General features: G+C 47.0%; 2 protein-coding genes across 8 annotated transcripts; both read left to right on the top strand.

Annotated features, from left to right (window-relative positions):
• Window positions 1-21,361: 21,361 nt before the first annotated feature.
• On the top strand, window positions 21,362-35,840 carry HMGXB4 (HMG-box containing 4). Of its 2 annotated transcripts, none has more exons than XM_080638829.1 (11): window positions 21,362-21,580; window positions 23,883-23,988; window positions 24,582-24,697; window positions 25,980-26,055; window positions 26,593-27,779; window positions 28,959-29,040; window positions 29,546-29,610; window positions 29,885-29,990; window positions 30,139-30,308; window positions 31,398-31,520; window positions 33,483-35,840. In XM_080638829.1, exons 2-11 carry the CDS (start codon window positions 23,958-23,960, stop codon window positions 33,525-33,527), a joined length of 2,001 nt encoding a protein of 666 aa, XP_080494955.1. In that variant the 5' UTR covers window positions 21,362-21,580; window positions 23,883-23,957; the 3' UTR covers window positions 33,528-35,840. The 2 variants fall into 2 exon arrangements, with proteins under 2 accessions (XP_080494955.1, XP_080494956.1); XM_080638830.1 differs by lacking the exon at window positions 21,362-21,580 and adding an exon at window positions 21,684-23,765.
• Window positions 35,841-35,995: 155 nt separating this feature from the next.
• TOM1 (target of myb1 membrane trafficking protein) lies at window positions 35,996-60,295 on the top strand. 6 transcript variants are annotated; one of them, XM_080638832.1, is made up of 15 exons: window positions 35,996-36,578; window positions 44,290-44,465; window positions 45,589-45,667; window positions 45,791-45,940; window positions 46,053-46,187; window positions 46,438-46,584; window positions 47,589-47,705; window positions 48,152-48,285; window positions 48,950-48,983; window positions 49,574-49,682; window positions 50,645-50,765; window positions 56,265-56,340; window positions 58,400-58,459; window positions 58,784-58,820; window positions 58,924-60,295. In XM_080638832.1, the coding sequence occupies exons 1-15, from the start codon at window positions 36,153-36,155 to the stop codon at window positions 59,070-59,072; spliced, it is 1,950 nt and encodes a 649-aa protein (XP_080494958.1). In that variant the 5' UTR covers window positions 35,996-36,152; the 3' UTR covers window positions 59,073-60,295. The 6 variants fall into 6 exon arrangements, 5 of the variants coding, with proteins under 5 accessions (XP_080494958.1, XP_080494959.1, XP_080494960.1 ...); XM_080638835.1 differs by having other exon boundaries at window positions 36,382-36,578; window positions 44,290-44,374; XM_080638833.1 differs by lacking the exon at window positions 46,053-46,187.
• Window positions 60,296-70,435: the final 10,140 nt, after the last annotated feature.

Here is a 70,435-nt window from a genome sequence, read left to right as displayed (position 1 = left end):
CTGCTCTACTCTAACAGCCAAGAAAGATGCAAGGGGAAGACTTATGGAATGAACACAACATTTGCAGAAGATAACTTACTTCCAATCCATTGTAAGGCTTGCTCTGTCCAAGCGGTGGAAGACACTACTCCAGGTATCCATTCACTGAACCACAACTTCCTGTGCTGTGCTGGAGTTCCAGGCTCAGGACACTTGCTTAGAAAGTGTCACTTGCAACAGAAGCACAGATTGCAGCAAACACAGCTGGTAACAAAGCTAAAATGTCTCCACAAAGTGATGGCAAAGCAAAACCACACTGACAAAGGGCCTGCCTGTTGCTGCAGCATTTCAACACTGCCAGAAAACTGCTCTCCTCTGTTTTCTGCTGCTTATTAGCAAATATCCTTCCTGCACCAAGTCCAAGACTGGAATTTCAGAGTTACGCACCCTGTTCCTGATTGCCTGTTCAGGGATCTGGGGATACCACTGTCAGCAGCGACTTCCAGGACCCTCTCAGTACAGATACTGCCTTTGGCTTACCCAGCTGTCCCACCACTGCAAAGTTCGAGGACTGAGCCATCTCTCTTTACTACAGAAATGAGCTACCTGGAATGAGCTTTGGCTGCAAGGACCATTTCTCATTAGACACCTCTTCCACACGTGGCATCTGTAGGCCTAAGTACTGGTATCAACAACCCATCACTTTACTGCTAAGAATTTAAGGACAATTTTGCCATCTTCCAGAAACTGAGCACTTCATTGCCTGTCTTCTTTGAAAAATAAACAGAGCCTGTCACCGGCATTGATACTGAAATGATTCCAAAAGCACTTAGCAAACACCCTGCAAGTCTGGAAACCTTCACAAGAAATTCATGGTCCTTCCTCTAGACACTTATTGCTCCCGTATTCTGCTCAAGCTAAAAAGCAAATGGCTAAAATTTCTGTCGTAAGGTAAAGACAACGTTATAAAAATTAAACTAATGTAAACCAACAAAAACAAACAGATGCTAATTGGCAGAATTGCATTGAGAGGGAAAGTAACCTTGTCACTGGCTAGAGAAAAAACGGGTCATTAAAATGAAGTGATCCAAAGCCAGCAGAGTATCAAGGGAGCAAAGAGAATTCTGCAATATGTCAAAATCCTCTGCAGTGATGACTGTGTTCTGTTTGCTCTTCCATTGCTTGCTTTTCTTTACCAAATTAAAATAAAGAAGTTTTCCTCTAACATACTATTAGACAACATCAATCCCTTTACATGCTTTTAACTTCAAAAGAAAAACATATTCCACTGAAGCCTGGCTTTGCAAGTTGCTCTTATTGAGAGCTTGCAATTATTTCAATTCCTTGCTCAGTCAAAAAAACCCCAGCAAAAAGCCTTCAAAGCCAACACTGTGTGCAACTGTCAAGCAATTCCTCCAGAAAAGACATGAGAAATATCAGACACCAGACATGCCTGCTGAAGGTACCCAGGTAATGCTCGGGGTAGAGCAGCAATGAGCAATCTGTGAGGAGGAGATAATGGAGGTGCTGATTGCAGTGAATTGCTTGAATTTCATCTGATGGAGGGGAAATTTGTGCTTTAGGATAAATTTAAGTTTCTCCTTTACAGTCTACACACGTTACCTATAAATTTAACAATTCTAATACATTCTCTTTTTTGGAGTGGAGGTTTAGTCAGAAAGGGGATGTAATTTTCACTGAAAAAATATAACTTTTTGAAAAAATTTAGCCCCTTTTCTAGCCAAATGAAGATTAGTGTTATGACAGCTCTAATCCCTCTGTCAAGATCCAGCTCTACCTGCACCAACACCTTCTCTGAAGGAGAGATTACAATCTGCCATCCTCCCTGCAGAAGCATTCAGGAGAGAGGATATCTCTGTATTTCCCTAGTTCCTTTAATGCTAGAGGAATCTCTAACAGTTAAATTCACACTGGCAGAAAGAGAACAAACAGCAGCTTTGTCCTGGCTTGGAAACCCTCGTGTCAAGTCCCTGGAGAAGGGTTGATAATAAGCTCCGTGGTGTTAGAGTATTTCTAGCTCTCCTGCAGTCATCTGCCACAGAGCAGTCACTCATTGCAGTCAGTTACCAACATCATAACACATTAGCACATCCATGTCCGTATGTCCTGCTAGAAAAGGCTCTTGTGTGTGCATGTGGATGCAAATAACAGTGCATGGATGCAAAATTACTCCTCCTGTCCGGGAATAAAACTCACTGACACTCCTCATCTCTGCAGACATTGCATTTTAGAGGCCAGAGAGGCCTCAACAAAGTCTCCACTGAGTGTGGAAAAAGGGTTATCAGCTTTCAGCTCACCCGGGTGAAGGCTCCCAGCATCTGTGCAAGCTGGGAATGCCAACAGCAGCGGGAGGGAATAGACTGAAAGTACTCAGCAAGGACCATTTCCATAGCAGAAGAGATTTTTTGGTAGAGTATTTGCTCTGTAAAAGCTGACTTCATTTTGCAGAAATTGCTCACAACACCCCATGTGCAGCCACCAGCGATCGCTTCCAGAGTCCCCTGTTGCAGCTCTCCTGACATGCCATGGGGACATTTTCCAATGGAAAATTACCGTTTGGGAAGTTTTTGTTAAGAATTTGAAGCCCTTTGAATCTTGCTCAGCTCTTTACTGCCGCAAACACACTGAATAACATTGTTACCCTGACCACCCCACACCAGTTCGGGGGTGAGAAAGAGCTTTACCTGTTTGCACATCTCTGCTCTTTCATAGCTAAACAGGCTGGAAATCCGTGGATCAACAATCTGACTCGGCATGTGCCAGACGGGGGCACTAGGTGATACCCGACACATGCCGTACCAGGAGCAGAATTACAGCCTCAGTAAACATCTAACATATGCGAGGAAAAAATCCACTATTTGTACAGAAAATGTTTTTCACCCTGGGTGACCTTTGTGCAGATGACAAAACGCTCATGAGCATCAAGGATGCTGAAGAGGAACTCTTCATCAGGGACTGCAGCGATAGGACAAGGGGAAACGGATTTAAACTTAAACAGGGGAACTTCAAATTAGATATAGGGAAGAACTTGTTACCTGTGAGGGTGGTGAGGAACTGGAGCAGGCTGCCCAAAGACGCAGTAAATTCTCCAACCCTGTCAGTGTTCAAAGCCAGGTTGAACAGAGCCTTGGGCAACATGGTCTGGTGTGAGGTGTCCCTGACCATGGCAGGGGGTTGGAACTAGATGATCTTAAGGTCCTTTCCAAACCTAACTATTCTATGATTCTATGATCATGTACTGAAGTCCAGACACATACTGGAGAGGTTACTGGTTTTATAATACCTGTTTCAAAAAGCAAACAGGAAAGAAATAGATAATTAAGACTTGCTTACAAACAGCAGATTAGGTATCCAACAGCACAAGTCCATTTTCCAGAAAGAAAGTCAGTCTGGAAATAGAAAAACAAGAGAAATAGAAATAGGAGGAATGCCCATCTCAATACCAACCATAAGCTCGTAGCCGTAGGGAATTCATGCAGCAGGTGGAATGACATAGAGAATACCTGTAAATTCAAAGGCAGAAACACAAGATATGCCAGCAGAAAGGCAAGAAAAGGGAAAGTTTTCAAAAAGCATTTCTTCAATCTAATGAAGAATTATTTTCAGTCTCCCCAGTAGGAAAAATACTAACTGGAAGCTATTAAGGCTTTACTTTAAGATGCAACTGATCTATACTAGTGAGTTTTAGAGGAGATGAAGCGCTCTGAAAAGCAAGGAATGCTGCTCAATAACACATTACAAAGTAGCATGTCTTTGAGGTGATTTATGCTTTTTTCCAGCAGTGAGGAGGTGGTTGAGCTGGCTCTGCACCCAAAACCAGCCCAGCTTCTGTGTTACCTGCCCATTGCACTCTCTCTGACACAAGTGATCAGAAATAACTGTGCATGCAAGGAAGATGCTGTAACTAACAGCCCCGAGTTACAGCAGCCTCCAACTGCCAAGTTAAACTAGTTTTACAGTTGGGGGTTAAACTACCACGTGCATCAGTAATCACAGCTATTTGGTCTGAAGGAATAAACACGTGCATACGGCTGTATAAGGTTACCTTCACTTGAAAATGAAAGGTGTACATTTTGACATTTCATTGAATGAAGTACTGAAAATAACATTTCCCTTCTGATGAAATTCAAAAGAGGTTAAAAAAAAAAAAAGAGAAGCTGCTAACAGGTAGAAAATATAGACTGAAAATAGCCTGATCCATGGGTATGTTACTGATCTGCTGATCTGAAAAGCATTTGATGACAATAATGATAATGGTTTTTTGCCCCCATCTTCCCACTTGTCACTCTATAAACATGTACACCACCAGTTAGAAGGAGCTATTCATACTTTCAAAATAATCCAAACAATCATCAGAAAGCTGTGAAAAAATTTGAAGCAGACCCCCGATATTTGGTGACTGATTTGCAAATCAGAAAAACTCTTCAATTAATTAATTTCATTTAACACTATTTGCCAAGCCTTCTCATAGGCTATGTGGGCACTGCAATACTTAGGTTGCACAGGCAGACTGATCTGTCAGCAACATCTTCTCTAAACAGAATTAGTCTCTATTTCAAACTGCCCTTGGACTTCAGTTTTTTCAAAGATAAATTAAGAAACTGCTTGTGGCAGTTTGGAGATGAAGCTCTCACAAAGGGAAGAATAAATATTCATTGAATAGCTTTGTGATCTGCTGGGCTGGATTTAGAAGGTGAATTATCAGCACTACAAACACGAGAACCTCAAGCGGAAAACAAAGACTGTCCAGTGGTGTATGAAAGCAGCAGTGAGACAAACTTCTTTTTCTGGTGACTTTTCAAATAAAGCTTTTAAACTGACAAGCCTGAACTTCCAATGATGCTCCATCCCGCTGGCCTGGAGCAATAAGAATGCTCACACTGATGATGCGCTTAAAGCAATTTCCAGAAAGCACTTACAGCCCATAGAGAAGGTACAAACAGAGGCTTGTGGTTGTGGTTTGAGGCTGTAAATCACTGCAAGTAGTACACAACTCCCCAGGTGACATGGCCTTTACGGTGGCAGCAGCTCATCTTAGGCCTGAGGAAGAGAAAGCATTAAGCAGCATGAGCAAAGCACACAGAGCATTTCTGTTTTGCGTGGCCTTAAATGTCATGCTTATGAAGAGAGAATGTCAATTCCAGGCTGGAAGAGCAACATCAGGGACTGTTTTGCTACTCTTCAAAATAACCTCTGCCAAAGTTGTGAACAGAAAATCACTCCTTTTCAGCAGACTAAATGGGCACTGGATGCAATAATCAAGTTAGACAGATGCACTTCTCTTCTTTGTGAAATAAAAGGTTGTATTTATTTGTCTAATAGGGTTTTATCTACTATTCTGCGGGCAAAACATTTAAGAATAAGTGAGAGTATAATGTAAAACTGAAGCTTCACTCTGGTATGAGCAATGAGAAAGGCTTTAATTTAGATATAATACACAGTGTGTCCTTCACTTTTTATATCTCTGTGTGAGCAATGAGCTGAGCGACTGTGTACACAGTACACTCAATCCTTGAGAGTAGAGTATGATGATTAACCTATCGACTTCTTGAGCTCAGACTCTGGTAGATGGAAAAGGAAATATAACATCAAGGCATTGGAACTCTGTATATATTTTAACGTGCATTACCACATTATCCAATTTATCATTGGGCTGCTGACCTCCTATCTAGTTTGAAACACTGGGAGGCCAACTAATTCCTGCTTTAAATCTACAGAAATCGGGGAAATCCTGCCAGAGTTGAAATATGTTCCACGTGGGCTTCTGAACAGCAGAATAGCTTGTTGTTAAGGTTATCCTGAAGCTTAATATCAAGTCCATCTCATCTCTGACAAAGCCACAATTTATCTGTTAAAGACAGTAATTGCACAGCAGGTCAGTTCTCTTTTGGATGCAGTAATCTTATTATTTATATACACTCCAGCCGTTTAGGAATACACAACTGAAATCAATAGAATATTTGACTGCATGTAGAGTCATGAAGCAGGTACATATCGATATGGCTCATTCTATTTTACCTTTTGTCCCATAAGGACATAGAACAGAGATGGCAAAAGGAGCTTTGCCTTGGAGAAGGCTTCTGGAAGCCTCACAAGATTTGTGGAGGCTGATTTAAAAACCTCAAATAACCAGTCTTTCGCTGGGAGCTTTTGCACCCAAAAAGTTTAATTCTTCCTTCTCAAGTGAAAAACCTTGCTATTTCCTACAATAAAAATAATATAGGCTAAATAATCAGTCATGAAGATGTCTGAAGACAAAGTACTTGATAAGATTCCAACCAGGCCAGATTTTTAAGTGGTATGGGCAGAGGGGTTGGAGTCTTTGATCTTTAAGGTCCCTTCCAACCCAAACTAATCTGTGATTCTGTTTTCCAGCCTTATTTTGCAAGGAGTTATCAACTCAATTAAATGAAGACTCATGCAACTCCTGGACACGAGCTGGCCATGGGCCACAGAACAACCAGGGTATTTTGGCACTTTCCAAATACACAGATAATCATGCATTCAAGTCCAAGCGCCTTGATACATTAATGACAAAAAAGCCACAAAATGCAATACATTTTGCTGCTCTGCAGGCTTAACAGCATACGCTAAGCCTCTGAAGTAACAGCTGAGCCTTCCCGCTGCCTCACCTGAGGCTTTGGAATAGGTCTTTATTTATCTGCCGCACAGACACCTCTTCCTCATATTACTTAACTAATCCAAAGAGATTTCTCTGATAAAAGCTGCAGTGCTCATTTCCTCTGCATTTACAGATCCTACTGCTACAGGCCAAGGGCAGATAGGATTATAGGACACAACACACAATTTTTAGGTTTACAATACAGAAAAAAGAACTTAATACGTGGAGAAAATTGTGTTTCTTCCCTTTTCCCTGCTCTCACACCAATATGTTGGATAAATTGTGTATTGCTCCCAATGGCAGCTCACGCGTCATCTTGTGCTGCCAGCCAAACAACCCGGAAAAAAAAGGAGAAAGACAGGAATATAGAGAAGACAGAGCACAAAATTCTTCTTCTCAAGAAAAGAAGAAGCTCTAAAACTGGTTCTCATCTCAGCTTTTACCAATGCGTTCTTCAGCAGTCTGAGCCTTAGGAAGGGAGCCGTGGAGGCAGGAATTGGTGCTGTACCCATTGCAGTACTAGGAAGCAGCACAGCATTAGCAACACACAGCCAGGACAGTAGAGAGCAGGAACAGAGTCATTTCTGGAGGCGTTTGTTATGATAGGATGGCAAGAGCCATCACAATTTGTAGTCAAAACTGTTGTAGCGTGCACGTAAGCACCATTTATCACCCTGCACATCAGGCAAAAGCTTCCATTTGCTCCTACCTAACCAGCACTCACTGCACAGATGGTTCTTCCCCTTTTTGTTGGAAGCATACTGAGAAAAACCAGGGTGGTGACAAGAGCAGAATCAACCTCTAATAACTCTGCATGGTCTCCCTTGAGCTATACATAGAATCATAGATTGGTTTGGGTTGGAAGGCACTCTAAAGCCCATCCAGTTCCAACCCCCTGCCATGGGCAGGGACACCTTCCACTAGATCAGGTTGCTCTAAGCCCCATTCAACCTGGCCTTGAACACTGCCAGGGATGGGGCAGCCACAGCTTCTCTGGGCAATTTGTGGTTTCCCCCCCTCACAGGGAAGAACTTCTGCCTAAGAGCTCATCTAAATAGATATTAGGAAAAAAACATTTGGGATTTTTCTCCTACAAGTTGGCTTTCTCACTCCGACTTAGCATCTTTTTTTCTGTTAAGACATTCTCTGTTGACATTTGATTTTAGCAGAGGCAGCATTAGGTTCTTGTCCTTACAGACATCCACATGCACAATAAGAAACTTATAAATGGTTCACTGAAAGTAACTGGACCAAGTCCTTAATGTAATATCTTGAAAGATACCCTGAGAAAAACTGTTAGTTCTCAAAAACCAGATCATCAGCTTGGTTTTGGTAGCCTCAGCTGACACAGTAATTGCCACTCTATCTACTGCACTCACTCCCACAGAACAGACATTTGATTTCCAAGACGACAGCTAAGAAGAACCTGGCAGCTTTCAGACTACAAATACTTTCCTCTTTACTTGCAATTACAGTTGAAAAGATGTAAGGGAAAAATTCAGTGATTCAAAGCATCTCTACTATCATTACTAGCACCTTCCACTACAAAAGAGTATTTTCCTTGTGGGATAAAAACACATGTTGCTGCTTAACACTGACCAAAGCAACCCGCTACACACAGGTCTATCACATTTACCAATACTAGCTTGTCCCTTTTGCCCTGCCACGGCAGCAACTACCTCTCAACATTCATCACTTCCTTACTAACTAGTCTCGTGTGCAGAGGTTTCTCTCCTGGAACATGAACAGAAGTCAGTGCCTGGATTTCCCTGTGTGTTTAACTTAATGCTACTGTGTCAGCCGATGCACAGAATCCAGAACACAGAACGGTTTGGGTTAGAAAGGACCTTAAAAATTACCTAGTTCCAACCCCCAAATTCAATTCTTATTGTTTAAGCCCATCCAGCACATCTCAAAATACTTGGGAATGTGCTACCTTCCACTTTTCTTTTGCATAATAAAGCTCTGCTGTTCCCACAGCTTTTCTTAGGGTTTCAAAGGCTTGTTTAAAAGCAAACTGCCTCACCTGGCTGCTGAGAGTGACAACTGGAAATCCCAAAGCACCCAATTTGTTGACAGAGGAAACTTAAAATTCCTCCTCTTTTCGCGTGATAGGAAGACATAAAGAAGAGATTTGTTCTCTTTGTCTCCTGTAGAATTTTACTAGGAGCTTCTCCTATGGAGGAATGACAGATAGGAAAAGATAGAGACTCTCTCTAGGGCATTTTTTTTTGCTTAAGAGCCCATCGTCAATGACCCCAGCTCACAATTAGCAAGTACAACTTCCCTGCTAAGCTGCTGTTTGCTAGAAGCTAAACTTCAATTGCATTGCTGACCCTTGCATTTTCCATAAAATCCCCAAAGACCCAAGTTTGTGTGCTGGGGCTGGAAACCGCAATTTGGAACGGCATGTGGAGGAAGATTTAATGCTGAGAAAGTTGCCGAAATCCCTTGTTTTGTAAAGGAGATTTTGTAATCTGGCAGCCAACGCTTCTTCCCAATCCTCTTTAACACAGACCCACCTGAAACTGGCCTCTCATGTTGAAGCATCACGTTAAAGATTTCTGTACAGAGGAATGAGTTTTCTTTATTTGAGACTGGTTTGGTTTTCCTCTACAGTATAGTATTACTTCTTTTAATAGCTGTTTTTAGCTTCTTTATTTTTCAGCAGTACATTTGCCATCTTTTTCGTAAGCAGCTTGCCCACAGATAGCAAAATGAGATAAACACACCACCAATGTCTGTGCAATGCCCAGATCTGCCTTCCCTTCACTTTGATGCAAACATGATCCTCCACAGCAGTGATATACCAGGAGGAAATTTCATGTTGGGCACAGTCACTTCCACCATCACGAACCTTTAGTCATATAGAAGCACAAAACTCTCAAGAGCCTATATTTATCTAGTACCAGCATTAGGAAGTCTTCACATGCCTAAACATGGTACCTCAATTCCTGCTGGAGTAAAACCAAAACACACCCCTTAAACTAAGCCTGAACTGAAAAGCTGCCAGTCTGCACACAGCCCACCGGAAACCACTCGGTTCTCTGACAATCCAGAAAGAGGGAAAACGCAAGAAACCAATCCTTCACCATAGTTACAGTCTTAATTCTGATCCTAAAGACAGTCCAATGTAATCAGAAGGCAGTAAAGTCCACTTTTGTAAGTGCTATATCGTTTTCTTTGTAAACTTTGTGGACTACAACAACCAAGGTGCTTCAGCACGTAAAGCCTGAAACCAGACCAAATCTCTCAATTTAAACCCTGATTTGGCAATAAGCTGTTTATAACCAGCAAAAAATATCAGAAACCATGAGCCTCTGTGGCTACTACTTCATTTTAATCACATGCATTGTGCAGAATTTAGGAATGCAGCTTCTCAGTCCCTCTTACCATGAAACCTAGTTCTGACCAAAAGTGTGTTACTAGAATTGAATCTGAATGAGAACAGTGCCAGAACACTCACAGCAAAGCTGGAAACAAACTTGCTGCACATCCACCATGACGACTAACACATGCTCAACAAAATGCACAAGGATAATCATTTTGTGCTGCTTTCACAAGCCTTCAGCTCAGCTTTGCAAGAGGTAGTAACTGCATGGTCCCTGCTTTCCAGAACACAGATCTCTTCCCACCCAAATTGTTCTGTGATTCTAACACCAGCCACTAGTTTCCTCTGCTTCCCGGGAAAACCCTTCCCAGCCATGACAGGTGACAGGTATAGCCGCAGCTAGGCTGACCAGAAGGCATTAGGCTTCACTAGGAAGAACCCTCACCTGATTGCTGCAATTTGAGTGAGATCAAGCCACAGACGGAGCTTTTGAACTATCCTCCAAAATTTTCTATAATCAAACCTTTAAAACAACAAAATGGCTCAAAATTGCAACAACTCCACTTACAGCTGTGGAGTAGCTTATCCCAGTCACGAAATCCTTATGTGCATGCTCCTAAATAAATAAATGGTCATACATACCTCGCTTTCATGGTTCCTAGCCCAAAGCCTTGCCTTTCCTGGCCACAGATGCAGGAAAATCTGGCCTAATATTCATGAATAACCTTTGCTGAGAGCAGTCATCACTCCAAGCCTTTAGGCTTTGCAAGATTTTGTAATGAACAGCCCCAAATTCTAATCCTAAATCTAAATCTCTACCAACTTTAGCAATATACACATCCCCTGTGTTGCCTTCGGGTAGGCTTAGCGACCTGGTTCAGGAACGTCACGGCGACCAGCCCTGGGCCGCTCGGGCCATAAGCTCACTAACACCAATGTGGTGGACGGCAAATGGCGTTTATTGCTTGATGGCACGGTGTTATATAGCTTTGGTTTACAACGTCACATCCGTCTGCTAACATCATAAATCAAGTGCAATTGGCTACTAGGAGAGGGACCCTATCTTCCCGTACAGCGCGATATCTTCCGACCGTCAGACCCTGGCTACCCACATTTCCCCCCTCCCTATGCATAATTATATAACCTAAATAATAAGCTTAAAAAACACTAAGAACACTATACCCAAAAGGGATCTTATTTAGATTGCACACCTTAAAATAAGTCTACGCTATAAAGCACACTCCTGAGTAAAGACAGAAGGCACATTAGGTAGTAGATAATGAAGAGGTATACTGAAAGAACGAGGTAGAGTTAAAGGTAACTAAAAAGACAAGATCTCTGTGAGGTGATAAAGTTGAACTTGAACCTATATGCTCTGGGAAGACCGTCAGTAAAGTAGCTCCGAAAGGCATCACTGCTGTGTGAGGTAACAGACTCAACCCTAGCGGGCGTCCCCGCGCAGGTAACGTTGACCTGACTGTGATGAGCTTATGTTCCCTTCACTCAGCGCGAGGTTCGGGTGTTTCAATTGTTTTAAAAAGTGCACACCTGTTACCACGTAGGGGGCCAGTCTACGCGGTAAGAGGAAATGACAGTGACTAAAAGGTCTCCCAGAGGTTCGGATTTGTCCGAACAGCTAAAGTGAAACATAATAACTTGAGGTATCATTAACTGAAAATAGTACTAAAGTAATTGTCGACGTTCTACGAGCATAATATTAACCGTTTCTAACCGGCTCTTAACAAACGATACAAGCTTATTCAATATACAGGGTCCAAAGATCAGAGCTAGGAGAATTATTATGATTGGTCCCATCAGGGTAGATATTAAGGAAGTCAACCATGGTGATTGGGTAAACCAGGATGTATACCAACTTTGCAGTGCTTCTCGTTCCCGTCTTCGTTTTTCCAAACCCTCTCGTAACTTTGCCATGGTGTCTCTTACCACTCCAGTATGGTCCGCATATACGCAACATTCTTCTTTCAATGCAGCACACACTCCTCCTTGTTGAAGAAACATCAGATCTAGACCTCTACGGTTCTGTAGCACTACTTCAGATAGTGATCTAACTGATTGCTCTAATGCAGTTATAGATTGTTCGATTCTGGCTAGGTCCTCATCGACGGCCATTCTCAAAGCATGAAATTCTGAACTCTGTTGCACTAAAGATGTTACGCCTGTACCTAATCCTGCACCTCCCACTAATAGTAGGGTGGCTATTGTTATAGCTGTAAGGGGTTCTCGTTTTAACAAATGGTGCTCCGGGGTAAGATGTGAGCGATAAACAAATTCTTCAGGATGGTAAATTATCTTGGGAATTATAGACACTTGGACACAGTATTCCGCCAATTTGTTAAAGTTGTCTAAGGATAAACAGGGTGTGACTCCAATAATAGAACAGATCCATTTAGCATTGGTGACTGGTATTAACCATTTTGCTGAGATATTATCCTGTATCTTACTAACACACAACTGTTGTTTGTTGTCTGGGACAGCACCCAGACATACACCGCTTCCTACCACCTGTGCTAGTGTTATGCTTTGTTTTTCCATCTCCCATGTACATTGGGGCGGATTTGTACCATTTGCTAGAATAGGTATGTCACTTACTCCTACAGCCTCATAAAAAGGTGGTTTTATTCCATAGCATAGCCAGCAATGCTCTGTAAAGTTCGGATGGGTCTTGTTTAATACTCGATAGCTGGCCTGCATCATTCCCCAGAGAGGATCTTCATAGCGAATTGTATTGGTGTGTGGTCTCACTGTGTTACGTATTACTGTGGGTGTGGTGCTATATTTTGCTGTAGGTACATCAGGTTCAGTTAGTTTTCTGACTATAGGATTTTGGCCAGGGGTTGGTAGGAGTGTTTTACCAGCAAATGTTAGTTTAGGGTGTACTGGCAATGGATCAGCCGGAATCAATGTTTTTTGGATACGAATGCGGCCACCTCTATCTTTTCCTGTTTGATAATATCGAACTCCCCATATCTTTCCCAAGAGCCAACTCGGATGTTGAGGATTACTTACATTCAAATAGAGGTGCTTACAATAATTTGTACCATAAAATGTCGATATGGCGTAAGGAGAGTGAAATTCTTCACCTCTATTTATAGGTGGGGGTCTACACCCATAAGGAGCCCAGGATACCCGCAGAAAGGGGTCTTTCCCTGGCTCTGGAATCCAGGCATTTGCAATCGTCTCACAGCCCCAGTAAGCACAATAATAGTGCCCGGGGTAATTGCAGTAACTCTTTCCCGGATTGGAACTAGGGCAGAAATAGTATGCTCCTCGTTCAAAGCAGAGTATTGTAGGTATTAGTTGGCAAAGGGTGGCCATAAAACTAGGAGCCCCTGACGTTGTTATGGTTTGTATAACTGTACCAGAATCAAATTGATATAGTGTCCATTTGAAAGGTTGATGAGGATAATGAGAATTCGATTCTGCCCTCGCTACAGTGAAAAGCCCCAAAAACATGATCACACAAAGGTACCGTAGCCCCTTTTTGGGAGGGGCCTTTTGACGATGCTGTTGCTCTGACGACGTGGGGTGTTCAGTTGCCGGAGGGCTCTTTGGGGCAGGCAAGGAATTGGCTGGTTCATCGTCCCCTTGTGGTAGTGGGAAGTACCGGTCACGAGGGTGTCCAATGAATCGGTCCTGTAAACAAAAACTCACAATTTTCATCAGTTTTGTCCTTCAAATCTGGTTTGATTGATTTAATTGGGCACCATTTAATTTTGTTATCTTTTTTGACTGCAGCGTATCCCCGTCCTGTTAGGACTAATCTCCACCCGTGTTCCCATTCTCCCAGTTCATTTCTGACTATGACCAATGGGCCATCATCTAATGCTCGAGTGGACCAATGTTTTTGGGCAGGGCTGTTTGCTTCCTCTCCCCTGGGAAACTGATTCAATGCTAAGAGAGTGGTTGCTAGTAGGCGGGCTTGGTCTCCTGTGGGGATGGTGTTGTTAAACCCTTCTGTCTTTGCTAATACCTCTAATTTGGATTTCAAGGTTTGGTTTGCTCGCTCGACTTTCATGGTTCCTAGCCCAAAGCCTTGCCTTTCCTGGCCACAGATGCAGGAAAATCTGGCCTAATATTCATGAATAACCTTTGCTGAGAGCAGTCATCACTCCAAGCCTTTAGGCTTTGCAAGATTTTGTAATGAACAGCCCCAAATTCTAATCCTAAATCTAAATCTCTACCAACTTTAGCAATATACACATCCCCTGTAATGTGTCAGCACAAAGACAGGCACTCATTGTAGTGACACAGACTCTGCAAGAGGTACCAGAAGGGAGGGCTTCCAGGCTGCAGGACTTGCAGGAACTAATTCTGGTTCTAAACCAAGAACCAGTGGTGGCAGAGTAGACGGGCCTCTGGCATGGCCCAGAAGCCCTCCTAGCACTACAGGCATTATGAGATGCACTGGTAAAGAGAGATCTTCCCTTGTTGGTTTGACTAAATCTACCCCTAGGTTTTCTGTAGAGTCTGGAGATACAGGGAGAGGTCAGATTCTGCTGTGAACCAGAGACCTGTGGGGATCAGCCTTTGCTGAAGGGTGACAGTCCTTCCAACCAAACCTTCCAGTCCCACTATTCCTTGGCCTCCTCAGCAGCCTATGGGGAGCACAAATACACCAAACCCCAAGACGACTATTCTTTCTCATCATTAATGAGAACTGTTGCTGAGAACAAATTCTTCAGAGTCCTGAAGCTTACCAAGATGCAGCAAAGAAGAGAGACTGGCCATCCACAGCAATAATCAGCCACTTGTTCTGATACTTACTCCATCAGCTCACCTTCTCTTTCCTTACTCTATTCCAACGCTAACCCTTGCCTTCTGCAAAGCTTGCAATACATCTGGCATTCCTAGGGTGTCTCTCCCTTCTACTGCCATAATTGACATATTAAGAAATGACGGTGCTCTTTAGGCCTCCCTATCTGCATTCTGACCATAGCCATTAGCCATGCACAGCACCAGATCTCGTCCCATCCCCTCCCTTATTTTGATGCTACTTCAACAAACAAGTGCAACAAACCACGAAGTAGCAGATATTGGGAGAGGTTTTGGCCAGAAACAGGTTTCTTAGCATGCCACCTGAGAGATATGCCAAAGACAGCCTGAAAAGAAAACAAGAATGTATTAACAAAAGACTCTTGAAAGTAAATCACACGACACAAAAGACTGCACAATGAATAACAAGGCAATTATTGGCTTGCCTGAAAAGAGAAAAAAATACGTATTGTGAACATAAGAATAACAGTAGCTCTCTACTAGTGACACCATGTTGCATATGAGAGAGCCAGGACAGTTGGAGAAATGAGGATTTGCTTGTTGCCCCAGATGTAGATTTAATTCCTTAAATTTTTGACAATAAATTCCCAAGTTATATAGCCCCGCAAGCCTTGGAGCTGTTCCTGTGCCTGGGAGTGCACCAGTGACAGGCACTAAATGAGCCATCTTTTCCACACAGTGTCCTATTGCTATTTTTCTAAGTGCGAGTGGAGCAGAAATTGCACTGGAACCTGCAAACAAATGCTCATCTTGGAGTCAAGCAGGAGAAAAGGAAGAAAGAAGCTTTGTCCAAAGAATCCACAGGACGTTTCCCCAGGTTTCTTCTTCAGACTTCACAATTTCAGAAGCATTAACAAACGTATAGGTGCTTCAGAGCCCCGCTGACTGGACTGAATTAACTACTGGACTGCTGCCATGAAACTAGACATGGCTAAAGCTCCCCGAGTTGTTTCCAAACACTTTGGTGTGGGAGCACGAGGGTCACAAAATCAGGGGAAGTGGAGAAGCAGCCATACTAGTGAGAATTCCTTCCTTCCCTTCACAATCTCCAGAAGACAGGAACAGGCAACTGGTTTTCCTGCTGAAAGGAAGCAGGTGGCAAAACTACAAACAGAATAGCAGCACCAACAGACTGGTGGGACGTAGAGGGTGATGTTGATATGAGTGAGATCTGCTATTTTGTGTCTGGCTCCACATCTCTTGCTGTTTCAGGGTATTTCTTTTCTTCCTTCCTCAGTCAGCTTCTGTTCCTTTCTGAAGTAGGACTGAATCTCTGCAATCAAGTGACAATAGAGTTGTTATCAATGCTTGGGTCTCTCAAACACTGTTATAATTCAGAGAACCAAGCCAGCACTGAGCTACTCACACATGCCTTGAAGAGATTACTGGGAGAAGCAAGACAAGGCCCACTTTTGTTCGGAAAGATTCAAGATATTAAAATATATAAATATCACTTATCTCTCTCTGACCATAGCTGAAGCAGTCACACAGAACATGGACTATTCATTGAAGGCCACAGTAAAGACAGCAGCAAGGTTTTGAAAGTATAGGGCAGAATATCAACCTGCTAAACCAGCATAAAGCCAGACAGGAGTTATTCTGCCACAGACTCTTCTTCTTAATAGCTCCCTTTATAAGTTGACTCAAATGTTCTGCACTGAAACACTTTCTTGTGGATAATGACAGACGAAATGGACTATGCATCATAAAAAAATACTAATGATTTCCTCCTTTTTTAAAGGAATTAATGACTTGGTTTGCTGTTGAAGGGTTTGACGCATTCATTTACATTTTGGGGACTTGGTGGGACGTTTCTTGACAAATACTGACAGAACTAGACCAAACCCAACTGCCAACACCACTGCTCCACAGCAAATTCGGGCAAAACATTTATGTAGTTTTATAAATACTCCCTTTTCATGCTACTTAGCCCTTACTGCACAACTTCATTTTTCCTTCTCCTCTTGGCTTTATACATTAGGTTTATTTTCAGACCTTTACAAGATTTATTTCTGGCTTTTGCAGCTCTTGCTTACACCTACAATTGAGCACATCCCATAGTTGGCTGTTCTGGCTCTTGCCATTTCCCTGTGATTGTGACCCTCTCAGTAAAAAACCTTCACTAGGAAAATTAACAATTAAGAGAAAAATAAGCTGTAAATCTTCTCAACACACTTGGAGTGTCAGTCCCTCCAGTGCATCACCAGTCCTGCTGCATATCCAACACCTTCACACACCTACAGACCCAGTCAGCGATGAAGCCATTGATCAAAGTAGATCTGATAAAGCACAAGTCCATAGTGAACACTAGAAAATCAGTCCTAAAAATACTCCTATAGCCCTCATGCTCTCAGAGCCCCACGTCCAACAAGTGAATATTACTGGGTTACAAGCTGGTTGCTTAATATGACCAGCACTGATTCTTCTCCCAGAGGCATTACAAAGTCATGGAGTGGACTTACTCCATTCTTTGTTCCTTAACAATTTCTCTGCAACCTAAACCAAATTTCTCACATACACAAACTAACTCAACTTAAGGCAATTGTTCCAATCAGTACCTGGAATTAAGTTGCCTTTTGTCTTCTTTGCTTTTGTTCTGGTCCAGCTACTAATTTCTAATCACGACCAAGCATCCAAACACAAATGTCTAATCCATCACTCCCCTTTGCCCTCAAGTATCAAACTCAGGACACCTTGCCACCTGTGGATTCAATTGCCAAAAACCTGTAATGCAAACAGCAAACTGGACAGCCTACCAAGTCCTACACCAGGGACACATGAAGCAGGAATAACATTTCTCTCACTTTCCAAGCCCTTCTCACTTCAGCATCCAGCTCAGGTAACATGAACCTAGTCCTGGACTGTGAATCTAGAGATTGCCAAGAAACATCTACAAGTCATCCCTGGGATGGAAACAGCCTCCCCGCCATACTCTTTAACTTCCCTCCCTGCCACTCCGCTCTGCATTCATTTAGGAAAGGGTTTATCTCAAGCCACACTTCATTTCTGTCCAATGCAGATATCTGCTGGTCATGCTGGTGATGGCGATTGAACAACAGCACTTCTGTCATCAGACAAAAAGTGACCAGCAGACTCATGTTCACTGCGCACTTAAACATGAGTTTTTAGTGCAGTCTGTTGCCTCACCTCAGTAACAATGCAAAGTCTATTTTCCCCCTTTACACTGGCAACCAGCGGTAGAACGATCAGGGATGGAGCAGGGATCGCGTTTCCAGGCTGTCCACGCACAGCCAAGTCCGTTCTGCAGCGCCACCAGCCCCGGCCACACAAAGCCCCGCCGGGAACCGGGAGCCTCGGAGCGTTCGTCGGTGCCGGGGCTGCCCCCGGCTTTGCTGCTGGGGGGGCTCCGTACAGGGGTCATTGCCTAGAACCGGCCCCGTGGGGCTCCGGCCGACGCGAGGGGCAGTGATGGGTCCTGGTGGAGGGTCCCGGTGGAAGGTCCCGAGGCAGTACGGCGCGGGGTGAAGCGGCTGTGGCTCGCCCGTAGAAAGGGTACAGGGTTAGAGGCTGCGGCTGACGGAGATACAGTGACACGCCACGGGCAGGGGGTTTAAGTGAGCGGGCGGCCGGAGCCAGGGGGACCCTGATGGGCGGAGCGATGCCGGAGGAGGGAGGGGTTTTACATGGATAAGAGGACGGGTAGTGCGCGGCGATGTCTATAATAGGCGGGGCCGGGGCCCGCAGGGCGGGGCAATATTCATACAAGGAGCAGGCGAAAAGAGGGATGCGGCTCCTTCGTTGCGTTCTGGCTCCCGGGGCAGCCGGTTCTGGCATAGACCGCGGCGCCGGGGCCACCGGTTCTCCGGGTCCCGCGGAATAAAGCCCGGAGGATCGGAGCGCTGCGCCCTTGCCCGAGCCGCCCGCAGGTCCCCGGGGCGGAAGGACCGAACCGGGCTCCATCCCCATCACGATCTCTGGGCTCGCTCCCCCATCACATCACCCGCATCTCCCCAGACACAGGTCACAGAAACACCAGTGAACCTCAGGAACCGCTGTGCGGCACCAGCCCCCCGCTCTGCCCTGTCCGCAGCCCCTCGGCGCGGTGCTGGGGGTCCCTCAGCACGCTCCTGGAGCGCCGTGTGCCGAACCGGCGCCCCAGGGCCAGGCACATTTCACAGCGGCTCCTTGGAGATGGTGGGCACGGAGCGACGCTTCCCGTGGCCGACCCCAGCAGCAAGAAGCCGGCTCGGCCCAGGCTGCTCCCGCAGCTCCGGCACCAGCCCAGCCCCAAGAGTTCACGCGGACCCCGTCAGACCCCAGCAGACACACGGCTCAGGGCAGGCTCTCAGAGCTCACAAATCAGCTCCCAAAGAGCAAACATTCAGAGCCTACTCCTAAGCCTAAGGTGCCAGGACAGAAACCTGGTGCTGGGCATCATCTACACAAGCTGTTCACTGGAATGGTACCACCACCAAGGCAATCCACCCTTTCTCAGCCACCTAAAACTCCATCTGTGTACTGCCTTTTTGGGCAGCACTCTGAGGTGTCCCAGAAACATGATACCAAAGTGCGAATGTCCTCAGTACACAACTAATCTTGCATTAAGCATAAGCAAGTACACACGTTCTAAAATGCTCTGTACTGGCAAGAGCATTTCATACAATATGTATCTCACTTCCAAGAAGACACCTGAGGGAACATACCATGTAGCCTTCCACAGTTTCTCTCCCTGCATACAGGCAAAGAATACAAGATGCTCTTAACAAAAGGAATACACAATATTCTCACAACAGTCTGAAACTGACTTAAGCTGCACTTCAGGTCTTAAAACTATGGAGAATGATTGATTTTCCTATTTCCTCACTGTAAGCTCTCATTTTTAAAACTACAGAGAAACAATTCTGTCACGTGTTATGTATTTGAAGGGGGTCTGACTCTTAAATTTACTATCAGCATCCTGACATTTTCCCCACCTAACCTGTATAATCCAGGTGTACGCTTTAAGGGGATGCCCGGATTTTCTAGAAAACGGAAAGGCTAAGCTGTTTGAAAGCACCCAATAAATGCCAGTGGTTTGTGCTGGCTGGCTCCCTTTACTGGCTTTGAAGAAGAGGAATGATTGAAATTAGATTTTCTGAGCATTTCTGCACTGATTAAAAATGCAGTTGGACAGGCTACATGTTGTTACTATTACAATTACTATTATAATAGGGAGGAAAGGGACACGGATAGATCCCACCAGGGGAAGTCTGAAGGATTGTGGCTTTATGCGCAAGTATCATGCTAATTTTTGCAAATACACCTGCAAATTCATCCTCCCTCCTCTACACACGATCACTGACACAGTCTAATACCTACAAACAATCGAGCACTAAAAACATCAAACTGCAGAGCAACTAGAATCCTTTCTTATTCCAGGGTGCAGAATATTGAACATATCATCTCTACACATTAACTAGCTATCATTATTGAATGCTTTACCATCATCAAATACCAGGCTAATTTAGGCTTTCAATTTTCAAAGTAATTTGTATCCCTGTTCCTTCATGGTTCACCTAGCTTCTCCTAATCATGATAATGGCTCAGCCTAAAGGCTCTGATGTGTTAATAGCTGTTGCACTTGCAGACATTGATCTGTGCATAGAGGATGTACCCCTCACTTTGGATCAAACTATACTTTCATACAGCATAACAAGCACAGGCCTCTATCCTCTTCTAGCTTCTCTAGGGCCTACTGTACTGCAAATAATGGTTGCCATTATTATGTACTTATTAGGACACAAAAGCATCATCAGGACCAGAAGGCAAATCTGTAAGGGCTGGGAAACCAGCATGTCTGTGATGGGCCAGGTTTGCCTCAGGCATGGCTGGGAATTGTAGTCTGCAGACTGCATGTGAATGCCAGCAGCCTCTGATAGAGTTGTGTGATTGTCTGCCTGCATCTAAATAAAAAGGAAACTCCTACATCAGTGGAGATGATGGCATTTAAGGCAAGAATTAAATGAGGTTTGTTGAACAGGGCCCTCCTGAGCAGTCAGAGTTAAGAAAGACTAGCCTGGTGGGGGAAGAAAAAAAAAAAAGACTTGTCTTTTCTGACTAAGCCATTTCTTGAGCTTTTTCACCCTTTTTGAATCATTTGCAGTAATGAATGAGCATTTTAGAAGATGCTTGGGGTACTTTACCTTTCTCTTGCCTGCTACCTTTGGACAGTTGATTGGAATGGGCATGAAGGTGACATGATGCCTTCACGTGCAGTAGCTTCAAGTGTGCTGTTCAGACGTGCATATCTACCACACCTCTGGCTTGTCCTGACTCTCCACTGTGCGCTGCATCCACTGAGGGTGATGAGGCACTGGAACAGGCTGCCCAAGGAACCTGTGAATGCCCCATCCCCAGCAGTGCTCAAGGCCAGGCTGGATGGGGCTCGGGGCAACTTGGTCTAGAGTGAGGCGTCTCTGCCCATGGCAGGGGGTTGGAACTCGGAGATCTTAAGGCACCCAGCCCCACTCACACCCCACGAACAGCGCTCCCTGCCCGGCCTGACCATCGATGCGCTCGGCAATCTCTCACACCGCCTTCTCCCCCAGCTCGTGGGAGCCACGTTGAAGGTTCTCGGCGCTCGGTTAGCTCCCCCTGGCAGCGGCGCCGGGTGGGTGTCCCTTGTCTTCCTGTCCAAGATGGCGGCCGCGGGCTGTGGCGGCGCGGCGGGAAGCGGTAGTGCTAAGTGAGGCGGTTGTGCCGCCTCCCCGCCCTTCTAGCCGCGGCTAGGCACCGGCAGGCCCTGTCGCCGCTGACGGCTCCACCGCCGGGACACGCTCGGGCCTGCTGCAGGGGCGGAGCCGCAAGCTGGAGTGAGGCCAGAGCCGACTCGGGTGAGACGACGCGCGGGCAAGCGGCAGTGGGGTGGCCGAGCCCGCTTTAAACGGAGGCGGAGGGAGGGGCGCGAGCGGTGGCTGGGCCGGGTCTTGAGGGTGTTGGCGCGCATGCGCGGAGCTGTGCCGCGGGGTGCTTTGGGGATGCGGGGTGGCGTAGGTTTCGGGGTTTGGTGTTAGCGTTTGTCCTCTTGGCTGCGATCGGAATTCCCGGTAGGACCTGCCTGCCCCCGCGGCTCCTCCAGGTCCTCGGAGCACTGGCGGGAAACGGGGCGAGGGAACCCGGCTCGAAACGCCTCTCCTCCGTTTCCACCCACCGCTACCGGTCGCCAGTGGGGTGTGCAGCCTCCTTCGGGGGCGGGAGTCCCTGTGGGTTCAGAGGTTGAGGAATAGCAACGCTTGGCCTTCGTCCCGCTAGCGTGAGCGTTAAGCAGAGGGAGATGTGGAGAGGGAGCGTCTGCATTGAACCTGTGTGATTTGTGCTGAAACCGAAGAAGTTGAAGCAGGGGAACCCAGTTAGGATTTATAGATTATATTAGTTAAGAATAAGTTTTGTCTTTGCAGGATTAGAGGCTTAGGTTATAAGCCCCTTCGGGTGTTATCTACCAACCTGTATACCTACCAAGCAGATAAGATTTAAAAACAGAGTAAAAGGTAGTAGCTAAAACCCGATCTTAGTTTCTCCATATCATCCATTCATGAACGACTGACTTCATCTTTGTTTTGTTGAGCGGTATCTAGATGAAGTTCTTATTGTGTTGAACACAGTGCTTTAGTATCAGGTGTACTCCCACTGAAGTCCCTGTCACATCTCAGCATCATGAAATGTTGACAAGATCTGGTTCAAGATTGTGAGCCTGCAAGTGGCAAAATGCTCTTTTTTATTCCAAAGTGCAGTGCTCTGTTGTGTATACATATTGCAGTGCTCTCATGTGTATACATAAATTCTGCCTACAAATTGTTGTGCTAGATACCAATAATACATAGTCAGAATACTGTCTTAAAATGTTTTGTGGCAGATGGTTTCAGAAAACCTGAAGAAATTACATGTATTCCTATGAATTTAAATAGAAATACCTCCCATGTAATTGCATCATTTAGTTGGGACTTTATTGTTTCACTTGAGTAACCACCATAGGATTAATATGTTGTACATTCTCAGCCTCAGCCAGTTATTTATAAAATTGGGATACATACAGGGATGTATAAGTACAGGGATGTATAAGCACAGGGATGTACAAGAGTTTCCTGCTGTCAAGGTATTCAAATGTAACTGGCAAGATTGAACAAGCCAAGTCTTTGTGGCTGAATGCTTACACATGGAAGTGTTCAAGGCCAAGTTGGACAGGGCTTGGGGCAACCTGCTATAGAAGGTGTCTCTGCCCATGGCAGAGGATTGGAACTGGATGAGCCTTAAGGTCCCTTCCAGCCCAAACCATTCTGTGATTTTGTTTGTGCACATGCACAAAAATATACAAAATTACTTAGGTGCAATTAAGGTTTAATCACTTCTGAGCAGTTGATCTTTTCATGGTAGGCCAGTCACTGATTGAAGAGCTGTCGCTGTTTACTCTGAGAGAGCCAAAGTGCAGCTGTTCCATAAGGACACTGTCCTGCTATATGCTAGCAACTATGGAACAGAATTACATAGTTCTAGGAGGCCTGAAACCTGGGATTGCAATGCTGTGAAGGCCTAAGTGAAAGGAGTGCTTTCTTCTGTTCCCTCTCCCAAGCTGGCACTCAGAATGGCTGCAGTGGTAGTGTTGGGAAACATAGCAGAAAGATGCACACCTTCACTACAGAATGTTCAATTCTTCACTTAGATTTGAAATAATTCTTTTTGTAGTACAATGATTTCTAAACTTGTTCCTTCTTTCCCTTCACTTCATCTGAGATTCAGGGGTTTGAAATCTCTCTTTAAACATTCCACTCTTTACTACAGTGGCTCCTGACAAAAAAATGGGTTTGACACAAGTTTGGGTTCAATTTTGTGTGTCATGAAAATCAAACTCAGCTGTCTTCTCACCCTATCCTGGTTTTGTAAATAAACTACTTCAGTGATTTGAAGATTTTCCAAGGAAGAGGTGGTATTTTATATCTTTAAAGTAATAGAAGAAGAACCTCTGATTTAATTTTGGAAAAATATTCTGTCAAGCCTGAAGAGTGAGCATCAACCAACCAGAAGGTAGACTCTTTTCCTTTCCCAGTGTCTTCTGGAGAATCTTCACTTGGTTCAGAGGAAGTTTCCCACTTTACATCATGATTCCTTATGGGAGGGTTATTTTCATTCTCTGTTTCTCAGACCTTTTCCTGTACATGGGAACGGGGGAAGGAGCCCAGACGTGGCAACACATTCTCAGGCTCCTGCAGGACCACCATGGCTTATGATGACTCCAAGAAGAAAGAAGGTATGACTGTTTTATAATCTCAGAGGGAGTTGATAAAAAAGGGGGTACCTTCTGCAGTCCTTGCCAGGCCATGCAGTTAGAGTGGGAAAGGAACCTAGTATGCTGTGGAGCCCTTAAATTTAATCTGGCCAAGTTGTTGGAGGATCCCAAGCCCTTGACTTCCAGGTGTAAAGTACTGGCATAAGAATTTGAAAGAAATAAGTGGTATTTCCTAATGCAAACACCTTGATGTTTACAGGGAATTCTGCCACTGCAGCCATTCTTCTCCCTGCCATGTCAATGGAATGGGAGACCAGGGATAAGGATATGTTTAGTCATGGTAACATTTCTAGGTCCAGTTCTCTTCAGGAGGAAATATACAAGAGTTAGAAGTGAAATACTGAGTGACTGTTACAGTATTAAAGGACTGAGCCCCATCCCTGTGGTCAGAGGGTACAGATTGTAACCTTTTAGGCCTCTGTGCTTGTTGGGTTTTGTGCAATGTCCATTGTTCTCCTATTTTGTGCATAGCCCATATGTCTTTCATTTCTTAATGGGGTGTTTAATTTCTTCCTTTTTTTTTTTTGTTCTTTCCCATTTCCTGTAAATCTCAGAGTTCCTAGAGAGTGACCGAAGCGTTGATGACGGGTTGGCAACTGGCAGGATACAGCGAGAAAAGAAGCGCTCTTACAAAGATCTGCGGCAAGAGGAAGATGAGATAACAACTCAGGTCAGGAAGCCCTCACAGAACAGGTTGGAGGTGTAAGGATATATGTAAAGCTAGTGATGGAATGGTACAGATGAGTTTCTTGTTCTTTTTCACATAGAAATGCATGTCAAAGACAGCAAGAGCAGCTAATCATGTCCTGTATTGTTCAGTAACTTTCCTGGGGAAAGGAGGGGGTCAAGCCCAATTACAACTGATTCTGATTTTTCAGGCCTCCGAAAATAGGATAGTAGGATGCTCTCCTAGCCTTGATGTACAACTATGCAAGTCATAAGACAGCATGAATAAGTTTTTTCACACCAAAAAGACCCCCTTGATTTTAGACTTTATATAAATAGCAAAGGATGAATATAATGTTAACTGATGCGCTGTTGTCTTCCTGATTCTGCAGACAGGCTGAAATGGTAGCTCTTGAGAGGTATGAACTTGCCCTGTTGACCTTTTAGGGGCCTTAACTCTGAAATCACATAATGACAGCTTAAGTTTCTTCAAAACCTTCCTCTTTGAGTTAAAATTTCTGCTGTTACGCAAAGGTGACTACCCGGTAATTTTTTTCTTATTTTTCTTTTCATCTGGAAAAGAAGTTCTAGGTGGAATTCTGTAGAGGGGCTTCATTTTCAAGCCATAAATATGTCAAGAGACAAATAATAATTGGGTGACCTGGCATATTAAGGACAATATTTTGGCACATCATTTTAATTTTCACCTTCCTCCTTTCACTTATTCTGTCTTTTTCAGCACATTAAACATGAACTGCTCACCTTCATTTTCAGGGTTTGACAGGCTGTGCATGCTTAGTTATTTCTTAGCTTTATTAAGAGGTAGATATCTGTATTTTATCAACTTACCAGCTTAACCCCAAGTGCTGGCTTTTATTGTCCATTTCTTAACACTTTCAAATGTGCTTTTTCTTTTTCTGGTGTATTGCTTCTTGCATTTGGTGAGAGCTCCATACCATCTGTCTTTCCGTTTCCTTATAGCCCCGTTGTGCTGCAATGCCTACAGAAAGCTTAGTGCTGGTTAGGTGGCTGATGTGCTGAAATGAATCCTGACTAATACAATTTTTTGTATTACCATGTTTTTTGTCTCTTAACCTTAAACCTATACTGAGGGCTCTTAGTGCTTGTTTTAGCACTTAGAGTAATGATCCTGGTTCGTAACTAGGGTTCCTTGATGTTACCATAGTACAGATAACTCCTACAAATTATTATCTGTGTCAGTAGTCCATGTGAATCTCATATTATTTCCCTCTTGTTTGTCATCATCTTTATTCTTGTTATCCTAGGACAGCGAGCGTTCTCCAGGGACAGAACCTCACAAAAAGAAGAAAAAGCACTCCTCTGATGAGTTCTGCTACAGAGGTAAGGTAGTAATCAAGCAGGAGAATGGGCTAACAGATCATGACTTGGAGGAAAGGATGCTGTTAAACCAATGTCATCAAACTTTGTGGTTAGCACTTTATGGGGGGAGGGTACATCAACCTGTCTTAGGAGAAGTAATCAGAAACCTGATGCTGATCAGCGTCAGGCAGCAGAAGATTGGGCTATGATATTTTCAGAGTCCAGCTTAACACGTTTCCACTTTTGGGAGTAGAGATCTTCCACCTCCTTTTCATTGAAAAATTATAGTTTTCTAACCTATTCCTTCCCTTTTGACATTTGCTTTTTTTTTTTTTCCTATTGCAATATGAAATTTAATTTTACTTGCAGATAGTATTACTTTTGCTGAATATATAAAATAGAGCTGGTTATAAGCTTCAGAGATCTTCCGTTTAAGACAGGGTGTAAATCTGTCAACTACAATTATGTCTTGCTTATTCCTACTTCAGTTTTTCACGCTAGTGTAATGCTGTCTTTAAGGGAATCATCTTTATGTACATTTTTCTTGACCTTTTTCAGGTGTTACGCCTCTGGATCTACCATCAAAGAAGAAGAAAAAAGCAGTTTCTAGCCCATCCTCAGCTGATACAACCATGGATTTACTCAAGGCTATCACCTCACCTTTGGCCACAAGCTCAAAGTCTTCAAAGAAGACCTCTGAAAAATCATCTTATTCTTCCTCTGGCCATTCTGAAAGCAAGAAGGAGCACCCCAAGAAGAAGCTGAGTGGGAGCAGTGGGGAGCACTCAGTGGATGATGGTAGCTTCCACAAATCTAAAAAAATGAAACCTCTATATGTGAACACAGAGACACTTACTCTTCGTGAACCTGATGGCTTGAAGATGAAGCTCATCCTTTCACCAAAAGAGAAAAGTAGTGCAGCAGATGACGATTCTTTTTCTTACTCTTCAGCACCAGCAGCTTCAAAGAAATCTTCAAAGAAATCAGCTCGAGATGAACAAGGCTCATTCCTGCTGGGTCATGAACTGCAGAGCTTTCTAAAGTCATCCCGGAAGAAGCACAAACCACCTCCAGACTCACATCCACCTTCTGAGAGTTTTGGTGCTGACACCTCTGTTTATTCAGAGGGCCATGGGAGCGAGTATGAGATTTCAGGTATGGAGGCTCCACCAGAATCTGGCTCCTCTTCTGGTGGGGAGTTGGAGGCTGGGGAGCTAGTGATAGATGACTCCTACCGGGAAATCAAGAAGAAGAAGAAGTCAAAAAAAAGTAAGAAAAAAAAAGACAAGGAGAAACACAGAGAGAAGAAGCACTCTAAGTCTAAAAAGAGTTCTGGGCACAGTTCTGAAGTAACAGTGTCACCACCACCTCCTCCTAGTACCCACTATGTTCTTCCTCCACCTCCTCCTGCTGTTTTCCACTCAGATGGTCAAAGTGAGAAGAGAAGGAAAAAGGAAGACAAAGAGAAGGACAAAGCTGAGAAATGGGAAAAGGAAAAGGAGAGAGAAAAGGAAAGAGAAAAAGAAAAGGAAAGAGAAAAAGAAAAGGAAAGAGAAAAAGAAAAGGAAAGAGAAAGAGAAAAGGAAAGAGAAAGAGAAAAAGAAAGAGAAAAGGAAAGAGAAAGAGAAAAGGAAAGAGAAAGAGAAAAGGAAAGAGAAAGAGAAAAGGAAAGAGAAAAAGAAAAGGAAAGAGAAAAAGAAAGAGAAAGAGACAGAGAAAAGGAAAGAGAAAGAGACAGAGAAAAAGTAAGGAAAAATAGAAATTGGGTGATGGGTAATAGTGAGTTAGGGACTCCATTACAAACGCATGTTAAATTGAAATAGAAGCATAACTAATACAGGATCTATGGTTTCACTGAAGCATGTTGGGAAAAATGTACCAGCCACTGTGATTTCTCTTTGTAGTGAAAGGAATACACATTATTCTGGTTTTGTGGCAAGGCATTCTGTAGGCGATAGAGGTTCTTTAAAGAGGTTATACTTAATTTGTTTGGTACAGGTTATGCAGAAAGCACAACTGTATCGTTTTCTAGGGTAACTGGTTCTACCTGTTGGCAGGCAGAATTTTTGACTAGTGATCTAGTCCATCATCACAGTTCCTGTAAAAATGAATTGAGCTCTGTCCTGGCAGGTGAAGACACTTACCCATTCACTCTTGTATTCAAATGAAATTCTAATTCTTACAGACTGCCACATTCCTAGTTTTGTTCTGTTCCCATAAATTCAGTTTTCCAGGGTTAGTGTATCAAAATGTGACTAGGAGAAATGGCAGTTAGCAATGAATGAGATTACAGGTGATAAAACTGTAATTGTGTAAATATATAAATGGGGAAAAGCAGTTTATTCAGATAAACAAGAGTTGCTTTGTGTCTGGAAATGGGCCCAAGGTTGTTCAGCTGTTATTCTATTCTGTTTGGTAAGTTTTCCCTGATCATAGCTCAGCAACTGCTTATGCCTCTGCTGTCGATATACTTATATTGTCTGTTTTCCTGCCAATTTGAAGTGTTTTGTAAGGATGGAACAAAATATGATGACAACTGAATTGTTTTGACAGACCTGTAACAGGTACTATGAATGGAGGGACAGATATATTTTTTTTATTATTTTAAGGTTTAGAACTGAGATATAGTAACAGACTTGTGTATTGATCCTGAATTTAGAATATCAGGTTGTTGAAAATTATGAGTGAAATGCATTGATCAGAATTGTTGCCAGATAAGCCTTGTTCTAAGACTGGTTCCGGCTGGTTCCTGTGCTTACATAAACACCACATTCAGCCAGAACATGTAAAACACTGCTTTTTTAGATTCCTGATCTAAGCACCATGTCTTTCCTTAATTCTTCAATAAATGCCAAATTCTTAATTAATTTAAGTAGGTTTCATGATAATTAAAAATCTTTGTTACTTTCTCTTCTTCTGGCTAGCCAAAGAAGAAAAACATGTCTGCCTATCAAGTGTTCTGTAAGGAATATCGTACGAATATTGTGTCTGAGCACCCTGGAATAGGTAAGACAATAATCTAGCCTTCTCTTGATCATACACCAGTTGGATTAATTAGCAGAATATATCATCTATGTTTCATACCGACATCTTTAATTTTGCAGAATGCAAAGAATCTGACAATTTTCTTTGAATAAGAGGTGGCAAAGGAGACAGGAGTGGATTTCTTTATTTGATTTCATTTCATTTAAACCAAGCTGTGAATCTGGATGAAGAAATTGCTAGCTCGCTCTTTCTTTACTTAGAGAGTTACTTTAATTGTGTCACCTTTCTGTATATACACGTGTGACTTCATATTCCCAGTACCAGCTTGTTCTCATTTTAAAACAGTACTGGGATTCCACACTGGTAGTCATTTTCTGGTCGATGTGAAGAGTTCTAGTTGTGGAATGGGTTGCTTCCTAAATGTGTATGCATGGGTCAGGAAATTTCCTATGTTCTCTTCATGACACTATTATTTAATTTGTTTTAAACATTTGTTTTAAACAGTTTTCTTCTTTCCTTCTACCAGATTTTGGAGAGTTAAGTAAAAAACTGGCGGAAGTGTGGAAGCAGCTACCTGAGAAGGATAAATTGGTGAGTGTGTGAGATGTTTTTGTAAGCCAATTTCTGTAAAATAGGTGCTGAGGGGAGAACGTGCTGGCAGCATTGCCACCATACCTAGAAAAATACTACCTATGTCCTCAAAGTATGGAAATACTGGCCTTGTGATCATAAAGTCATCCATTTTCTTCTCATGGTATTACTTCACCAGTTAGCTACTTAACATCATTCTGCCTCCAGGTCTTGGCATCAGGTAACAGAATTGCCTAATGTTATGAATATGTCTTTTGTACCATGGTAACTGCAGATCTGGAAACAGAAAGCTCAGTATCTCCAACACAAGCAGAATAAAGCAGAGGCTACTACTGTGAAGAGAAAGGCATCATCTTCAGATGGTGCACCAAAAATAAAAGGTAATTGTTGCACTTCATTTGCTCTGGTCTTTTTTCTTGGACGGGGAAGATAGTGATGCCTGTGAGATTTGAACTTTACTAAGTAAATAGGCTTGTAAGTAACAGAATTAAAGAAGAAAATATGGAATTTGAATTTGTCTGTATCCAGCTTCTCCAACAGGAGTGATTTCCCCTCAGAAGAAATCCCCCACCAGCACTGTGGTGGTGCCTTCCTCACCAGCCAAAGCCCCTGAGACAGAACCTATTGATGTAGCTGCACACTTACAGTTGCTGGGTGAATCTCTGAGCCTTATTGGACACCGACTGCAGGAAACAGAGGTGAGTCTGTAACCAGCAATGTCACAGTGATATCATGTAATCTACACACAGGATTGGGGTGGGGCTTACTGTTTTATTTTACTTACAAGTTTAACCCATGCTTCTGTGTTAGGAAGAGAAATTATAGATGGCGTGTCCTGTTTCTCTGATGCATTGCTCTTTGATTTCCATGAAATAAAGCACTGTATTTCTTAGGCATCAAAGACAGACAGGTCCTTTGCAGCTCTAGGTCTCTGAAGGCAATTCGGGATACTCATCAGTGTTTTCTTGCTGTATGTTCACCTTGGGTCTGGTACTTTCTTGCTGTCTTTGCCAGTCTCTGGTCCAGTTTCTGTTACAGTCTCAAGCCTTCTTAGAAAACTATCAGCCTTTACCAAGATGGTTTTTGCATGTCCTATTGTTTTCTGGCAGTATCATATTGCCAGTGCTTTGATAGGGGCTACTGTTGTTTCAACTCACCTGGTAATGTAGAAGCTGTCATATTTAATGTTTACGTGCTGTTAGATGATAGCGATTTGGTGCATGCACGCACACAGACGGGCACTTCCAGAACTCCGTCCAGCAGAAGAACACACATTTGGCTCAAATAATGTAGTTTAATCTCATGGCTAGTACGATCATCTCATGCCACTGTGCTTGCTTGTTTTATCAGCAGTGAAATAAATGTTCTTGCATTTCAGTTTTGATGTGAATGATTAAGATCGTTCTTCAAAGAAACAACTGAAAGAAAATCTCCTTTACAGAAAGGCACACAAGCAAATTCCCTTTCCTGAAAGTATATCAACGACTAAAGCATTTGTTACAGACTTAGCATTTCTTTAGATTTAATAATAAACCAGCTATTGTCTTTAGGACTCGTGTAGATAACAAAATAGATGGTACGAAATGGCAAAGAAATGACATTACAAAAAATTCTGGAATTAAAGTGTTTTATGCAACTGACAACTTTCTGACCCTTTCAGTTGTTTGCTATTTTTTTCCTACACCAGTTGCTCAAGAGTGAAATACTGTATCTGCATGAGAAGTGATACAGTTGTGAAGGAACCATAATTTCCACTAGTCATCCCTATCTCTTTTCTCTCTTTACAGGGAATGGTGGCTGTTTCAGGAAGTTTGTCAGTACTTTTAGATTCAATCATCTGTGCTTTGGGCCCGTTAACATGTCTGACCACACAACTACCTGAGCTGAATGGCTGCCCTAAGCATATTTTGGTGAGTTCCTTGTGGTTATTTCCATTCTAGCACTGGTAATTTCAGTAGTCCAGCTAGCTTTTTATGCATCAGTCTTATGATGTGATTATGATTCCAGAGCAATAAGAAAATTGTCTTGGTCATACACTTTTATAGAGAAATGTTTCTTTAAATTCTCTCAGAGGTTACTGTTGTATGACACTGCAATTTTTTTTCTTCCAGTGGCAACTGGCCTAGTATTTGTAGCATTGATTGCAATGTGTGTAGGTCATGTTTTAGTGACTGAACCAGTCCATCCAAATCAAATAAAAGCATCTGTACAAATATAACTATTTATGAAAGCTCTTATTTTTCATAAAAGTAAAACTCACCTTCTAGTTGCTTTGTATGACACAATCTGTTTTTCCTTTAGTAGCACAACAAATAACTTGTGATCTCAGGATTCCTAATGTGATTGAGTGATTCCTTTTACATGTGGCTGTAACGTTCTCCAAGGAAAATAAAACAGCCTCTGTTTTAAGAAACTGCATAATTAGATGTTCTTTTCCACTTTAAACTACACATAATATTGAGCCCTGGTTTAGCAACAGCTTGTGGTATCTATGTAGCATGATGTGGACATAGATTAAGATGGCAGCAGTGTAAAAGGAATTACGAGTCATACCTCCAACAGGAGACATCGATAAAGCAGTGAAGGAGAGGAGCAGAAATGAAAAATAAATATATGGTCTGCAAAAGTTAAGAGGTTAAAACTGAATCTTGCAGAGGACAACAAAAAATGGGATATAAATTGGCATGTTATAACAGAGAAGCCAAAACATTGATTCAGTTTGAGAATGGACTATTAGCAACAGCAAAAAAATTGATAGTTTTAGGCTGTGAGCTCCCACAAACTGGCTGTCTGCACAAAAGCTGGGTCAGTGGGGTGTTCCCATCCTAAACCATGGAAAAACATCCTATGCTTTTTTCCCTTCTTGCTTGCCAAATGCATTCAGAGCAGACACCACATGACTAATGGTGCCTGTATTGGAAATTTGATCGTCTTATTGTTACAAGGAGCAATGGTGCTTTAGGTGGATTAAGGCACTCACCCTTCACTTCTGAAAACTGGCATTCAGGCTTGATAATAAATGAAGTATTCTGATTTTCACCATCAGATACATACTGAAAATGGTGTTTTAAGCCGGGTAAAATTGCCAGGGGTCCTGTTGCGTGTAGACTGTTATTTATCTTTTCTGTCAGTAGGTGGCATTGTTGAATTCCAAAGTCACAACTGGTTCAGCTCTAGCTCCTCTGTCTTCAGCAATTAAAAGTTGATATTTCTAAGGCTTTCTTCAGCCATCCAGCCACAGGCTTGAGCTAACTGAAATACTGCATTTGAAGGACATACAGATAATATACTGTTGGGTCTTGTTTTTTTGATGTGCATAAGAAGGACTATTATTCTCAGAATTCTATTATGTTTTGCAAGAAAAACTGGAGGGCACTTCTTTTTCCTGTCTGATACCCTATTAGTGGGTGTGTTTAAGGGTTTTCTTTTTTGTGCTACAGAATTTCATAAAGGATTTGTGAGTGTAAAGTAATGTTGGGGTTTTTTATGTGCTAAACTTGGATCACTTTGCTTATGTCCTTATCACTGATCTTTCCTGTGGTTGATGTGATAAAAGGTCGATGTGGTTTGTTTCAAATTCAGAGATAGAGTATAGGGTTTGTAAGGAGGTGGTCACTCAGGGAAAGCCTCAAGCATTTTCATTGTTTCCAAGTGCTTACAAATACTGAGGCTACCTTTACGTTTAGTTAGCTTTCATTTGCAAAAAGTGAACATAAGCCTAGCAGTGGTAGTGATGACCAGACAAATAGGGTTGTCTCATCATATGATAACTTGTAAGGCAAGTGAACATGCTTAGTACCCTTGTCTGTGTCATTTTGTAAGGATTTTGAGTCATTACCTGACACTAAAAAATATTGACCTTCTTTTCCCAGTCAAACACACTAGACAACATCGCCTACATCATGCCTGGACTTTGATGGGAAAAGATCCTGGGATGTACTCAACCTCTACATAACTGACTTGTGTACATATGCACTACGCCGGCACTCCTGAAGGGCTCCGTGTGTAGGGTTTTAAAGTTTTGTATCTGTATAGTATATACATAGGATTGTAACTATTTGATTTCTGTTTTATGAAAAGTTGTGAAGTTAAGCTGAGAAAATCCTTTTGTGTTGGTGGGTGAAATGTCCTCCAATCTCCAAGTATTTTGTACAAAGAATTCAGAAAGCTTTTGAGATACTCGCCTTAAATTCAGACTGTTTAATGGGGGAAGCAGCCAGAGAATGGACTTCTTGATACGAAGAAAAAGGTCACCATGAGAAGGGGCCATTGAAACAGATAGCCCAGAGTGGTTGTTGACTCTCCGTCTTTGATGATATTCAGAAACTGAATGAGCAGCCTGCTCTAGTTGGACTTTTTTGAAGCAGGGGGATGGACCAGATGACCTCCTGATAGCCCTTCCAGTTTAAAGTATTCTGCTATTCTTTGGGCAGGTAGAGATGGTAATATATTTTGGACCAAGGAATAGAACTGAACTCTTCACCAGCCCTATTTCTAAATGTTTTTCAGTCTAAAATCTGTCACTTGAGGGGAAAGCTGGATAGCTGATCAAAGATACAGAGGTCTTTGCCTCTTGATCACTTCTTCTAACCCCCTCTTCAGTCACTAGTAACTGAAAGTTGTCAGCGTCAGCTGGCATTTGAAGTACAGTGGAAATTTAATCTCTTCTTGTGGACTTGCATCCAAATTGTCATTAGCACGGTATGCCAACCAACTTCATTGGCCTGAGAGAATGAACCGCCTGCTGATTTTTCCAGGGCATGGTCAGCCTGCTTTGATGGAGAAGAGCGTGGAAGCAGATGGGAAAAACTTGGATTGCTTCTGCCCATCTTGCACCTGTTTTGTGAACAGACAACTTTGGTTTCCGAGATCGCTTGTCCCTTTCACCAGCAGTATTGACAGAGCCATGGTGCTGCTGTGAGGCAGTGAGTAGTGACCAGTTTGAAGCAGTTACGGCTGAGCAAGGCACATGTGGGTTGAATGGACCAACTCCCCTTCCTTCCAGCCACACACTTGGTGTTTGGTTTTCTGCTCCTCTGGAAGAGGACCCACAGGAGAGCACTTGATTCTCATATAGGCTTTTGTGTGTTTGTGTGTACGTGTATGTGGTGTTCACATCATATGTATTTAACTTTTACCAGTATCTGTAACAGATTTCAATTTATCCTGTATATTTCTCTCTATATATGTGTGTGTATATATATATGCACACAATTTAAAAGCAAAAATCCCTCCCTCCACCAACGGTGTGTGGAAAATACAAATCAAGTTTGCTTCACCCCACTTCCTGCAGGAATCAGCTATATGTGTAGTAGTAAGCATTGGCATTGTAAGGGGAAACACCAGGAAGGTTTTAAAGCATTTACAGAAACAGGCTATCTTGTGAAGGTAGGTAGAACAACTGAAATATAATTTAACTGTAGCCGTTCCAGCCTTATAGAAGTTTTTAAATGAGAAGAACACTTTTTTACTTCCAGCCTGAAGTCTAGCTTCTGTTTTTCAAGGCAGTTGAAAGTAAGCTGTTCCTTATTGTGGCTAAACCCCAAATCATGTCTAAATTAAATCCTCAGGTGTGCAGGAGGGTTTTTCCTCCCATTCCTCTTTGCCACGTATTCCCCAGCTGTGCCTGTACAAGGTAGTCTGTCTCTTACAGAGCTTTTCTCAGTGCAGCGTTAGGTTTTCTCAGTGAAAGAGGCAGAAGGTTCTCAAACCACCGTACACATTCTCAATTCAAGCTTCACACCATAGTGTACATGTTTTAACAATGTATGACTAATCGCAGTGAGCCTGGAATTGGGAAGGGCCCAGGAGGGAGGCAGTCCCAGTCCTACTGCGGATCCAGGCCTGTCCTAAAGCATCTGCTGTTGGGAGCAACACAAAATCACCGGCTGTTTCCAGCCCTTCACAGCAGAACATCGTGGTGAAGGTGCAGACCTGTTCTCTAAGGAACAGAAGGGGATCAGCTTTAGCTGTGTCATCTGTACAACAAACCTCTCTGACAAATGAAACACACACACACAACCCTGGTGTATTGTATTTTTATTGAAATTTGTACACTTTGTATAATCTGTATCTTGTGGTATTTGGTACTAGACGGAAAACTTTGGCAAGACTTAGTTTTTATATTTTTGTTATTTCCTTGCTGTTTGATCCAGATTACACTTGTACAAAGACACTTTGGTTTGGTTTTTTTTTGTACTGTACTTACAATATAATTTTCTTTTGTAACATTTGGAGTATTGTCATTCATTTCTGGCATTCACTGTGTTTTCGGCAGCTGTTGCTACTACTACTATTTACTGTTCCTCAGCAAAACGCATCCAAATTAAACTCTTTAAAGTTTGCAGGCAAGCTGTTCCATTTCTAGGAGCACCAGTCAGCCAGAACACTGCTCCAGGACTGCCGCTGTATGGGGACCTTGCCGAAGGGAGACCCGGCACCGAACACTGCACATGGCACCGCGGCTTTTTCCTCCCATGCTGCCGTACCTCCGCTCGGGTTCGCGGCGTTAAGGCGCGGACACTACATGGTACCCGAGGCGAATGTGCGGGCGTGTCGTGGTGTGTGCCGGGGCCGGGCGTCGCTCGGCTGCAGCTTCAACTTGGGCGGGGCGGTGGCTCTGTGGGGAGGGCGCTTGCCGGCCCGTACCCGTTGCGCCGGTACGCCCCAGCGCAGCGTTACGGAAGCCAACTCCATCAGCACAGGCTCTCCGCACCGGGGCGTGCCTCGGCGGCCGCGGCCCCTCCCGTCCCGGCGAGCGGCGCTGCGGTACCCGGCATCGCTCCGCGTCTCAGCCCCTCCCGGGCGGCGGCCGCTGGCGTCACTGCGGGGCCCACTCGGGGGCCCGCCCCGGCCTGGCGCGCGGGTCACGTGAGCGGCGGCGGCGGCGGCGTCAGCTGATCACGGCTCGGCGGCGATGGACTTTCTCCTGGGGAACCCCTTCAGCTCGCCCGTGGGGCAGCGCATCGGTGAGCCTCGCGGCCGCGCCTCCGCGCCCCTCTCCGCCCGCTCCCCGCACTCCCTCGCCCGTGCCCCCGGGGGCACTCGCCCGCCCAGCCCGCCGGACCCCTGCCTCCGGGAAGCGTCGGCACCCGCCTTCGCGGCGGGACGGAGGGGGGAGTGGACCAATCAGGGGAGAGCTCCGCTCTGACTGACGCGTGCTGCCGACCAATAGGGGATGCGCGGCCCGAGGCGGTGCCGCCGGCGGCCCCGCCAGCCAATCCGGGCGCGAGGGGGTCTTGAGGTGGCGAGGTGAAGTTTCCGCACTTAAAGGGGCCGCGGCCCCGTTGTTGGAACCACGGCCCCCCCCCCCCCCCCAATAGAGCCGAGGTCCGCAATTGGCTCGGGGCCATTCCCGCCCAGGGGGTTCGCGGGGGGTACCGGGTCCTGTCGGGGGGCACGGCGGGAGCTGCTGTCGCATTCCAGGCGGGAAGGAGGGGGGTTTTCTCTCCTTAAGGCGACAGGGTGGTCGGTGGTGGCCATCACCGAGCTGGAGGCTGCCGGGAGCACTGCAGCTCGCCCAAACGGTGTTCCTCACCTGCAGGATGAGCTCTCCAGGCACCCCGGGGTGGGCTGCCCACCCTGAACCTCCCAGCATCACCACAGGAGGTGTGGGCAAGAGTGGGTAACGCTGTCTCTGTGGAGCGCACCTCCCCTGTGCCACGGGCGTTCTCATGGGGCTCCCAGCTCCAGCAATGGGATCAGCGTTAGGAGTCCAGCCTGTGGCTTAGTCCCCTGTGCTCAGGTCAGGTAGATGAACACAGGAGAAGGACGCAGCCTGAGAAAGTGGAGCGAAGAGATGCATAGTTAGAAAGCACAAGAGCATCAACAGCCACACAGGTCTCAAAATAGAGATGCAGCGCTTAAAATACTCAGAATCTTTCTTCCCATTGTCTCAGTGCGTGCAAGTTGTGCTTGAAGGGTATTTTGATGTTGCCCATTTAAACTCTCCAGGTCATGCAACAGCACATATGAATGTATGCGCTCGCTTAATCTTGCTTCTTGTCGCTTGTGCAGACCTCTGTTCCTCGCTGCGAACTTCTTGTCCCTGATTCGATAGGTTCTGGTGTGCCTGCATGGGTGAACAGGCTCCTGCGCTGGGGTGGGAAGGGAGCAAGCAGCTGCTTTAGGTAGTGCTTTTATAAGTGTCACTTATTCTAGAGGCTTCCCAAGAGCTCTATCCAAATGATGGGTCAGGGACACTGTGGTGTGCCACTCTCTAGTGCTGGGAGAGGTGGGTGAGATGCACTATAGCAAGGTGGGGGAAGGATCCCCAGGGAAGTTTTTCTGTAACAAAAACCTCAGATGAATGTCACATGTTTCGTCACGCTTTCCAGGCCAAGCCGTCCCTCCCTTTCCAGAATGAGAAAGTCATTCTGAACATTGAGTCCCTCAGTGGCTGCATCAGATATGTTTTTGTCTGGGTAGAGGCAATCTGAAGTTGTCTTTAGTTGTCACAGGTCACTTCCTGTCCTCTGAATCTTCTGATCGATACAGACTGCAAGTGAGTTCCCTCTGGGCTTTGCTTCAGTTAAAGAAGGGATTTTCAAGCAACAACAACAACAACAACAAAAAAAAAAAAAAAAAAAAAAAAAAAAAAAAAAAAACCACAACAGAAAAGAAGAAGAAAAAAGTATTTCAAGAGTGTTGTCAGAGAGGATTTTTGAGTCGTTAGTATCAGAGGTATGACAGTAGAGAGGTGTTGATGATTTGGGTTACTTTAGGTTATGGGAGTCCAAAGGGGTGGAGGAATTGCAGCTCATGAGAAAGGAACTCAGTAGGGAGACTTGAAAGAGCTGGAGACTGAAAATATAAATATTTTTCTCCCTTTGAACATCACCTATCAACATCCTGGGAACACGGATAAATGCTATCTTCCCTGTTTAATTTGGGACGCGAAGATGTCTGTCTTGTTCGGTAGGTCCATGACATCTGCATGTTGAACCCATGAGCCTGATCACCAGACTTGCACAGTACTTCTGCTTTGGGCTGTCTGTGTCCTTGTAAATCACTTTGACAAAGTCATGTATGCCTGATAGAGCATGTAAAGTCTAAAAGAGCTTTAGGTGAAGGCTGAGGAACAAAAAATGCAATCCTCTGTGGCACACTGCAGCCATGTTCTCAAATTCCTTCATCAATGTTAATCTAGTAAGTCCCATTTATTTTGCTGACAAGGAAACCGATGCTCAGGTAATCTCAGTGATCAGTCACGGAATGAGTCAGTTGCAGAGGAGTAGGTTTTCTAACGTCTTACACCCAGTACTGAGATTTAGTCACAAACGCTGCCTCTGTCCTGGTTTTGGACTGTGATGTCTCTTCCCAAGTAAGATGAATATAGACTTGTTTGTTTGGAGATTTTTGGTATTTGTTTTTGTGTACGTGGGGTTTTTTTAAACACAATACTTCTGGTCAGTGGGAAGTTTTCCAAAGAGTGCTGGAGCATCACTGTTTGGATTCCCCCCCCCTCTCCAAAGGAAAATCTACTCCATCTCCGTGCAGGAGCCAAGAGAAACTTCAAAATGGAAAGTCTAATTTCAAGGTGGTGCTCTGAGTGAGGGAATGGAGAGGAAACCACCAGTGCTCTCTCCTGACCCTGGAAGTCTGGAATAACTAGCAATTACAGCAATACCAAAAGGGACAGAGACGGGTTATTTCAGTGAGTGAGGGCAAGCAAGAGAGAGAAGTAACGGTGTAAGCACAGAGATGAAGAAGACTTTTTTATGGTTGGGGATTGCTTTAAGCATGAGAACCAGGAGAAGTTGAGACTGTAGAGAGGGAGCAGGTAAGAGGGGGTCACGGGTGAGGAAGAGGGGCACATACAGCACAATATGCCAGAAAAATCCCAGTAGCCATTTGGATCCCAGCTTGCAGGTGTCCTTGCACCCCCTGTGAGTTGGGACCTTGGGAGCTGGTGGGCAGCAACTGGTGTCAGTAACGCTCTGCTCTCATTACAGCCAGATGGGTCCCTGCAAGGTACTGCTTCTCAAAAGGGTACTGCCTTGTCTGCTGTGCCCACTCTGTCTGGAGGATAAGGGGCAAAGGCAGCAACTGAAGGGTTGTTTTGATACTCAAGAGTATGAGCTGAGTCACAGGAAAGGAGCAGAAGTTCAGAGACCCAAATACCCACAGCACTATGTCAGCAGCATGAGTCTGTGTCCATCACCATCCTCTAATTAGGTCTGGAGCCATATCTCTGTTCTCTCTAAAAAGCACGTTGTCACCTCTGTCTTTGGAGGAGCAAGACAGCTAAATGGTGGGAGACCTGAATGAGCTGGTGCTGAAGTTTCCTCAAGGGAAGCAAAAGCACAAGGCTTAGGAGGGAGACTTCTTTGTACAGGATGCTGATTTGGGCCAGGGAGAGTATGAACTGAATGAAGGTTGGGAGAAAGGACTGTTTGTGTTGCTTTGTGCTGAACCTGTACTGTCTCATGCAATAAAACGCTTGTGCCCTCAAACACCTGAAATGGGTGAGAAGATGCTTGGTGCTTTGCTGAGGAACGTAAGGCCAGCGAGACAGAGCACTGTAGGGAATGCTGCTTAAGGGCTTGACGTGGAAGAGGGACAGGCAGTCTCTGATAAGCTATGGCAGAGCACGTCAGAGGCTTCTGAACGGCGCCTGGCTGGTTATGCGTGCTTCAGATCTGTGATGGGGAGCAAAGGGAACAGGATCTTCTGTTCCCAGCTCCTGTACTTCTCCAGGCTATTGACTGTAGTGCCGGTGTGCTGCTGCAGGCATGGCTGGGTGGGATTGCCAATCCCACAGCGATCTCTCTCTTGCCACAAGGGCAGAAACAATAAACTCGAGAAGAAGCAAAGCTGTGAAATTCACTCAGCACGAAGCAACGTACAGCCCTGCTGTGTCAGTTATGACCAGCGCAGAGTTCTTATCTTATGATTCCACCTCACTTTTATAACGCAGTTACAGGCATCAGGAGCACATCAAATGCCAGGCAGGGGAAGAGCTGATGCTCTGGTTCAACCCATACCACAGTCCCCAGCGGTCCTGGGTCGATCTGAGCAATCTGTGAGGCAGCAGACTGGAATCAGACAAACCCCACTGCTATCACACCCGGAGAGCCGCACTGGCTGCCAAAACAATGCGGCTTTGAAGTGGCCCCAGGAAGGGCCTCCTGTACATTCAACAGTCACTTGGTGTCAGGCTTGGAGGGAGATGGCATTCATAAGCTCTCCGATAACCTCCTCCCCGGGGAGTTCTCATTTGCACACATAAGTAGAGGCTGCCTGATGAGCCCCACAAGGCAAAGCAGTGGGCAGGCAGCCGTGCCCTGCCTCCTGTGCTCGCTGTTTTTAGGGCCTTGCTGCTGTCCCCAGCCATCCCAGGCTCAGATTTCATGAGGGGCAGAGAGCTCATGTGCTAATTACGGCTGATGAAATGGGGCCAGCCGCCCTGATCCTTCATGTGATTAATGAATAGACTTTGTTTCCTTCCTTCTGCAGGCGTTAGTAAAAGGGTAAAGTTCAGGATTTCATAGAAAACGCCAACATATCTTAGTAGGCTTGGACAGCAAGCAAGCAAGCAAGGAGGATTTAAGGAGCATTAGCTCCAGCTCTCCCAAGGCTAGCTAGGCCAGGTCTTAATCTGTACTGGGTAAATTCAAGCGCTTTGTCCTTGAAAATGCCTCACGGTCCTTGAAACATGCTCCTGCTTTCCATGTGCCCTAATACTGCTCTTCTAGCTTTGTATTTTTGAGTCTCTGCTATGCAGGTTTGCTGCTTTCCTGCAGTTTCTAATTGACCAGCGTGTGAACAGGGATGACGGTAACAGGATGCACACAGCGCTGTAGGGTAACAGCAGGGCAATGTGTGTCACCTCTGAGGAAGCCCCATTTTCCCCTAAGTGGCCACCAGGTGAAGAGCATGCACAGTTTGTTTGCATTCCTGCCTGAAAAGCCAACCTGTGGTCTGACCTTGGCAGGACTGGTGTGCTTGGAGGACAAGGGGGGGTAGTGGGGAGCAGGTTACAGAGTGCCACCAAACACAGGGAAGTGAGGGAAGGGTGTTTGCAGACTCAGTTCATGTTTGTGTATGGTGAAAATGAGCACAAGGAGGGTTGGGGAGACTTGAATAGCAAGGACTTGATGGTTAAAGGCAAGTTTTGTTTCATCCTTGGTTTGTCCTGTAGCTCAGGGCTTCCCAGCAGGCTCACCCCCGTTCCTGCGTTGTGGGGTTTTTCCTTTAACATGCAGTGTTTTCCTTCAGGGGTGAGAAGAGTGGATGTGGACTTCCTTTCAATAGAGCATTCCCTGTGTGATTGATTTGTGTGCTTCCCTGCCAGAGGCAGCAAACAGTACAGAGAAACCTCTGGCTAGGCTGGGGTTCAAACCAACGTGTGTCAAGATCAGGGGATGCCGGAGGAGAGCATAAGTGAAGGGTGGCTTTGTGATCATCACAAATCCATCAGATCAGCCTGATCTGCACCAGCTTCCCCTGGCCATGTGGTGTCCTAGAGCAGGAGGGGACCTGGAGCTCTGCTACTGTATGGAGTCCTGATCCCAAAGGAGCCCTGACAGAAAATATTTCCCCCCATGCGTTGCAACAACTTCACACATTCATTATTCTAGGCATAGAATAGAAACATAGAATAGTTAGGGTTGGAAAGGACCTTGAGATCATCTAGTTCTAACCCCCCTGCCACAGACAGGGACCCCTCACACTAAACCATGTCACCCAAGACTCTCTCCAGCCTGGCCTTGAACACTGCCAGGGATGGAGCATTTACCACTTCTTTGGGCAACCTGTTCCAGTGCCTCACCACCCTCACAGTAAAGAACTTCTTCCTTATACCTAACCTGAACTTCCCCTGTTTTAGTTTAACCCCTTTACCCCTTGTCCTATCGCTACAATCCCTGAGAGAAAGTCCCTCTCTGGCATCCTTGTAGGCCTCGTTCAAATATGCTCCCCTATAGCCCACTGCTCTGGAAATACTCTCCACCACATCACCCGATGTGATGCTACCTCCTATGCCTCACTGAGGAAGCTCAGATCTGCAAGAGGCCAGGATTCCTATATAAAATTAATACTGAAAGCGAGAAAAGTTCAGCTGACTCAAGGGGCCTTCAGGATATCACAGTAGTAGCCAGACCTTGAGAAAGGTGAAAGAGCCTCAAGAACGTTCTGCCACTCTCCTTCCCTTGTTTGCCCTCTTGCATCTGGCTGTGGCCACAATGTAATCAGTGTAATCCCAGTGTAGTCAATACATTCTGCAGCCAACAGAAAAGGTGGCGGTTGGATTGTGATAAGGAACAGATAGGTAACTTTACGCTGTGATGTGTAATCTGTAGGAGGGACACGTGTGTAAGAGGCTGCATTGCACAGTGCTGTGAATAGCTCTCTGCCTGACCCTTAAAACCAGGACATCCCCAGACATGATGGATGTGCTTACCCAGGCAGGAGTTAAAAAAATCTTCTTCTTCCTGTGTTTTGATCCTATCCCATTACTGTGTGAATGGGCATTTCATTTCGTCCCCACAAAGGGATCATTAGCCACCTGGTCAAAAGCAGAAAAAAGCAGCTCTGCAGAGTAAGGGCCTCTCCGAAGGGGTAGAAGACCGACCCACAGCAGCCAGGACCAGCTCCAGATTTTGCAGGGAGAGCAGTTTTGGAAATGCAAGCACTTCTCTAAGTACCTTGTTGAGTCTGAGCTCTTTGGAAGAGCACCTGGTAGGTGCTAAACCGGTCTGGCTAGTTCTAATTCTCTTGCCCCGGTGCTAGGTCAGGCGTTTTGTAGGATGGGAGAGCTGTGAAGGATGGATCTTGTCCTCTGCCATCCGCTGCATGTCTGTGTTTTCCGGTGGTCTGGAGAATGCCTGGGCCCTGCCTGCCCCACTGGCGGTTCTCTTTCCCCCAGCCTCTGGTGGTGCCCCTGAAGGCATCAGTCAGTCAGTGTGGCCGAGGCCAAGGCATGGCTGATTATAGGGTGGAGACGCTGGTACTCTCAGTAATAGCTGCTCATTTCCCACATCTCTGCCTTGAATAACATCAGGGCTGACTGAGGAATTCCTAATTAAAGGGGACACAATCAAAGCTGAAACAGTATTGCTTCAACATCAGCCTGCAGTCCACTTATGTCCATAATCCCCAGAGGCCAGAAGGTCGGGGGAGAGGTGTAAATGTGAAACAAGCGAGAGCCCTGCTTTGGCTGTTTATGTTTGCTTGTTTGGTTTTGTATGGCCCCTGTACAAATAAGGGGGTTGATTTCTTTTGTCTCCCTAATTTGGTGCAAAGCAAGAGTGGTACCATTGGCATTAGATCTGTGTCAGTGTAAGCCGACTGAACTCACAGTTTCTGGCCCTGCAGCAACAAAACAAATAAGCCCCCTTTTCTCCAGTTGTGGAGCTGAAGCCATGCCGAGCACCTTCTCTTCAAGTGCGGGACACCAGGGATCGCACAGTGTGTGTTTATGTGTTGGTAGCATGAGTGGCATGGGCTAAGTTGAGGAGGCACCCTTGCCAATGCGGGCCAGGATGTGCTTTGCGGTGGTGACACCTAGTGGGGAGCACTTAGGGACCCGGACTTTGCAGCTGCATTCATCTCCTTGCCTCTTGTGATGGAAGCCAGGGAGAGGGAGGCTGTGCTCTGGGGTATTCTGACAGGTGAAGAGCAGCCTGTGAGTGCTAGGGCAGCTCTCAGCCTTGCTCTGTCTTGGTTTCTGTTTTCCAGAGAGAGCTACCGATGGGTCCCTGCGGAGCGAGGACTGGGCTCTCAACATGGAGATCTGCGACATCATTAACGAAACTGAAGAAGGGTAAGGGAGCTGGTGCACATCCAGCAGCAGGTCCCAGCACAGCCTGTAACATTGCATCCCTAGACTGCAGTGGCAGCATGCACTGGTGGAGGTAATAAGCTAGCTTTCCCAACAGTCCCTTAGACAAGATTCTGCTGGGATACTCAGAGAGACAGCAAAGGTGTCAGAGCAGATACTTCCCCATTATCTTTGTGAGAGCTGGGAGCCATTCAAACAGTCCATCAGGGTCCCCAGGAAAACCTCAGTTCAAGCTAGGCTGCCTCGCATCTTCCAAAGGCATATGTGCAATTCTTCCACTTCAGTTTATTCCTCCTTCATACCCCTCTCTTTCTTCCCTGTGGGAATGTAAAAATCTGCGGGCTGGTAACTGAGGAGAGAGGAAAATCTCAGGCTGCTTTTCAGTCTTCTGAGTGTGCAAGTCCTGCTGGGGTTCACTTCTCAGGTACTTTCATGTACAGTCACTCAGACCTATGCAAAGTGGGTGGGGGAGGCCCTGTCCCCCTTTCCCTATGGGAAGATATTCAGAAATCTGCCAGACTCATTAGCTGTGGATTTGCCAGTGAATTCAAGGGGGCCTGCTCCTTGTCACAGTGGAGATGTAAAGAGCAGCATTGAAAAATGAAGGTGCTACGTGGAATAAAAAATGTAGGGTTCACCCTTGCCCAGGAGGAAACTAGCAAATTTCCTTGGTAGTTAGCAAGCCCAGTTTTCAGCTTCACAGTTGTATGAAAACAAAGCCAAACATCTCTGCTCCATTCTTTTCCGTGCTATCCTCACAGTGCAAACACACCTGACTCTGTCCACAGTTCTCAGTCCCAAGCTGTGGCCACTTGGTGTTTTGGTTTTGAGCACCTGATAACACAGCGGTACTCTTCTGTCATCACAGCTGTCCCATTGGCCTGCTAGTGCCTATCCATAGCAACCATGCTGCCCCGCAGGCCAATACACTCCTGGCCTCCTCAACACCCTGAGTTGTTGCAGACATCAGCACAGAGGCCTCCAGTTTCAGTAACAGCATTCATTAGCAGGACCCCCCTCTTGCAGAACCACGGGTAGAAGCTGCTTCGCCAGCCATTGCTTCAGGCTGTCCTGAAAACATGGTGGGGAAGGTCACCTCCTGAGTATGGGTCATCCAGAGGCAGTGTCTGTTTTGCTTTGCCTCTCTGTAGGTGGGTCTCAGCCTTCTGACGATCTTTCTTTGATTTCTCCTTCAGGCCCAAAGATGCCTTCCGAGCCATTAAGAAGAGAATTGTAGGGAATAAGAACTTCCATGAAGTTATGCTGGCATTGACGGTGAGTGGTCAGGGCTCTTTCTCAGCTCTGATATGCTGCTGGAAAAGACACAGGTTCCTAAATCCAAGGCAAACATGCATACATATAGAGAAGTCTATAGTTTATGCTTCATCGCTTTTGAAGGTCCTGGAGACATGCGTCAAAAACTGTGGCCATCGTTTCCATGTCCTTGTGTCCAGCCAGGACTTTGTAGAAGGTGTCCTGGTAAGAACAATCCTGCCGAAGAACAATCCACCTGCCATAGTGCATGACAAGGTGCTGACCCTCATCCAGGTGAGACAAGAAGCATGAGTATCTGTGCCAGTTCAGACAGTGTTTGTCTTTAGGTGTTTGTACAGAAGACTCCTGTAAATCATATTGGGCTGTACTGTCTCCTTCTCCTTAGTCCTGGGCAGACGCCTTCCGCAGCTCACCAGACTTGACTGGTGTCGTTGCTGTGTATGAAGACCTGAGACGGAAAGGCCTGGAGTTTCCTATGACTGATCTGGATATGCTGTCACCCATCCACACACCACAGAGGGTATGGGAACATGGCTGAAGAGAAGGGTGTAGGGCAGCTGTTATTATGGATCTATAAGGGGGACTTCAGGAACTGTAACTTGCATTCAGAGGGCTTTTGGGGAGTGAGAAGCTTCAGGACAGCCTCTTTGTTGAAAGAACTTTTGAAAGCAGATGGGGAGTTGCCATCAACATTTCTCTCCTAATTTCACTGCCCTATCAGCTGTGAGTGTCTAAAATCTCCCTGTGCCTTTTCCTACCTCTGTGTGCAGACTGTGTATAGCTCTGACTCCCAGTCCGGCCAGAACACCCCTGTGGTCAACTCCCCTCAGCAGATAGAGTCCATCCTCCATCCTGTCACCCTGCCCACCGGGAGAAGCACATCCAGCGATGCGCCCATCACGCCCACACCAGAACAGGTGAGTTGGACCCGATCCCCATGGTGTTGTTGACTCTCCCTGCATTTGGGGGCTGTTTCATAAACACTCTTCTGGGACTGCTGTCTTGGTCCTTCCTCAGCCTCTGTCCTCAAGGAGCCATTCCTCTAAAGCATAGCCCCTCGAGAGCTCCCCAGAGCTCTGTTGTGGCCACAGTGATGAGCTGGGATACCACAAACACTGAGTGGTTGTATTTTCCTAAGACAGGGTTGCTGGCAGGTAGAGGGAAGATCTGGCTGCAGGGAAGTGAGGCACTGAGACACAGAGGTTTTGAGTGAGGTCTTTGTAGTGCTGTATAGCAAAAGCTTGTTCAGTAGATGCCTCCTTATCATCTTTATCTTGCCTCACTGCTGACTTAATATGAATGAACCCTGTCTGGCTATGTGGTTTCCAAAGGCCCAGGGCTTTCTCACTTGTTTCCCATCCTCTTTTCTTCTTCCTCATCCTGACTTCATATGACTTCAGCACCAAACCTCCAGCTGTTGGTACACTGCAGAACAGAGGGTAGAAACCGTTCTCAAGACACTCATTAGTAGCTTGTGAAACCAGAGGGATAAAGCTTCAACTTCACACTTGGCCAAGGCTCGCCTTTTGAATGGGAACTCATTTCTCCCTTCCACCTTTTACGCTGCTTTGGAAATGAAATTATTTGAGTGCCTGCCACACAGGAGGTGCTAGCTGGGGAGAAATTTGAATCATAACAGCAGCCTGTGATGGTTATTAAAAATCAAGGTTAGGCTAGGGCCCAAAGATCCCAGGTGAGGGCTTGACATCTGTAACCAGCAAATGAACTTGATGGTAAGTAATGGAGCTTCCTTCTGCCGGGAGCTCCTGAGAGCTAAACTTAATAGTAACAAAAAGAGCTCCCCAGTGGCTGCTCAGCTCTGTGAACACATGCACACAAGCGGTGCACTGCCATTCAGAGCTTCTTTAGCTATCTTCCTTGTCTTCTCAGGCAGAGCTGTCATTTGCCCTCCCTTTTGCAGGTTGGGAAGCTGCGCAGTGAGCTGGAAGTGGTGAATGGGAACATGAAGGTCATGTCAGAGATGTTGACAGAGCTGGTGCCCACCCAGGCTGAGCCTTCTGACCTGGAGCTGCTGCAAGTAAGGAACACTGGCAGGGTGGAAGGCTGGCACATGCAGCTTGATTTAGCAATGACTGGATGGACTGAGGTGTGACACGTGGTAGGCGTGGGGAACAACTGGAGAGTTTAGTTCGGGGCTTATCGAGGAATGATGAGATAAGGGAGAAATGGGGAAGGTGGAGTTTTAACAGCCAAGGGAAGTCACGCTATTGAGGCTAGAATCATCTCATGGGGATTTGTAGTTCCTAAGGGCCTTTCTTTCTGGGTGAAGTGTTACACAAGAAGCATACAGTTATGGTCTGTAAAGCTTAAACTCAGTTTACATCTCACACCAGTACCTGTTGCCCATCAACACTTGCTGATAGACCCCAGTAGCTTCTGGGCTCTGTTCCAGTCAGACTTCCAAACCTGGGAGTGTTCAGCCTTAGCTTGACCTTTGTGGTAACTTCCCCTTGCTGTGAGCAGGAGCTGAATCGGACATGCAGAGCCATGCAGCTGCGTGTTCTGGAGCTGATTCCCCGTGTCCTCCATGAACAACTCACTGAGGAGCTGCTCCTCATCAATGACAACCTCAACAACATGTTTCTACGCCATGAAAGGTACCTCTCTTCCTTTCTCTGCTTTGGTCTTCCACAAGAGTTTACTCCCCTTTGATGACCTTCTATCCTACCCTTTTCATCTGCCTATGAGTGTAATACTCAAGATGTATCAGCCTGTATCATCCATCTTTGAGAACAAAGCCACTTTTTGCTGATTTATTCCTATCCCTTCAAAACTGCTGTGTAAGTTTCTGGTGGAATATAAAGATGTCCTTGTAGCATAACCCAGAAGAAGGAAGGAACTGCATGGAAAGAGCTGGGTTTCTAGCTCTGAGGCAGATAGGGAGAGACAGGACTTTTCCAGGTGAGGATCAGCACTCCTTTCTTTTTATTTCCGTTTCATCAAACCCATCTGTTAAGCTAGGATGGAGTCTGGAGAAGTTAGTCCCTGTGTCTGGATGGAGAGCGGGGTTTCAGCCATTTTGGTTGAAAGTAGCTCTGGAGGATCACAGAAGTTTCCTCACACCATCTCTCAGGAGATACCAACTCTGAGGGCCTTGTTATGGTGTCTTTGGTCTTAAGGGAGAATTGGGCCCTAAGCCATGGTCCTCCTTTCCTAGTATGTAGGAAAGGGCAGGCTGTGCCAAGCCTTTATGAGAAATCTCTTTGGCTGGGGGTGAATAAGCAGATGCCATTGAAACACATCCTGTCATCTTTCTTGCAGGTTCGAGCGCCTCCGGACAGGACAGCCAGTAAAGGTAACTTGGAGCAACTGCCCCTCTGTGCAGCTCAGTTTGCATCTTGCAGGTCCGGCAGTGTCCTGCTGAATTGGAGAAAAGTTCAATCTGCCCTTGTTCTCTCCCAGCCCAGCTGTACCAGGCCATGGTGGTGTGCAGGTGTGCAGTGTTCAGTGTGTCCTGAAGTGGGAACGTTCAGGCCTCTCCCTCCCTACCACTGGGAGCCTTCCTCTCACCCAAAGAGCAAGAATAGATCAGCAGCAGTTATGGTTTTCTGGTATTGAACATTGAGAAGACCAGTTCCCACATGAACCTCCCTTTGTCCTCTGAGCTTTGTCCTGTCCTTTGAACCAGCAAGCGTTTATCCCACTTTCTGGAATCCAGCAGAGCTGGGAGGCTGGCTACCATGGCATACTCTGCCCTGGGACACTATTCCTAGCCCATTCTCTCTGACCACTGTTCCCCTTTTCACAAGGAGAGGCTTTACAACTGGTATCTTCTGATGGGTAGAGAATGGCTTCCTTCTGCAGTGTCAATGAGCTAGGACTGAAGAGTCAGGGTGTCCAAACTTCAGAAACTCTCTGTCATCTTGCTTTTTTTTCCCTCCAAAGGCACCAAATGAGGCAGAGAACAGCTTGATTGACCTGGGACCCAGTACTCCTTCTGCAGTGAGGCAGCCTGAAGTCACCAACAATCTCTCTTCTCAGCTGGCTGGAATGAGTAAGTTACCATGCAGTTTTCCCCCCAGTCCTCCCGTGGGGATCCTTTCATGCCCTTGAATCACCTCCCCAGATTATTTAGCCACATTCACAAAATAACCTAGAGAAACAGGGTATATTGTCAACTAATAAACTCATGAAGAAACTTGTATATGCCCCAAGGCACACAAGCATATGTCTCAGTATTCACCTGATGCTGTGCAGGTCGTGACACAGTGTTAGGCTGTGGCTAAGTATTGGGCCTTCCTGGAGAGTAGGGGAGAAAGTTGCTCCCTCTGCAGTGCCAAGCAGCAGTGCAGTTGCCTCTCTTGCTGTGTGGTGTCAGGCTGACCACTGAGATCTGGGAGAAGAAAAGCAGCTAAGTTGTGTGGGAAAGGCAGCCATGAGCATCTTGGGCTCAGGACCCAGGATGTGACAGGTTGTTTACTTAGAAAGCCTGAGAAATCCTGAGGGTTCTTCAAGACATACCAACAGCCTACATAGCACTGCCTGAAGCTCTTGCTAGCTGTAAACACATTCAGTAAAGCTTTGGATGCCGCTACAGAAAATGGCAAGACTTTCTACAAAGCCATTGAGATATTTTTGAAGTCAGGGTTTTTCAGATGATGCCTGAGTCATGAAAATCCACTCACCTGTCTCAAAGATGCTTGCCCAGGAGCACAGGTTGTCCTCTTCCACAGGTTATGGAGCAAATCCCTCTGAGTTGTCTTAAATGGTCAGGAATATCTAGCCTTCAGCATCAGTGCAGAAAATTGCTGCTGCTGCCTGAGATTAAGCTAAAAATACCTGCTCAGCAGGCGAAGAAACTGCTTCTGTTACAGCACGACACATATGCATACGGAAGAGTGGGTCTAGAGCAGTGTAGCCAGTTCTGATGCTTGCTTTCCACACTGCACCCTCCAAGCCCACAGGCCCCTGTTTAGTGCTCTGTGCTGCCTGCTCACCCTGCTCTCTCTCCCACAGACCTGGGCTCAAGCAGCGTAAGCGCAGGGCTGCACTCCCTCGACACCTCTGGCAAGCTGGAAGAAGAGTTTGACATGTTTGCCCTGACCCGTGGCAGCTCGCTGGCTGAGCAGCGCAGAGAGTGAGTGTAGCAGCCTGCCTGGTCCTGTCCTGCCTTCTGGCAAAGGGCACTCAGGCAACTGCGGCTGTGACCCAGCTCCTGGGAGGCAGCAGGATGCAATAGAAATGCATTCTCATGATGCACAGTGTTTGTAGGATGACCTCTGTGTTCCCAGTCCTTCTGCATGCTGCCATCATCTCCCCTTCACCTGGGCATACGGAGAGCAAAATGGTTCTCTGTGTGTGGAGACATAGGCTAGGGAGACTCAGTGTCTGGTGATGAAGGTGTAGAGTGGGACTGGCTGAGTTTTCTTGTCTGTCTCTGAACTCATGTGCTCTGAGTGGGTTGATGTTGAATTGGGGAACTGCTGAATATCTGTGCAGCCTAACGGACAGATTATTGAACTGGAGTGCAGGAAGTATACAGCCAGTTGTGGCTTGCAAGGCAGGGCACTGCTCTGTGCCTCGGCTTCCCTGTTGGTAAGTGGGACTGACGTTTCTTCCTCCATAATGTGTTTTAGACCTGGTGTAAAGCACTCAGATCTGGGTCTCCATAGTACTGTTGAACTGAAGATTTATGACTGAAGAGGTCTCTGCTGCAAAGAGTGGATTCCTGAATCCTTGTTCTGGGAGGAACCAACAAGAGCTGTGCTGTCTGGTCTCTTTGGCTTGAGAGACTGAGGCTGATCTTGTGCTGTTTTGCCTGTCAGAGTCATCCATTGCTCTCTCAGTTTCCAAGCAGTAAAGCCCACAGGCACACAGCTGCCCCCAGCTCCCAAAGACCAAAAAGCTGGTTTTATAAGGCTCCAGTCCGGATGATGGCACGTGGGAAAGGTTTAACTCACAGAGGCAAAAGGATGCTGGGGCATGAATTAACAGGGCTCATTTGGAGAGCTTTAAACTAGATTCGAAGGGGGATGGGGTTGAAACTGGGCTTGCCCCAGTGGGGCAGCACTCTAGAATTGATGAAGACTGGGAGGCCTCCTATAATCTTAGGGTGAAATTGGTGAGCTCAGCTCCCTCCTTGAAATGCCTATACACCAATGCGTGCAGCATGGGAAATAAGCAGGAGGAGTTGGAGACCTGTGTTAAGTCAGGAGATTATGATCTGGTGGCAATTACAGAGACGTGGTGGGACAGCTCACATGACTGGAATATACTCATGGAGGGCTATGTCCTTTTCAGGAAAGACAGGCCAGCCAGGCGGGGTGGTGGGGTTGCTCTTTATGTGCGAGAGCAGCTGCAATGTACTGAGCTCTGTCCAGGAACAGAGGATGAGCGAGTTGAGAGTCTGTGGGTGAGAATTAAGGGGCAGGCTGGCAGGGGTGATACTGTTGTGGGTGTCTGTTACAGGCCACCAGATCAGGGTGAGGAAGTTGACGAGGCCTTCTACAGGCAGCTGAGAGCGGCCTCACAGTCACAGGCCGTGGTCGTCGTGGGGGATTTTAACTTCCCTGATGTTTGCTGGAAGGACTACACAGCAACCCAGCCACAGTCCAGGAGGTTCCTCCAGTGTATGGATGATAACTTCCTCATGCAAATGGTGGATGAGCCAACCAGGAGAGGAGCGCTGCTGGATCTCATCCTCACTAACAAGGAGGGGCTGGTCGAAGCAGTAAAGGTTGAGGGCTGCCTTGGTTGCAGCGACCACGAGATGGTGGAATTCAGGATCTTGTGTGGTAGGACCAGTACAATAGCAAGTAGAATTGCAACCCTGGACTTTAGCAGGGCAAACTTTGGCCTTTTCAAGCAATTGCTAGGGGAAATCCCATGGGCAAGGCTGTTCGAAGGTAAAGGGGCCCAAGATAGTTGGTTGACATTCAAGAATTGCTTATTCCAAGCTCAAGAGCGGAGCATCCCGACACGTAGGAAGTCAAGGAAGAGGGCCAGGAGACCTGCGTGGCTAAATAAGGAACTGCTGGGTATGCTCAAGTGGAAGAGCAGAGTTTACAGGTCATGGAAGGAGGGGCTGGCCACTCGGGAGGAATATAAGGCTGCTGCTAGAGGATGTAGGAAGGCAGCTAGGATGGCTAAGGCCTCCTTAGAATTAAATCTGGCGAGAGGGGTCAAGGACAACAGAAAGAGCTTTTTCAAATACATAGCTGATAAAACTAACACCAGAGGCAAGGTTGGCCCACTGGTGAACGGGATGGGTGCCCTGGTGACAGAAGATACTGAGATGGCAGAGTTATTGAATGCCTTCTTTGTCTTTGTCTACTCTGCCGGAGGCAGTCCTGAAGAGCCCTGTACTCCTGAGACCTCAGATGAAGTCAGGTCACTGGAGCGGTTTGCCTTAGTCCATGAGGAATGGGTTAGGGACCAGTTGAGCAATCTGGACATCCATAAATCCATGGGTCCAGATGGGATGCACCCGCGGGTGCTGAGGGAACTGGCGGAAGTCATTGCTAGACCACTCTCCATCATCTTTACCAAGTCTTGGGAAACGGGAGAGGTGCCTGAGGACTGGAGGAAAGCAAATGTCACTCCAGTCTTCAAAAAGGGCAAGAAGGAGGACCCGGGTAACTATAGACCGGTCAGCCTCACCTCCATCCCTGGGAAAGTGATGGAGCACCTTATCCTTGATGCCATCTTAAGGCATGTCAGGGATAAGAGGGTTATGAGAGGCAGTCAACATGGCTTTACCAAGGGGAAGTCATGCTTGACCAACCTCATAGCCTTTTATGGCTAAATATTAATAATATAAATAAAAATATAACATTGTGGATGGATGATGGCAGAGCGGTGGACGTGGTCTACCTTGACTTCAGCAAAGCATTTGACACAGTCTCCCACAGCATCCTCATAGCTAAACTGAGGAAGTGTGGCCTGGATGATCAGGTAGTGAGGTGGACTGCGAACTGGCTGAAGGACAGAAGCCAGAGAGTTGTAGTCTATGGGGCGGAGTCTAGTTGGAGGCCTGTATCTAGTGGAGTGCCTCAAGGGTCAGTATTGGGACCAGTATTATTTAATATATTCATCAATGATTTAGATGAGGGAATTGAGTGTACTGTCAGCAAGTTTGCTGATGACACTAAGCTGGGAGGAGTGGCTGACATGCCAGAAGGCTGTGCTGCCATCCAGCGGGACCTGGACAGGCTGGAGAGTTGGGCAGGGAGAAACTTGATGAAATATAACAAGGGAAAGTGTAGAGTCCTGCATCTGGGCAGGAACAACCCCAGGTTCCAATATAGGTTGGGGAACGACCTGTTAGAGAGTAGTGTAGGGGAGAGGGACCTGGGGGTCCTAGTGGACAGCAGGATGACCATGAGCCAACACTGTGCCCTTGTGGCCAGGAAGGCCAATGGCATCCTGGGGTGTATTAGAAGGGGGGTGGTCAGTAGGTCGAGAGAGGTCCTCCTTCCCCTCTACTCAGCCCTGGTGAGACCGCATCTGGAATATTGTGTCCAGTTCTGGGCCCCTCAGTTCAAGAAGGACAGGGACCTGCTGGAGAGAGTCCAGCGCAGGGCAACAAAGATGATTAAGGGAGTGGAGCATCTCCCTTATGAGGAAAGGCTGAGGGAGCTGGGTCTCTATAGTTTGGAGAATAGGAGACTGCGGGGGGACCTTATTAGTGTATATAAATATATAAAGGGGGAGTGTCATGAGGATGGAGCCAGGCTCTTCTCAGTGGCAAACAATGATAGGACAAGGGGTAATGGGTATAAACTGGAACACAAGAGGTTCCACTTAAACTTGAGAAGAAACTTCTTCTCAGTGAGGGTAACAGAACACTGGAACAGGCTGCCCAGGGAGGTTGTGGAGTCTCCTTCTCTGGAGACATTCAAAACCCACCTGGACACATTCCTGTGTAACCTCATCTAGGTGTTCCTGCTCTGGCAGGGGGATTGGACTAGATGATCTTTTGAGGTCCCTTCCAATCTCTAACATACTGTGATACTGTGATACCTGTGCTCCTGATCTGTCCACTGGAGTGCCTTGTTCTGCAGCTGGACAGTAGCAAGTTAAGGTCTCTTAAGGATGTCTGCTTTCATTCCCCTTCCTCACTGTTTCTGGTAAAAGTGGTGGGGAAGCTCCTGTCTGACACAAATCTTCATGTGTTTTGCCCATGGGTTTCCCCACCACTTTTACTGTGGGGTGTGCTGCCTGAGGACAGGAAGTCTAGGACAAAATCAGTGCCCACAACAGCACCCAGTCAGGGCCTGAAATCTGAGCCACTAGTATGTGCTCAGTGCTAGAGCCTGGGGGAGATCTGGACATGGCTGGAATCGTATCCTCTCTGATGTGGCGCAATCCTTAACGGACTGAGGCTTATGATCTCTGCACAAGTAACAAGACATCTTCTATTTATTCCTCACTGCCCTCCATCTGCCTGCACTTGCACTCCTGCCAGGTAGCCTCTCCTCTGACTGGCTCAGGCTTCACATTTCACTCCCCAGCCTCTGCTCTCAGTGCATCTGAACAGACCCATTGCCCTGCTGTTCCCAAACGGGACGTGCTGGCAGAAGACACAGGCAGGGCCGCTGGGGTTTGTTCCTGACCCGCCCTATGCTTCATGTGTGTCTCGGCAAAGCAGTGCTTGAAGCACCTCAAGCCTTTCCTGCCATTCTTCCTCATCAGTGGCATGATAGCTGCGTTGTACTTCATCCTTGATGCCATTGTCCACAGTGGCCCCTTCACTGATGAGCACTTCTTTGAGAAGTTTGAGCGCCGGTGGCCCAAGCCCCTGGCTCCCAACAAAAACAGCTCCACTTGATGGTCTGCTGGATCTGCAGAAAGGGTCCTGGGAGCAGCTCCAGAGAAGACTTGTGGAGAGTTTCTGGGAGAGGCTTCATTCTCCCAGCATGGACAGACTTGTTTTCTCCGCTCTGCTTGGATCAAATGGTGACGTGTAGTGTTAGCATGTGTGATAGAGCCTAGAGGGGACATAGAAATGGGATGAGGGAGATAATGCCTGTGTGTGGAAAAGGGTTGCTGTAATGGTGCATTTGGAGATCTTGGAGCAGCACTAGGCTCTTCTGATCATCCAGTCTCACCTCCTATGTAGGTAGCATAGACCAGTGAGTTCTTGAGTAGTATAGTATCAGTTAAAGAAATGCTTTTGAGCTGTGTTTGTGTCTGTGAAGGTAGGCAGGTATGTAGGGGCTTGTTGCTCTAATCCTTTCTAAAGTAGCTGTAATGTTCTGGTCAGTCTGTGTTAGTTATCTCTCTTCTGTAGTCAAGCCCAGAGAAGATGAGTGTCATGACTGATGCACGTAGCTCTGTAAGTCTGTGTTTTAGTCTGTTGGATGGTTGTTTTCATATGTTGCCTTGTCATCCTGTCATGTGCCAGGGCTGTCCTGTGGTATCCCACTGTGATACTACAGTGAGTAGCTTAGTCTGTTTTGTGGTGGGCTACAACTCTGGTAGGGGTTTTGCACACCTTTCTAGAAGCTCTTGGGAGCAGAATGATGAGAGATGAAAGGTTGTGCAGTTAGAAGCACAGAATATATGTTTAGGAGTTCCTGCTCTTCACTCTCAGGCATCTTATCAGCCTGTGTGTTATCTAACTTCATGCTTTCAGGGTGAAGTACGAAGATCCCCAAGCCTCCAAAGGACTTGCTGGTGCCCTGGATGCCCGGCAGCAGAACACAGGAACGGTAAGTGGCCACAGAGCTTTTAGTGCACCACTGGAAATAAAAGTATTCTCCTTGCTCACCAATGCAATAAATGTGCTGTCTGTTTGGAAAACTTCAAGTGTTTAACTTGCCTCATGTTATACTGACTGATACTAGAACTGAGCCCCAGTCTATACCAACCTGCATTTCCTACCTGGGCTATATGCCTCATTCTTTAAACCCCAGAGGTGGGGAGCTATGGAAAGTCTGGGCTTGACGTAGGCAGTAACAGGATGGCCTCCTTAGATCTGCAGGGAAATTTCCACCTTTAAATGTATGTTTTACCCCACTTCAGCAGGTTTCCAAGTCCAGTTGCCTTCTCTCTGCAAACAGAGAAGTAGGCCACCAGCACTAGTGTGTTCTTTCCCCTACCCTAAACCCACTGCCTTCCCTCTCCCTCACCTTCTGCAATAGCAGCTTTCAGTGCAGACTGTCTCTCGAGCAGGGGGAGTCTGGTGCCTTTAGTGATGGAGCCCAGCTGACTAAGTGGATGATGCGGCAAGGAATGGTGAGATCGTGGAGTGCCAGCAGGGAGGAAGGAGGAAGGAAGCTGGGGCTGCTCAACTAGAAGTGGCACTGGCACAGCACATGAGGATGCACAGCAAACATCAGCAGAGGCTGCATACTGAAATGGAGCAACCCTGGTCTGGGCCAGTAGTGGAGACCAGGGTTGGGAAGGAAGCAGGCAGAGTTTCAGTCCTTTCTCAAGGAAACATGACTGCAAGAAAAAAGCATAGGAGCTCTGAGGCCAAGAGAGTGTGTGCCACTCTTTGAGTTAGAGGATGGCCTGTTCTGAGGTGGGTGTCTGGGGCAGAGGCAGTAGCTGGTGGCATCATGAGGAAGCTGGTAGCATTGTGCTGCCATTCATTCCCATTACATCCCCTCCTGCTCAGCATGAGCTGCCCCATTTGGAGGAAAACATTCTGGCTTTTGCCTTGTTCAAGGCCTCCTCCTCTAAATTGTTACAGCCTTCAGGCTGTTGAATTCGGTCTTTCAGCAGCAGGAATTCCTGCAGTTATGTGACACACTCCCAGTTCCGAAACTTGTTAGCCTGTCTTCCTGAAATGGGCACTGCCCAAACTGATGTCTGCTTTAGGAAGTTTCCACACATGCTGTCCAGTTGGCTTGAATGTACTTCTACCCCAAAGACTTCCTTTCTGGGTAGAAAAAGCCAGTTTGCTTCGAAACTTCCCTAATCTCCCACATCCTCTTCTATCCCCATTCATCCGTCTGCCGGCTGTGGTAATTATCTGCTCCCTGGTTTGGGGAAAACTGCCTGTCCTTGGTAAGAAGGCATTGCTCTTTTTCTTGGTCTTGCTGTTCTCCTGAGATCAAGGGAGCTATACATGCTGGGACACTAATACATAACTACCCACAAACACTCTCTCATGCTTCTGCTTGTGGAGCCTCTATCAGGGGCTGCTCCTTGCTCAGCTTTGTTCAGGAGCTCATGGCTGGAAAAAGGATCTGAGGTTTGGAATCAGACTTGATTTCTTCCAAGGTTATCTCTGTCCACTAGGAAGTGTCTCTTTGCTGTGCTCCATGGGAATCACTTCTTGGCGGATGTCTTTCCCCCTTATTGTGTGCCAGACCTGGCATGTCCAGTATCTTCAGCTTCACAGACTTTGATACCAGCCTGTCACTGGTTTGTAGAAGGGAAGAGGTGTGGGGAAAAGCACACCTCTTGTTCTCTGGCTGCCTAACACAAGCAGCTGACTTCCACCTAGTGAGTCCTCACCAAAATGGGAAGCCTCGTCCAGTCGCAATACCTCAGAGCCAACCACCAAACCTCAGATGCTTTTACTGACGTGTTCTGAAAGCTGTAAGTGTTTGGGTGTGGATGAGGCAGAGGAAGCAGGTGAGCGGTGACATTGGTAGCTGGGAGAGCTTTGCAGTGGCACTGGCTGGAATGGGAAGGGCCTCAGCAGACTGAACAGTGGAACAAAGTTAGCTTTTGGGTTGGGCTTTCTTTTTGCAGAGTGGGTTTCCTGGAACATCCTCTTTTTTCTTGGCCTCATAGCTCTTTTTCCTTCTGTCCTAGGTGCCGGTTCCCCAAGCCAATTTCATGGAAGACATAGAAAAGTGGCTCTCCACTGATGTGGTAAGTGAGGGGCTGCTGCCCTGGAGCCAGCAGTCTTGCCAGAGTTGTCTTCAGGGCTGGATTTTAGGCACTGTACAACAGCGCTGGCACTGCTGAATCGGCTCAGGGGGAGCAGGGGAGGAAAGGCCAGGGACATAGGGTTTGGGATACCACAGCAGTATAGTTAGCCTTCTGGGAGGTATAGCTAGTGAATGAGGCTCAAGGCCATTCTAACATGTCTGTACTGCAGAAGCAGGGGGATCACTGTCCTGTCTCTCTCCATGCAGACATCGAGATGCCTTTGTCTACCTTGCTTCTAACCATGCCCTTCTCCTCCTTCCCTAGGGAGAGTCAGAGGATGCAAAAGGTGTCACCAGCGAAGGTAAGACTTACAAGCCAACCCCTTTCTCCAGCTATTCCTGGCAGCACCTTGATTCTTCCACAAACATCCCTTCTTTCTAATGCTCCGCTCTTCTCTTGCCCAGAGTTTGACAAATTCCTGGAAGAGCGAGCAAAAGTTGCAGACCGGCTGCCCACCTTGTCCAGCTCCTCAGCAGGGACATCTGTCTCCCCTCCTGCTGCTAGCCATCATCGGAAGCAAGCAAAGGAAGATGATGCTATGTTTGCCTTGTGAATGCTATGGACTGGTGTGCTGTGGAGCAAGAGGCTGTGTGTGCTGTTTCGCTTGCCTCTGACCAGGGGCCAGCAGGGGAAGGACTCTGTCCCCTTCCTCCACTCTCTTCCTGTTTTCCCTTTGAGTTGTTTTTATTTTTAAGCTGCTTTAAGATTTCAGATAATCTTTATTGTGTTTAGGGATGTCACACAATATACTTGTGAAGGGGGTTTTCAAAGCTGCTAGAGAGTGTGGGAGTTCAGTAGGCTTTTCTTTTGGTACAGTGTGGGCAAAGCCGAAGAAGCTGCCCATCCTCCTCTCCAGTGGGGTAGATAGAGCTCTTGCCCAAGAAGCAGGAGAGGCTGAAATTATTCCTGCCTGCCTCTTCCCTCATGCCGTCCCTCTACCCTCCTGCCTGACAGTGTTAGAACAGGAAAGCATGGGGATGCAAAGCATTACAGGTGGCAGAGGAGGAACACTGATGTTAGAGGGGCCCTGTTGCTGTAGTCTCTCTTGCACAAGTGCTTGTGGTATGCAACACCTTCCCACTCACAACCCCTTCTCTTCCTCTTCCTTTCCTCCTTCTCTCCGTTATTTTATCCATAATCCTGCCCACAGCCCGAATGTTTCTGTTGCATGACAGCCAGTTACCAAAGCCCTCGCTGCACACAGGGCTTGAGCTGCAAGTGGTACCCCAGGGTGTCTGCTCTCTGAAGGGGCTGTCTGCTATGGGGTAGGATGTGCCTTCAGCAAACTCTTTGCAGTTAATTTAATTCTCCCATTATTATACTTTTCTCCCCTCTTTCCCCAATGTGATCCCACCTCCCTCTCTCACATTCACTGATGCCTTCCACCACATCATGCCATGATGTGGGGAGTCTCACTGACTAGTGAGTGCTATAGACTCCCTTAGGGTAGCTGCGTGTGCTGCTCCCTAAAGCAGGAGGCCCTTCCATCAACACTGTTACACCATGTTGTTGCTGGGATTGCTTGTTCAGCTGGTGGGCACAGAGGTGAAGTGAGACATCAGTCACCTCATGCCAGCAAAGCAGCCCTGCAGCAGCCAGGAGCTCCTTTGCTCTTGGGGAGGAGAACCTTTCTGAGTAACCCACGCATGCTGCCCATGATAAAGGCAGCCAGGGAGGAGGATGCCAAGTCTGGGGCTCCTGCTTGTGGGGTTTCTTGTCAAGCTCAGGAGGGTTGCCTTTTTTATTGCACATTAAAGGAGCAAAGTCTTGAGCCTCCCTGGAAGATCTGTGTGTGTTCTCAGTGCTGGGGATGGGGACAGGAGGACCTGGTGTGGGAGAGGAGGGGTGCAACCATGCACCCACATTTGCTGTCCATGAGAAGGCCAGGGCACTGTGGTGCTGAGGCATGGCATGGGGCCCAAGGGTGCTGTGAGACAAGGGAGGCGCTCACTGGCGCGGTGACTACAGCCCATCTCAAAATAGCAAGAGGGCGACCTACCTCCTCTCCTTTCTGCCTTGTGACCAGATCCAAATACCCACCCTGCAGCTCGTAAGTCACTTAAAGACATGCAAGAAATACAGTTGCTATGAAAGGGCTCCCTGCTATCCACAGGGTGTCCTCAGTTGTCCCCATGCCATCCCTCCATGTCCAGCTGAGTGGGAGCTGGGGGAAGGATTCTTAAAAGGAGGTTGGACAGCTTGAAAGTGTCATCTGAACCCTGGGCTTGTAGGAAGGAGTTAAATTATCACAGAATTATAGAAAGGTTTGGGTTGGAAGGGACCTTAAAGCTCATCCAGTTCCAACCCCCTGCCATGGGCAGGGGCACCTTCCACTAGACCAGGTTGCTCCGAGCCCCGTCCAACCTGGCCTTGAACACTGCCAGGGATGGGGCAGCCACAGCTTCTCTGTTCAAACATCACCACCTCCCTCTCCCCTAGGCCTGTACTCAGCTGCACCGAGCTCAGGCTGACAGATGCCTGAGGATGAGACCTGTTAGCAAAGCTGGTCTGCAGCTGGTGGCAGCAGTGCTGGAAAGAGCATGGTGCTGGGTTTCCTCCTTCGTAAGCAGTTGTGGGGCGGGAAAGAGCTTTGTGACTTCAGCTTCCCCAGCCAGACAGCACGTGCTATCCTTGGACGGTTTGTCCTTTGGAAAAATGAATCACCATTTCCAATTCTATTGCACTCCCCGTGCCTCTGTGAGGAACCAGGGGAGATCCTTCCTCCTTTCTGACCCAGGTGGTATTGTGTGTTTCATTGTGTGGTATTGTGTGCTCAAAGCAGCTGTCCTCAAAGCACGGTGTGTGTGCTATCTTCTGGAGGTGGTGCTGAGCGGAAAGCCCAGCCTAATGAGCTTAAAACCCAACTGTCCTGCCCCAGCAGGGTCCTCTGCTGGAGGTTACCTGAAGCTCAACAGTCGTGGCTTCATCTCTGAGCTACTCCCACAGCCAGTTCTGCAGCAGGGCTCCACTGCACCACGGCACCCCATGTTCCTCACCTAAGAAGGGCTTAGATGGAATGAAGCATGCAAAGCACTTTCTCTCTAAGCACCACAGCCTAAAAGCCACCAGTTTCTGCCTTACCAGCTGTATGAGGTGTCCCTGCCTATGGCAGGGAGATTGGAACTAAATGATCTTAAGGCCCTTTCCAACCCAAACCATTCTAGGATTCTGTGAGGGTTTCACGCAGCAAGCACAGGTAAATGCTGGGGTTGGCACAGCTGCAGACCTCTATCACAAGTCCATTTTTACCACGCTCACAGCTTCCTGAAGTACCATCTTTGTTTTTAACCTCCAAAGCATCCCTGTCCCAGCAGATGCTGAAGTGAAACCTGAGCAGAGAGGCTGGATTTGCACACACAGTGCTGGCTCTGGCCTCTGCTGCCACCCCTGCAGCAAGTCCCGGGCAGAACTCAGCTCCCTGGAGAACAGGTCCCCTCCTGCCCCAGCCAGAGCACGCAGAGCTTGCACAGAAGGCTCTGTGCTGGGAATGTGGCCTGCAGGAGGACACTCGAAGTCAGGCGACCATGAGGACCCATGAGCTATAGGCAGCACAGCATCCACCCAGGGCTGGTCCCTCTGGTGAGATTGGGCTGTGGGCTGAGACATGAGGGTCTGAGGGCTTCCTCTGCAGTTTCCCTCTTTCCAGTCTCAACAGACAAACAGAACAAGAAGGAAAGGCAAAGGAGCCAAATGCTTTTCCCTCCCAGACCTCCTGCAAGAGAAGCAGCAAGAGCAGAGGCATGATGGTGCCCAGGCTGGAGGAGTTTGCAACTGTGGGGCCAGAATGGCCTCTGGAGCAAGGTCTCTGACACCCAAACCTTCTTGTCAGTGCCTGGACTCGGGCTGCCTGGCTCTGCTGGGAAAGGAGTGCTTCTGGTGCCCAGTCAGCATTTGCTAAGGACACCAGCCTATTCACACCACGTTTCAAACACCAGTTCATGCCTCAGAGAGCACTTCAAGTTCTCAGTGTCTCCAGCTCCCTCTGTCCATTGCCTGTGGCTGCCTCTGAAAGTCAAACAAATCCATCCCCAAATGGATGGCTTTGGGGATCAAACTCCTCCTTGCCCAACCCCCCAGCCGCGATGTCTTGACCCCTCTCAGGGTAAGCACCCTTTCTCCACCTCCACCTTGTTTCCTTCCTCCCCAAACAGCCAGCAAAGGAGCTGGCAAAGCCTAGAGGGGACAGTCTCCAAGGAAGACCTGAGCACAGGGAAATGGGCTCACCACTATTTCTGTCATGGGAGAACATGTGGGAAGTGTTTGTGGTGGCTGCCAAGTGGGGTCAGTTTAAGAGATGATGAGCGGGTGAAAACCCATGTCCCTCCAAGTGAGTCTATGCCCTCCCCACCATGCAGCCAGCCTATGGGACTCCCAGGCAGAGATTTGTCCTACAGGGATGATGTACCTGAAAACATGAAGAATGGGGACAAGGGCATGGAATCTTTCCATGTCCAAATTAGTACTGGCATACTTGTTATAGGTTATACCGGTGATAACTTGGATCGTATTGCAAGGTTTCTTTTGAGGAGGAACTTGGAGGAAAAACAACCAACCTGCCAGCTCTGCAAGGGATTGTTATAAGTAGAGGCCAGGCGTTTGGCACTGGCAAAAGCTGCTTTATGACTGAGAAAAAACCAAGATGACACCACTACAAAGAACTCCTTTAAAGACTTTTCCCTTTATAAAGAGTTTTCCAATCTTGCTGTTCTAAGAACAAACGCTGCGTGACGGCTTCTGACCACCAGATGGCTGTGGTCCCTCACACACTCAGCGCCAGCTCCCCTGCAGCGGACAGCCCTCGCATCGCAATGACCCGCTTAGCGGGCTGTGCAACCACTGGAAACAAAGCAAAACAAACAAAACAAAGCTTTTCCTTATTCCAAGTGTTATGCTGAGACCATTATCCCAGTGCAGTGTGTGCTCACACAGCGACCGCTCCAGAGCATGGACTCATGCACTGGGTCCGCAGGGAAGAGACTGCTCGTGCTGCCTCAAAACATCCATTAATAACCATGCTGGGAACAGGATCCTGACCCGAGCAGCTCTTTTGCATGCCCCAGAATAGTTGTTTCTATGTAAGCTGAAGGAAGGCGTAACTTCTGTGGACTGGGTCAGAGTTGCTTCACATCTCTAAAGATCAAATATATGCTGAAAGTTAATGTGAATTTCCATGATGTTTGGGTTCTGTGGTTTTTGGCACACCAGTGTTCTTAGAGGCAAAAATATGCAAGTTTCTCTTTTACCTACTACCGGCCTCCAAATAGTATATGATCTTACTTGATTTAAAGAGCAGTTAACAAAAATACCTCCTGATTTCCCACAGCATCATCTCACAAATCAGCACAGAAGTGTCTGGGAAGGCTTTTCTCCATCCCACAGGATTTTTATGTTGCTCTGCCATGTCAAAACTCCCCCAGAGCTTAATATGGGTAATAAAATTCTCCTTTCCTTCACTGAATGAGATTAAAGCCACTTCCCTTTCCCTTCAGATCACTGGTAGTGGTGCTGCTCAGGACAGATAGAGATGCTGTGAAGGGACGTATGGTGGGGACCCAGTGGGCAGAAGGGAGAGGGGTTATGAGGAAGGAAACCATTCCCGTAGGTAACTCATATTTACCGTGTGTGGGCATAAGCAAATGGAAGCACAAGAAGAAAGGAAAGAAACAAAAGAAGGAAGGATAGGAAAACGTGCAAACATATGACAGGAAAAGTGGATACCCCAGTGCTTGGAAGTGAGGAAATGGAGGTGGCCAGTGGTCACAACCAGGAGTTGCTGACAGCCAGTCAGGGTTTTCTATTGTTCCTCCTGAAGACATTTCCAAACCATGCAGACAGAGGTGACCTCTTGTACCAGGGTGATGCCAAGGTGGTTGGTAGCTCTGAGGAGATTCCTCTTTTGTTAACCTGGCTGCTTTCCCCTCACTTTTAGGGCACCCACAGCATCCCGCATGGCAGCTCTGCCATGTGTTGTGCGAACAAGTGTCCCTGTTGCTTTGTGTCAGTGATGGAGACTCAAAGACACGTGCTCGGAATCAAAAGCTTCCCCTTCCCAATCTGCCATTGTCCTTGCAGCATCCCGTGTGTGCGAGGGTGCAGAGGAACCACAGCAGGTTCGCACTGTATGAGTGGGCAGATTCGCTTCCCCATCCAGATGGGGTCACCAGCGGTCAGGGGGATGGAGATGGGTGAGGGGGGACAGGATCTCTCCATAGGAGCAGAAGTTGATTCTGTGCTGCCTCCAGCCCTGTTTCTGCAGGGCTGGACCATGGGCTTTGCTGAGAGCCCCTGGCTGGGGGATGCAGGAGTGTTTTATGAGCCCTGGCAAGGACAGAACCAGGGAGAAGGGCTCTCGGGATCAGTAAACCCACCCAGCACGGAGAAGGCATGTTCCCATCTCTGGGCACTGTCTTCTCCTGGGCAATCCTGGCAGAAAATCGTGGACCAGGCACTGGGTGTATTTGATGGTGGGGTGAGGCAAGGACACAGCTTTCCTGTGGCTTTAGAGGAGGCTCTTTCAGCGGCACTGAGCGGCAGGAAAATCTGTGTTTATAAAAGCTGCTGTGAGGCACTTCAGTGGTATTTTTAGCTCCTTGACCAGAAAAAAAACCAGGCCTTAAATACCAGAACAGCCTCAGAGGGAGGGAGATGCCAGTTCCTCTGAGCTCCTTCGCACGATTTCAGTCCACAGAGTGTGGGTGATCCCCTGCCTGCAGTGCCTCTGCCATCCCTGCCGCCTTCAGTGCAGCAATTCCCACCATCAGTCACCAGTGAGCACAGGGTGCTCACCCCATGCCATGCACCTTCAGTCCCTCTCACCTCTGCCAGACTGCTCCCAGCAGGCAGATGAAGGCTTTAATTCCAATCCTATGTTGCCCAGATGCTCTTGTTAGTGATTATTAGTGAGTGCGGAGGAGGCCATGAGGATGCTCTGAAGCTGGAGCAGCTCTGCTCTGGAGACAGGCTGAGAGAGCTGGGTTTGTTCAGCCTGGACAAGAGAAGGCTTCAGGGAGACCTTAGAGCAGCTCCCAGTGCCTAAAGGGGCCAACAAGAAATATGGAGAGAGACTTTTTACAGAGGGAGGTAGGGATAGGACCAAGGGGGAATGGATTTAAACTGGCAGAGGGAAGATTTAGATTAGATACTAGGAAGAAATTCTTCCCTATGAGACATCAGTGGTGGGACACTGGCACAGGTTGCCCAGAGAAGCTGTGGCTGCCCCATCCCTGGCAGTGTTCAAGGCCAGGTTGGACACAGGGGCTTGGAGCAACCTGGTCTAGTGGAAGGTGTCCCTGCCCGTGGCAGGGGGTTGGAACTGGATGAGCTTTACGATCCCTTCTGACCCAAACCAGTCTAGGTTTATTTAACTTAAGAGCCACAGCCATGGCCTCAATGTCCCACTGTGCTAGGCAGTGTGCAGGGGAAAGGGGTCTGTGCCACACAGAGCCAACAGCCCTGGCTCCTCAGTGCCCAGGATGCCAGGGAAAGCCTCCCCAAAAAGGGAGGGAGGATGTTCTTGCTCTTTTGCACTAATGGCTGCAGTCACTGTGTTGCACGGGGCTCTCCAACACTGATCCCACTCTGCCCCTAAATGAAGAAATACCTGCCCTTGATAACCTTTCTTTGGCTTAGGTCTTCTTGATCGCATGTGGCCGTCATCCTTCAGAACAGCAGCGGGGTGGGTATATACAGTCCCGCCTGCCAGGAGCTATCTTTGGCAATGATAAAGGGAGGAAGAAGAGAAGGTCACAGCCTGTGCCACAGACACCCTGTGAGGCCTTGGGTAAACCACTTAAATTTGGCACGCCCTGCATGCCAGCCTCTAAAATAAACTCATTCCCACACCCTCTTATCGTCTGGATTTGGAGATACGACAGGCAAAGCCAGGTGCCCATCCGGCACCCAGAGAGCAGTGTTCCCTTCACTTGATACCCTCTATGGAGGGGCGACTGTCCCTGTCCCAGGGCAGATAACCACAGCTCCCTCCGTGTGCCCCTGTCAGTGAGGAGTACAGCTATCCCAGCCTGGAACACCAGCTTTCCCAGCCTTTCCCAGCATTTCCCAGCCTGCTGGCTGCAGCTACAGGGGGCTGGCAGTGTTTTGCTGCTGGGGGTGATGCTGCACGTCCTGCATAGCATCCTCACTCTTGCATGAACCCCCAAACCCCACTAACACTGACTCACCCCTTCCCCGGCGTGGGTGTCCTGCTGAGTCAGGGTCAGTGCAGGCCACCCTGAAGTGCTGAGTAAAGGTTCTGTGCTGTGTCGGAGGCTTTTTGCTGAGTCACGGCAGAGCAAGGTCCACATGAGGCTGTTTATTAAGAGGCGGTTTCCTGCACGCGGAGGTTGCAGCTGCTGCTCTTGGATCCGGTCCCGCTTCTTGGGACAATGGGAGAAATCTCCAGAAACAGCTCCATGCAGGAGGAGGGGGAGAGTGACTCCATACCCCAGGGGCAGGGAAGCACGCAGGGGTGGTTTGGGAGCCTTGAGAAGGGGGGTTTTGGGGTCTCACTCCCTTTGCAAACCTTGGTGTGCAGCTCCATCTCTTCCCCTTCCCTGTGAGCTGTGGTACAAAGTCCTCCTTACTGCATACATGTGATTTTCAAACCCAAGTTGTCACAGTCCGTCCTGTCTCGCAGTCAGGACTTTGTTTTACACGGCTGTGACACTGACACAAAGGAAGAGGCACAGGCTGAAACATTCGCACAAATGCAGTTTTTATTCATTAAATAAAACACACCTTCCACAGCTCCCCTTTGCTCCCAAAGCCAATTCTCATCAGAGCACGGGTTGATCCCTGCCACCACCAAGGCTCTAAGGAGTGTGGTGAGCTCTATGCACCCTACCCTGAAATTTCAGCTCAATGCACCCGTAACCTGCAGATCTGCTGCACGCTGTAGGTCACTGCCAGACCTGGGTCTGATCACAAAGCAGGTACATGCCTTGCATGGTGTTTGCTCTGTTCTCCCTCCTCCTCCCTGCTCTGTTCCCAGCCAGCCCACAGTGCTCTCTTTGCTCATAGACATGTGCTGCAGACACCCATAGAATCCCAGACAGGTTTGGGTCAGAAGGGACCGTAAAGCTCATCCAGTTCCAACCCCCTGCCACAGGCAAGGACACCTTCCACTAGACCAGGTTGCTCCAAGCCGCGTCCAACCTGGCCTTGAACACTGCCAGGGATGGGGCAGCCACAGCTTCTCTGGGCAACCTGTGCCAGGGCCTCAGCACCCTCACGAGGAAGAGCTTCTTCCTGATGTCTAATCTAAATCTCCCATGTGCTGCAGCACACATATATCCATATGTCCATGCAAACATGTATTGTAATCTGCGTCTCCTATTTTTGTCAAGGTGGTTTGTTTATGTCTCAGGAATCTCCTTGCACCTCCACCTCCCACCATGCTGTCTCCAGGTTCCCATGTATGGGGTTTGCCCAGCACAGCCATGGCACCAGCAGTGCCAGGCTGGAGGACCCTTCCTGTTAGGTCTGCCAGTGTACTGCACTCCTGACCTTCCTTTTTCCACCTCTTATCCTTAATCTAGACGTGGATTGTTTGATGCTGACCACAGTGAGCAAGTCAGTTCTGCCAGGGCAGGACAATCTCCCTTTGGTAAACATGAATTAACCCACAGAGTATCCCTGGATACTCCAGCACTGATTCCCTTCTTCAGCAAGTTATTAAAGCGGTTATCGCAACTTCTTTCTTTCCCCTTCCCTGCGATTACACAGCAATTCCTGTCTGCTGAGTCAGCTTTCCACGTGCAATCTGGGCAGCTGCGTTCTGCTGTGTCATGGTCTGAGACAGGCGTGAACCCCTCCCAGCCCGCTGGTTAAGGCTGGTTTCAGTGGGTGGTACGTTCCCAAAGGAAGGAGCCGAGGGAGCTGCCTGCTGGAGCCCAGCGTGGAACAGTCAATGCTTCCCAGGCGGGCTCAGGGGAGCTGACTTTGCACTCCGTTACTGCCTGCGTAACCATAGATCTATTGGCAGAACAGGCTGTTAACCATATAAAGAGGAGAAAATCCCCCACTCTCCAATCCCAACCAACTCCTCAGTAACTTTCTGTTGTTGTTAACCATTGATTTACACCATTTCTTGATAAAGTATTTCCTCGGTTCTGGTAGCGCAGACAGAGGCTTTAAAGCTCAGCAGGAACAATGACAAATATCCCACCTGAGGCTCCTTCATTCAGTTTTGCTAGAAATACCCCAGGAAAATGCCCAGGCACATCACTTTCACAGTGAATACTTCTGGCACCACACAGCCACAGCTCACTGCAAGAGTAGGGGGTGACAGGACTTCTGGCAGGTACAGTGAAGACCACAGGTCTGACACTTGGATGAGATTCCAGCAGAATCCCCTAGTGATCTGGGTGCGGGCTGGCCTCTGCTTTCCCATGGAGTGAGCTGCTCCCGGAGCCAGTGTTCTCCTTCCACTAAAAGCACACAGCTCCTTCCCTGTGCATCATCCTCTGGTGCCAGCTTCCCAAGTTCTCTTCATGGAAGAGATGGGTCCTCACAAATCTCTGCCTGCACGTTGGCACACTCAGTGTCATTAACCTTCCCCACGGCACGTAGCAAAAGCACAGCAGAAACAATACAAGTCCTCTCTGCAAAGCGCTGGATGGAGCCAGAAATGCCCCAAGCCAGCAACTGCAAAGATGATGACACCCCACTTTCAGTTCTCCTTCCATTTTGCTGCAGGGCATTTGGGCCTTTTAGGAGAGCTGGGTCCCATCTCACAGCTGCTCCATCCCAAGTGACCTTGATCAGCTGAGATGAGGCAGCATAAATCAGCGATGGAGAACAGCTTGCTTGCCTGTGCCTATGAAAAAGCTTACAGCAGAGGTGAGCTCCATGGGGACCTCATCTCTTGTGAGCAGCCCAGGAGAAGGTAAAGCCCCAACAAGATCCAGACCTGGGTAAACTGGCTCCATGTCCTGGGGCAGTGTGGTTACAAGCCAGGACTTCTTCCTGGGAATGATTATCTTACCTGGAATGGCCGTGAAATGACTATACACCATCACTCTCTTCCCCCAGTCTTACAACCCCATCTTCTACAACCCTGGATGGGAAGGAAGGGGGAGGAACTTTTGGATGCATCCTTTACAGGGCCTCCAAGCATGCAGCCTCTTGGAATGAGGCAGGCAGAGGACAAAAGCAGTGGCCTGAAAGCAATCAGAAAGTCCTTGGGGAGGAGCTGGGTGTGTTACCAGAGCTGCATAACAAAGGTGAAAGACAGGACTTGAGGGTTGGGTTTATTTTCATATTATCTCATACAATGAATAATATTATTCATTTTCATATTCTTACATATTTCCCGCTTCCCTCCAGCAGAGCGACAGGTTCAGTCTGTGCTCCAGCTTCCCTTGTCAGAATAGGACTCACTGAACAGAACAGAAAATGTGAGCTGTAAGGAGCAATGCCGGAGGGAAACACTCATTTTGCGGCCATCCCTGTGGCCAAAAATGGCATCAATGTTTTCCAGAGGGACTTGCCATGCAGCCCTGATATATTTATTTTACCTTACAGAAAAGCAAGCAAGCCAGCAGCAAGTTGGCTGCAATGAAATGGGGGTAAGAGTGGAACGTGACAGCTTTGCTAGCATGCACTGGTGCTTTAAAAGTCAAAGCAAGACAGGAAAAGTGTGGCTGAGTCAGGGTGGAAGAGCTGAGTAATCCTTCCTGAGCACTGCACTGCATGCCAGATGTCTGCCAGAGCTGCAAAACAAGTGTGGAAGTGTATTTCCTCCAGGACAGCTTTCTAACCTGCAGCACTTAACCCAGTTATGCTCACGTGTAGGTGCAGCCGCAGGGAGACATGCAAGGGGCGTGTGGACAGATGGACAGAAGATGCCCCAGTCCTTCTCCCTCCTCCCCAGGCTCTGCCTCCCCACCACCCCCTGCACAGCTGCAGCACAGGGCT

Source organism: Psittacula echo (genome assembly GCF_963264785.1).
Source record: "Psittacula echo genome assembly, chromosome: 1".
NCBI classification, from domain to species: domain Eukaryota; kingdom Metazoa; phylum Chordata; class Aves; order Psittaciformes; family Psittacidae; genus Psittacula; species Psittacula echo.
Note: the sequence above shows the minus strand (reverse complement) of the source record. Positions and strands in the feature narration are given on the sequence as shown.

Coding starts and splice junctions, on each gene's coding strand:
- HMGXB4 (XM_080638829.1), top strand. CDS start 23,958: ATGGCTTATGATGACTCCAAGAAGAAAGAAG. Junction 30,309..31,397: donor ACCGACTGCAGGAAACAGAG/GTGAGTCTGTAA, acceptor CTCTCTTTACAG/GGAATGGTGGCTGTTTCAGG. Junction 31,521..33,482: donor GCTGCCCTAAGCATATTTTG/GTGAGTTCCTTG, acceptor TTCTTTTCCCAG/TCAAACACACTAGACAACAT.
- TOM1 (XM_080638832.1), top strand. CDS start 36,153: ATGTGCGGGCGTGTCGTGGTGTGTGCCGGGGCCGGGCGTCGCTCGGCT. Junction 45,941..46,052: donor AGGTGCTGACCCTCATCCAG/GTGAGACAAGAA, acceptor CCTTCTCCTTAG/TCCTGGGCAGACGCCTTCCG. Junction 48,984..49,573: donor GGACAGGACAGCCAGTAAAG/GTAACTTGGAGC, acceptor TTCCCTCCAAAG/GCACCAAATGAGGCAGAGAA.